Source organism: Gouania willdenowi, chromosome 10, assembly GCF_900634775.1.
Source record: "Gouania willdenowi chromosome 10, fGouWil2.1, whole genome shotgun sequence".
Taxonomy (NCBI): domain Eukaryota; kingdom Metazoa; phylum Chordata; class Actinopteri; order Blenniiformes; family Gobiesocidae; genus Gouania; species Gouania willdenowi.
In genome coordinates this window covers 20308247-20379294 of record NC_041053.1, presented here as the reverse complement: position 1 = coordinate 20379294, position 71048 = coordinate 20308247, and the positions used below count along the sequence as shown (strand labels likewise).

Here is a 71048-nt window from a genome sequence, read left to right as displayed (position 1 = left end):
ACCAGCACCAACATGTAGTGTTGGGGTGGTCAAGACCGGTCTTGGTCTCGAGACCGGTCTCGAGACCAAATTTTAAAGGTCTTGGTCTTGTCTCGGTCTCTGAAGCATTTTGACTCGGTCTTGTCTTGGACTCGGGCTTCCCGGACTCGGGATTTTCCGTCAAGACCGTTCGAGACCAGCACTAATTCCTGCTATTTTTTAACCTTTTTTATAATGTGATATTAACACGGAGAAGAACGGGATAAAACAATCCTTTATTCATTATTTAATCCACCCCGTATAATGACCACAACCTTCCTTAATGTGACTGTGTGTGTGTGTGTGTGTGTGTGTGTGTGTGTGTGTGTGGCTACAGTGTCAGTTTGGACCGCGGAGCGCAAGGGAGAAATGAACTAATCACCGGTAAAAATCCCAGTAAAACTCCAGAAAACAATCACCAGTAATAAATATTATCTCCCTGGTAAAGACAGTAGCTCTAACAACTGGTAAAATGATAAACTGATGATATTACAGCCTGTGAAAGCTGGATAGGTGACGCACTTACTCTGCTTCTGGGTCCTAGTGCCTGCCGAGCGGTGAAGCCTGTTCCTTTTACCGTGTTTACTGAGGTCCGTGTGTGTTTAATAAGTCCGTGTGTGTTTAATAACTCCGTGTGTGTTTAATAAGTCCTTGTGTGTCCGTGTGAAAGTCTGCATGTTTATGCATCTGTCCATCCACTCTTTTCATTATATCCATGTCTTTTAAGGCTTTATTACATAATACCGGCTGTAGTCCGGGCCGCCGCCATCTTGGATTATGTCGTCACCAGCGCGTCATCGCCGCGCATCACAGAATGAGTCAAATAACTGTAAAGAGGTCTTATATGAGTCTATTATCTTTTAAAGTGGTGTTTTTTTGTGTCTTTAGACTCCAATTACATGTATGTATACAATATGTTCCCCACAATATAAACAGGTTCACAATATAATTAATTTTTATAGTTTCTGTTTCCAGAATAATAATAATAATTCTCAACAAGAACTATTGATTAATTTGTTACATGACTTTTCCAGGGTTTGAGTTTGTTTTATTTAGTTTCACATCCACCTGTAGCTCTTTGTTTTTTACACTGATGACAACTTGTTTGTAGTTTTATTTCAGAAAGTTTCACTTTTACAGTTACAGTTGGAAACCTTTGTTAATTGAATATCCTAGTTACATTACAGAAACCAAATTAAACTATATCAACTAAGTGAATTAATAAAAATAACCCGTGTAAAGGCTTTTTCAAACTAAAAAAATATCTTGTGAACTCTGTGACCTGTTAAACCTGAACAACTGAAAGAATCAGAATCAAGAATCATTATTTCTTGGCAGAAATGCTTTTAAACACTTGCTGTACATTCAGCTGACATAAAAATCTTGTTTTCAAATATGTAGAATAATTGTGAATTTATCAGTAGCAGTAGTAGTTTTAATATTTTAGTTCATTTTTTGCAGGCACCTTTTTTGTCCGTCAAATGTATTTAAAATAAACTAAAATTAAAGAGAGAATGTTATTTAACTGTTGAACCTTGCCATAATTTTATTTATTTATATATTTTTTTAAATTGAAAAAAAAATGTTTATGGTCTTGGTCTTGGTCTTGGTCTCGGCTTGTCTCGGTCTTGGTCTTGACTCGGTCTCGGCTCCTGAAAGTCTTGGTCTTGTCTTGGTCTCGGTGCATTCTGGTCTCGGGCAAGTCTTGGTCTCGGATAGTGCGGTCTTGAACACAACACTACCAACATGCACTTGAACATCTGATTGACTGTTTGCTCCACCCACCAGTGTTAGTCTAATGTACACACTGATGCTTCACACCAAGGTTTAGGGGCTGTACTATAACAAAAACAGGACAATAAGCTTAGAGTTATTGCATATGGCTCCCGGTCATTGACAGCAGCTGAAAAAAAATATCATTACCATGCCGGAAAGTTTCTAGCTTTAAAATGGTTAATTCCTGACAAGTTTTGCAATCATCTGTACTACGCACAAATCTTTGATGTGTATAGCGTTAACAACCCGCGAAAATACATCCTTTCTACTGCAAAACTAAATATAAAGATGGATATGAGTACACCCTTGTCATTGTGGACCACTTCACACATTATGCTCATGCATATACGACCACATGAAAGTCAGGAAAAACTGCTGCAAATCTCATCTTTAATGACTTTGTTCTGAAGTTTGGGTTCCTGTGTCACATCCACCATGACCAAGGAGGAGAATTCAAAAATTCAGCTTTTCTGTCAGTTAAAGAAACTCAGTGGCATGATGGATTGAGAACACATTATCATCCGATAGGAAATGGAAAAGTCGAACACATGAATCAAACGCTGTTCCAAATGCTTAAAATGCTGACTGAAACACAGAAATCAAACTGGAGAGAATCACTGAACAAACTAATATGCCTGCAACTGTATGCGCTGTGACGTTACAGGTTATTTGCCATTCTACCTTCTCATTGGGAGATCACCAAGGCTTCGGGTTGATATGCTCTGGGCTAAACACAGCCTCATGTTCTGCTGACATGCGCGACTATGTTGAGAAATGTAAACAAAGGATGGAAAAAGTATATGCCATTGCAAACGAGAATGCACAGAAAGCTGCTGAAAGACGTTTAAAACATTCCGACAAAAACATCAGGGGTTCAGCATTGCAACCTGGAGAGCGAGTCCTTGTCAATCTAACACCGAGAGGAGGACCAGGTAAATTACGTGACTACAGGGAAGACACAGTTCACACAGTATTGAGACAAATGGGACATGACCTCCCAATTTATGAAGCTCCAGGCTCCTGCACAGTGATCTGCTCATGTCATGTGAACAATTACCTTTTGAGGCACAGCCTAAAAAAACAAAGAGTGACACAAGTAGACAGAGAAGAAGACATCAGTCGTTCCTTGTGATGGTGTCTTGAAGTATGGGAAAAGAACAATAACAAAAACCAGGATAAAAGACAGCAGAAAAAAGGTTGTGTTTATTAATTACAACAAAATAAAGACAAAGTGTTTTACAAGCACATGATCTCAGTATGACAGGCAGACCATGAGTGTTCACAAGTCACACCGCTGAGTGAGGTCTCCAGCTGGCCTTTGAACACCAGTGGCTGATCAGCTGCACCTGCTTCAGCTGGGCGGGGAAAAAGGCATGGCCTGCTGGGTCAGGATAGTGGCTGACAAACAGCAGAGCACATAACAGATATATTTTTGTAAACATTTATTTGATTCTACTAAACGGACTTGATGAGGAAGCAGACCTGTATCACTTTTGTGATTATTTCTCCTCTTTTCAGGGGTGTAACATGAACTATAACTAAATCAGCCATATCAGCTTGTATATAATTGCTTAGCCCAGCAAGTAGCTTATCTACCTTTTAAATTTCTATAGGTTGTAACTCAAAAATGCATTTTTTGTTTCCCTATTATAGATATGGGAGCCAAATTACTTATTTATCAAAATAATCAATAAAATGATTTGAAATGTCAATTGGTTTTGACAAACATTTTTTTTTTTTTTTTAAATCTATTAACCTCAATGAAAAGAGGTTATTTTTTGTATTTTTTTTTTTTGTATTTTTTAAGCTCTAATCAATATTTCAGTCATTGGCCTTCCAAAGTTTGCTACCATCATTCTTCCTCCAGAATCTTGATTTGATAGTATACATTTTTGTTCTTACTGACAAGCTTTGCGTGGTGTAATTCAGCTGCTTCATACACCGGAGTGTCAAGATGCTAAGTCACTTTCTTCTCCTCCTCATCTCTATTAACTACAGGAATAGTGCATTTAAGGTGATATTCATTTGTTTTCTCCAAACGCTGCGTTGCTTTGTGTCACAAAAACGTCAGATCAAGTCAAAGGCGATATAACGTATACGAAAAATGGAACTGCTCCCTTGGTTCTACACCGTTGCTGCCACTGCTCCTTAGGGAGAGAATAAATGCAGAGAACACATTTTGTGTATGTTCACTGTTGAGGCGCGGCCGGCAGCAGGCACTTCCTGGAGGGGGGGTGGTTCAGACTTTCGTGGTGTCACAAAAGTCTGACCGCTCATTTTTCAGAAGAGGGCAAAGCAGCAGCTCAGAGAGCAGGACTAGTGAAGATTGCTCAGAGATACAGGAAGGAAGCCCAATAATTCTTTGGGGGTGTTTTTGATAAGGAATTAACATTGTAACAAGGTTAAAAGCTCAATAAAGTTGATTGAGCATGATATAGGCCCTTTAAAGAATTCAACACTTAATGCAGAAGGGTTGACTTCCATGCTTACTGCACATTGTATCATTGTGATGTACATGTAAGCAACAAAGGTAAACGGTGCAGTCTAAACCAATCACTAAACTGTGGTAATCTTAAGAGTAGACGCAGCAAAATGTCAAAGGTGGCCTGGCCTTACAAATGCTGTGTCTTGTGAAGAGAACAGTGAGGGAGTCAATGCTTATGAACTGAAAGTCACTGATATGGATGGCAACAGAACATGTCTCTTCAATGATGACTTCGATATGAAAAAAATGATTAGGAAGTGTTGGGTCCTGCGTCAAGGTAAGGCTGCAATTGTGAGTGAACTTCCCATGTGACTGCACAAATGGGCAGCAGAAATTCCTTGCAAAACAAAAAGTCTTGGAAAACCTCCAGAAAAGGCCAAAATGATTGAAAATAGACCATCATCTTTGGGTACACCAGACATGTACAAAAAAAAAAAAAAAAAAAAAAAAAAAAAGGGAATGTAACCATGTCGGAAATAAACTGAATAAATAAAATAAAAAAATAATGTATTATGTAATACCGTTTGCTATTATTTATTTTTTTAGCTTACATCGTGGCTTTGTAAAGTCCCGGTTAAATGGCCACCCTTGTCCACTATGTAGACAACAAGGTATGAAGATGAACCAGAAAACAATTAGTGCACGTTACAAGTAACACTAACCAGTGACAAAAAGGCATAAACTCAATCACCCATGCATGTACAGACAGAGCAAACAAAGCAGTAACACAAAGGAACCAAGACCATCAAACAAACTCTAAATACAGAAATCAGCAGTAAAACAAACCCACAGACACTCTGACAATACAAACTCCTGATCATGACACCATTACCCCATTAGGTTCTCCCTAAGAGTGTAAAAACACTATACAAATGACATGTTTAACAACGAAGAGAGCTGTATGTGTTATAGCAGTGATATACAATAAGTTATCATGGCTTCAACGACTCGATCTTTTACAAGATTGCACATAAAAGTAAAATAATGGCGAAAGCAAATTGTTCAGAAACATATTTTAAAGGTATGATGACTCATGAGGAAAGTTGATGTTCTTAAAATAAACTAGTTAACATTACAGACGGCCTGAACCACTTCTCAATCCCGGCTATGTCGTTTTTTAAGGTAAAGGTCACAAAGAAGAGTCATTTCCCATCACTTATTGGGCACTCCACTGTCATGAAGTCATTATGATCGTCATCCTGAGCACTTGTCACAGGCAGGTTGAGCTTTGAGGACTGGCCTTCTAGTCAGATATACTGTATACTCTCTGACTCAAAATAATGATGTCAGTTTCCAAAATAGGAACAGAACCAGTTGTGAAATCCCAATACAACCACACACCAAAACAACTACTGGTAGCTTGTATCGTCCTCATCAACTCATATTTATATATAGTTTGTTTGTGGCTCAAAGTTTTCTTTACTCACATATAGTTAGTGGTAGTTTCCCACTATGTGTATTGGACTGAGCCCCCATTATATGTGCTTAAAGTGGCCCAGTTTTTAACTCAAGATAATAGTCTTTGGTTGCAGCCCCAAAAGGTACTTTTTCCATTACCATCTCCCATAAATCAGTGGAAAAGCTTTTATATTTAATTAAGAGATGGATGTTCCTTACACCATTTGTCAGGGTTCATACATTGAGGGTTAAATAGACCTCTGCCAAATGATGTACTAAATTAAGATCTCTCTTCATTCAAAGAAGGAATAAGACAAAAATAATAAGGCTGCATTTTTCCTCCAGGTTTTGTAAGCATGTGATTTCCCAGTTTCATTATTGATTGTTTATTTTGTATGTGGTTCACTTTCAGGATCACTGGGACTCATGCCAACATCTATCTAAGATCAGTGTTTAATGATCTGTGTTAGATCTGTTTTTTTTACTCTGAAACGTTTTACTCTGAATTGTTGATGGATAAACCATCCAAGTTACAACAAGTTAATTCATTGGGAGCATCTTTGATTTTTTCTTTGATCTTTTTGACTATTCAGTCATTTACTATATTCATTTAATTATTAATGTATTTCTTAATTTATTTTATAAACAAAAAATTCCAATAAATTATAGAAGTTGGAGCAGTGGGAGATAACTATGGAAGTGGGATGTAGGTATAAAGGGGGGGGGCATATGAAATGCATGGGGGGGCACAATTATTATTAGACTAGGTGCACTTACAAGTTATATAAACAATTGGCTTTTAAATAAATTAAATACAATACAATGAATAAATCCACACAAACCTTCTGTTGGGCTGGAGGGCACGCCCCCACCCATAGCAACAGTTTGGGTTCCAGCACACAGTTTTCAGGGTGCACTTAGCAATCAAGTTTTAAACAAGAGCACTCAGTGAGCACAAACCTTCACCAAGTTTAGAGGTGCAAACTCAACTGCAGGTGGTGCTGGATACTGTATCTATAACACCAGCCAGATAATCTCCAAAATGGAAATCCTTAATCTTTTTGACATTGTCTATCAGCTCACCAAATTTCATTTAAATCGGTTTTCAACCTTTTGAGGTGTCCTGCTAACGAACATCCACATTCATAGACAGATGAATGGACAGATAGAAAAACGCCGGTGAAAACATTACTTCCTTGGCGAAGGTACAAACAGAGCTGCTAATGCTGTTGCAAGAGTGTGTGGCCCCTTTAAGAGAGGAAGAGTCATGAGAGAGACAGAGCCGATGAGTACAGAGTGCAAATATGCTACCTGTAAGGCTCAAAAGTGAGTTTGTGACATTACAAACCAGAAATACATGCTTCTACGAGACAACCAGACATCTCTCCAGTGTCTCCATCTACTGTAAGCCGCTCACGTACAGAAAGTCAACCCAGTTCATCAAACTCTGCCATCTGTGAAATCCAAATTATGATTTATTCCTGAAAAAATTGGAATATGATGCAGGTCTCATTACATTCCCTAAGTAAACAAAACACTGTAAACAAAACATTGTTTTTCTGTATATCTATTCCAAGGCTTGTATTTAAAAATTGTTAAACTTGCTTCACTTTGGTCTTGCGATTAATATCCAATATATTACATAAATAAAATTTTTGTGCACCGGGTGAAATCAATAACTATTTCTGGAGTTGAAGCACTCGTTAAAAACCATAACAATGTTACTCAGATAAAGACATGTGTCACAACTGTATATGCGGCACCCACACGGTGAGCCAGTACCAGGAAGGAGGACGGACAGAGACGGGAATGACGTCACGCTGCTGCTGCCTGGCAACCCTCTCTACTGGAGGACGAAAAGTCCTCCATTGTTTTTCTGCCATTCGCTGCAGCTGTCTCAAGGTCCCTGCCTGTGAGTAAGAGGAGGGCACCTGCCTCTCTTTATGTGTGTGTACCTTTATACTATTTTAATTCTCTGTGTGAGTAAGACAAGGTTGCATTGTGTTGAATAAAACAAACTTAGTGAACCCCTGGGTAAAGGAGTGTTCAAGGTCTCAATCAAAACACTGTGGACTCCTGTCGTTTAGAGATGTATGACATATACTCTCTCAATATAAGACAGATGGATAGAAAAAGCAAGGAATACAATAATAGCCCAGAGAGAGAATGGCTATCAAAATTAAAGTGTCCAGTCACGCATTGTTACATCTCTCATGGGCTGCTGTTCAGATGTGGATCAATAGAAGATGAAAAATAAAACCGACCACCTTTCAGCAGAAGAATGGCTTTCAACAATTCACCTCTAGCTCAGCAGGTTAATCTATCCAACCTGATCTAATACACATGTATTAGAGCTTTTAAAATCCAGTGCCTCCAGTAATGTAAACCTCCCAATTGAGCTTGTATCCTTACAGTATTGTCTGCCATATCAGATGAGGAAGGGCTGCTTATTCTGATAAACAACAACAAACAGCTTCTTAATTATGCACCGACTCAAACCACACGGTGAAGTAAAGAGTAACCATACACACAAGCACACCCGTACAAAGTGAGAGCAGAGACTCTCCGCTAACCGAATGCACTATCAGGTTCAAAGCAGACAAAATGAGGTCTGGGGAGAAGAAATAAAAGTGCCACTCGACTTTTAAACCTTTAATATAAAAGCAAGAGCCTGCCTTTGATTTTTCTGGACCCGTAAATTGCAAAGATGGTGAGAATGCACCTTATCTCTTTCCCAGCACTCTTCTGTGCCTATTTCAGTTGGCCTCAGTTAAAAAAAAAAAAAAAAAAGAAAAACAACTGGTGTCTGATAGTGGTGCTAGGTGTCAGTCTTTCACACCATTCAAAAGGAGTATTTTTACTTGTTTATAGTGACCTAAAGATCCAAGAAGAGTCAAGCTGGAATGATCCCAATTTATTGCTCTGAGTGAAATAGAAAGCAACTAAATTTAACACTAAACCACGTCACATACATCAGACTCATGATTTAGCAGAAAATCAATGAAGTGCAAAAACCGCAAAGTTTTAATTTAATCTCTTATTTTGTGAATTTAGCTAAGCTGATTCCTGTGAAGATGAGTTATTGTGTAGTGTTGAAGTCATGATAGAATAATCCTTCTTGCATTAATTAGACAGTAAACACAGACAAATGTCATCCCCTGTTTAGGAGGAGAAGTGATAGAGGGCCGAAAATGCAACATTTAGTTAATGAATAAATATAATATTTCACAATAACAGGAGAACTTCAGCTATACAATATTGCAAACATGTCACTGTCAGTTCTAAATACAGTTCCTACCTGTTGGCTCGTGCCTTCTTTCTGTTGTCTACTTGAAGTAGCCACTGAATTCATGTACTGTATACTTTGTTTATTAGCTTAAGTCAGTTAGGAAATACAATTTAGATCAGAGTAAGGTTTTCTCCCCTGTTGGATTACACCCAGCACTCCTGATTGGTGATCTCCAGACTCCATTTAAAATAAAAATCAGCTGCCGCTCTTCTCTTCCACTCGCCACTTCCAACAGGCCAACAAGACAGTGTCTAGTGTGAATTTTGTTTTCAGACATTGGTGAGAGGAAGGTTGAAGGCAATAATTAGGGGGCCAAGCCTGAGGGGCCTTACAATAGGGTTCCTAGCAGCGCTGGTCCTAGGAACCGTGTATGCTTACATACATGGTTCCTAGGACCAGCGCTAGGAACCCTATTGCAATTGTTCCGATTTTTATTAGGGGCCAAGTCCCCAGGGCCCGGGGACCACGTATGCATGCAAAATTGTGAAAACTGGAAAACCTACTTTTTCAAACTCCTCCTTGGGGTTTTTTCCAATCAGCGTGAAACTTGGCACGTAGAGTCTTCAGTTGGACTTGATCTCAAGTTGAGTAAATAATTTTGTCCGATCAAAATATGCTTAAATTATTAACAACTAAAGTTTTTTAGCTAGCTATGAAAACACAAACTGTTGCATATCTCGGTCAAAATAAATGACCAAATCTGAGATCCTTGGTTTGCATGTGACTGTGGGGGTATGAGCCAAATTTGAATAATGTTGGCCACTAGAAGGCACTGCAAATATGAGAAATGTCTATCTCTTAGATGGCAATTTGTTTATAAAAGCTGAATTTAAAACCTTTTTTTGACAGATGTGTTTTTGGTTTTATGTAAAAAATTAAAACTAAATAAATAAAACCTGCCTTAGTTGTTTGATATTTTGATCGACAAACATTTGCTGATATTGTCTTCTCTCCAATCCCACATTAAAAATACATAATAAAGCTTAATTTTCTTTAATTCAGGTAGTGATCATTAAGTTTGTTTTGTAACTGGGGCAGTAGTGGATTCCCTTCATCTTCGTTTCAGCGCTTTTCTGTGACACTGACTCTACGTCCTCGGCAACTCTGAACTCTGCTTTTCTCAGTTGAAAATTCTGAGAAATTACAATAAAAGCAGTAATGTTTATGTGATTAAAGCTATTACCATTCTGAATAGCATTTTTTTATTAGCCCAACAAAGCAAGGCAACATTATATAGCATATTTCAGCAACAAGGCATTTAAAGTGATTCACGTAAGGTGAATCACTTTAAATGATTCACCTTACCAACTGGAACTTTGGACAAAGTCCAAAGTTCCAGTTAAAATAAACAAAACATTTTAAAATCATAAATACCGCTCATTTAAATCGTAAAAGAAGTAACAAATAAACCCTGCATTACTGTGTACAGGCTTAACAGAGGTAAGTAATTTGTGAACGTAGTGAACATTATTTCCGGAAGTTTTTGCCATTAAAATGCTTTTAATCACTTTTCACCAACGACATGGCTCTTCATGGGTGCCTTCAATGTTGTGGGACGTCAGACAAATTATTAAAGTCAGGTTTCTGAGTTGAATTGAACTTCAAAAATAGGTTACTGACATTATTTTTTTTAAGATATGATGTTCCAACAAACTATATATACTGATTACTGATTCCTCTCAATATTTTCAATCTTGTTTTCAGACTTTTTGTGGTAAATACAAATTGTGATTTAACCCTGGAATCCATCAACTCTACATTGGTTTCCTCTTTAATAATTATTTGCTGTAAATAGTTAAGATGTCTTGTTTTTTGTGGCAAATCACCATGGCTGCTAAGCTGTTATCGGCCTACACATCAAATCCAATTTACTGGATTTGGACTCAAGGTTCTAGCTCTTGTGAAAGAAATAACTATTGCAGCGAGTTTGAGATGGGAAGGAATTGCAATGAAAAAAATAAATGTCCTGATGGCAGACTGAACACCACAAAGTAGGTTGTGTTAGTTATATATATATATATATATACAGTACTTATATGATTATTTCCATCCAGAAACATGTTTTATCTAAATGTATTAATGAGAGTTGTTGTCTAATGACATATTCAAACATCCTCTTGAAACGTTTATGTGATGCAATGAATGCATGAAGTCAACGCTTGCACAGCGTCAATGACGTCTCTTGACTTGTTTATCCCGTTAAAATTCAAACTGCACATTTGTATGATTGAGTTTTTCAACCAAGGTTATTCTGTGTTTTTAAGTGGAGGATCTCCATCAACAGTGTCATATTTACGAGCACAAGATGCTGTATCTTGTTTTTAACAAAACCAAACTTTAAAAACTACTCTAACAATTCACAAACATTGCCTGATCATTGCCATCATTGCTCTTTTTATTCTTTAGCAACAATGTTGCCCATCTATGGGCTAATCTTGCACAGTATACATTTCTTTTTAAGTACCATGACAGATGTTGGAATATTTTCCAACATTATGTACATTAGATTGGGTATTTAACACACTCCCAGATTGAAGGAGTAGCAATTTGACACTGAACATAACTGAGCAGACACTGAGTTAATCATTGGGATTCATGTAGCTGGTAAACATTATAATTCAAGTAAAAGGAACAGTATATCAGCTTACTCAAATAAACATTACATTATTTGCTTTTGCTGTTTTAATGGATGTAAAACCATAGGATTATTTTTACCTAGTTTGGTATTAGGTTGAATAAATCAATAAGTGTAAATTGACCAAAATGACTATCTTACCAACTTGTAAATGAGTAACAGATATAGATAAACAGCATCAAACTCTGTTTAAAAAAATAAAACGGTTTCTTGGCTCATGACTTCATTTTGTTATTAAATATTTTGCAAAAATATTTACTATATATCAATAAGGTCTACTACATTGTGATGGTACAGCCATTCGATCTGTTGCTGTTGCTTTAAATGCACTTGATTTGTAAAATACCACAGTCTGAATGTCCACAAATGCCAGCACGCAAAGAAAAGAATTAATTCCCTCGAAAGTGTTTCCTAAGTCATTTTCTCTCATCTTAATCTTTAGCCCCTGATAAGTTGGTACCTACTCATCAGCGTTTTAGTAGCTGAAGCTTTTTAGCTTCTGCAGTGATGAAAAAGTAAATGAGGCAAGATGAACACAAACACTGGCGAAAATCCAGCAGGGATCCTGACAAGACTGAATAAATGAGTTCTGTTTGAGTACCACCCTCTATTATTGGTAACACATGAATATCATGATGAGGGGTTTACACAAAGGTCATAGATGACTAAGTTTTAATCTGGATTTAGTCTCAAGTTCCCCTGCTGCTTATTGCAGTGCTCCTACAGTGTTGCTAAACAAACAAAACTGAGAATAGAATAGAATACAATAGAATAGAATGGAATAGAGGGCTTGGACCGGCTGTGAATGAAGGAAACAAGAAATCCTGGTGTTGTGACAGAGAGAAAGCTTGACTGAAATCCGTTCCTCTCTACTGCCCTTCACTGACTCCCTTTGGATGCTCCCTCCACTCTGCTGTCACCACATGCTCCATTTCCATTCCAAATGTGAATGCTGTGAATCTTTCCGTCTCCTGCATCACTCAGTGACAAATGTGTCCATGTGAGTGCCTGTGTGCATTTGTTTAAGTGTTTTTGGTGCCTGTCTGCCAGGATGAATTAATGTGTATTCGCCTAAAATAAATCCACTCTGGCTGAGATCCACTAGTATCCATTTCAGTGTTTGTGTGTACCTGAATGTCTGTGTTTGTGTACACGCTGAGAGAACTGTGAATGTTGGACATTTTGGATGGCGTCCAATCCGATACAGTGCACTCTCTCCCTCAGGCTTGCTTGACATTTAATTTCTCTATCCCGGTGACCAATGCATAAAAGAAAAGGTCCTGCTGCAATTACAGCCGAGGTCAGCACATTGCAGTGCAGCGGCCTGTAATGTTAGGAAGTTGAAGAGATGCTTTTAATGCATCATTATTCTGGTCTGTGCATATGCGTGTAAAGGCCATTGTGAGGCAGAATTGTCCTAAACTTATGTTGGTTCTCTTTCAAAATTTCTACAGCAAAGAGTAAAATGTGTGCATGTCAAATTTAAACCATTTACAGCGTTTTCCAAGAACAAACATGGATTCCAGGCCTTTGTGAGTAGGATGCATTCAACTAACAGCCACATAATGGAATAGATTGAATGGCATCTTAGTAAATGTGTAATTGTTACATGTGAAACAGTCAACAACCTACACACATGAACACAAACACACACCGTGAAAAAAGCTGGCACAATGCATTGTTTGCAGTAGGATTGTTACTAGCATTAGCTGATAACGCAGGAGTCACAGCTCACTCAGTCACTGCTCACAACAGTTTATGAAGTGTTTTATTGTGGCCTGCCAACAATTTGGACTGACCCTCATCCTGAGGAAAACACTAGTCTTAGGACACAATGTGGATTGGCTACCCAGCTTTACAATCTGTGATCACAAGCTTGAGGTTGTCTGTTCAAAAGGCTCTGAGTTATGTGCCCCCCTCTTTAAGACGTACTCGTTTTCAGTGCGCGGTTTGTACATGACTGTTAGTTTAGCTTTGACAGTCGTTCAAGTAAGCGCCTGAGTTGGATGTTATCTACGTACCTGTCCTTTAAAAAAAACTTTCTGAGTTGTGTTTGGTTCCTACTCCTGTTCCTATGTGCAGTTTGTTTGTGGTCGGTGACCAGAGGGTGAGTCACCATTTGTGTGTTCTGGGTTCATGCTGGGTTGATGGGTGTGTGGGCTGGCGGCTGTGATGATGTCGTGCTGGCCCAATTGTGTGGCACCGTTTGCTGTGTCGGAGTTTGCGTTGCTGTTGTTACTGTGGGGGAGGAAGTGTTAAAGGGCCCATGTTATGCAAAATTAAGTTTTCTGTGCTTTAAACATCATAAAAGTGCTATTTGGGCTTCATACACATGCCTAAAGTGTTTTTTTCATTGATTCACTCAATTGTTAGTCAGCGGGTGATTTGCTCCTTTCTTACTGCAGGGCGAGCCCAAACACCTCGCTCCAATTTGATGACACGTTCCCACTTTGATGACGAATTTGACGCGGCACTGAGCTGGACAAGCTGCGCCTCCAGGAATCTCTCTGCCGTGATTGACATGTAAAAAGACACGCCCACAAAGGTGAGCATTTCAGCATCCTACTTATGTATTTTCTGCAGTCTATGTATGCACCGGTGAACGCTTGTGTTTATAAAGCAGCATGAGCTCGGCTACGAAGTGGGTGAGAGGAGGGCGGGCTGTCCTCTGGCTCTACATCACCGTGCGGGGAGGAGGAAGTCAGTGTCCCGTCTATAGACACGCCCACTCATGAATATGCATAAGTGGGCTGCAAATCAGCCTGTTTGTGTAGAGTTGCTCAGAAAGTGACTTTTCAGAGGCTAAAACACTGGAAAACACTCGAGTTTGGGAAAATAAACCTCAAATACTATGTTTTAGGGGTTCATGAAACAAATGGAGATGGGTGAAAAATAGCATTACATGGAACTTTTAAGTGGTGTTTTTGGCCAGGGGAGGGTGCCATTGCCTTGCACGTTGGTTCGGTTTGGATCAGTGGGTGTGCATTGTAGCTGTTCACACTCAACCTTCTTGAAGCCAAATTACAGTGCTTAAGGGCGCTGTCATCTTGCAAATTGCACGTCATTTGGAGCCATAGTCTGCGCAGTAACACGCCCCGCCCATTTAGCATACTGCCACGGCTGTCAATCGTCGTCGTACATGACGTCAAATCTCGTTTTTAAACCTCAAATAACTTATTTAAAACAAACTTCACAGAAAACTGAGCACTTGAACACAATGTAGGGCGATGATAATTATTGATCATAGCAGAGTTTAGGTTTGAAAAAAAATCATGTGATGAGTATTTAACTTTACAGTTTGAATCACATCCGTTATCATTGAGAAGGCAGGGTTTATGACCTATACTGCAGCCAGTCAGCAGGGAGAGCTCTACGAAAAAGAGCTTCATTTCCGCGATGGCTTGTCCTGTTACAGCAGGGGTGCTGGACTCCAATCCTCAAGGGCCGGATTCCTGAGACTTTTAAATGTCTCCCTGCTCATGCTTCTGCAAAGCTTGATGACAACACATTGGTTTCAACAAGGTGTGTTGGAGCAGGCACCCCTGCGTTACAGTCTATGGTTGATGTTGGATTCTGTTGCCCATGTCAGCTGTTCACACCCTTTGTCTTTTCTGTAGAAGCAACTGTTTTTCTCATGTTTGTTACAGATAGGGCTTTAAATTAACTTTTTAGATCACCAGCCAGCATGGCAAGTAGATTCTTGAAGTTACCAGCCAAATAGATTTTCCACCAGCCAAATTTTTTCCAGCAAAAATAAACTACATTATGAGTGCCACAGAATAGATTTAGGCGTTCATGTTTTTTTTAAATTGTTTTTATTTTAGTTGATTGCAGAAATGCATTAAAATGGTAAAAACAAACATTTCATTTAAAAGCAATGTTGTAACAATGCTCTCCAAATGTAAACAAACTGTATAGTGCACATTTTAAGGCGAACAAATGGTGGAATACCAGCCACTCACGACCCGACATCCGCTGAGTATTAAAACTCCTCAATTTCTTCTTCTTTTTAGATTCTCTTTCATCTACATTTCCCCCTGTGTCAGCAGCAGCAGCCTTCCTTTTTTTGCAGTTCAGGCTTTTCAACACTCGATAAATATCTCCACGTTTGGTTTTTCATAACTAATTTTACAACTTAATTTCACCTCCTATTGTTTGTTTTGCACGTTCCATTTGTCTTCTGATACCAAACCATAACGCTAACGTAAGCACGTAGCCAATTGTTGTATGTCACGTCACGATGTGTTCATGGGAAATGTAGGATTATGTAACACATATGATATTTAGATTATTAAGCAAAGTAAAGTAATAGTGATATAATAAGTATTTAAGTATATTTTTTAGGGATGCAACGATTAATCGTAAGGCAATTACAAATCAATTCAGAGGTATCACAATTCACATCGATAATATAAAAATTGAATCGCAGTACTTTTTAAAACAGCAGAGGGCGCTATATATCCTCTTGTCTAGAAGTGTTGGCGGCGGGCTGCTACTACTTTCTACTCTTAAACATGTTCATAAATGATTCCTTACCCCTTTAGCACCAAAAGAATAACTGTAATATTACGTGAATATCTGTAAGAGTCACTTTTTTCTAATAGCTCTGTCTGCTAGCGCATAGCATCTCTTCTTCACTGCTAGAATTTCTGCATGGCAACCGACCACTGGGCTACAAGCGCCCTCTGCTGGTCCAAACAAACATCTGACGTAAATACAGTGAAATGACTGCTTTTTTTTTTTTTTTTTTTTTTAAAAGTCCAATTGTTAAGGCACAAAATACATTTTCAGTTGCACTTTTAAAAAGAAAAAGAACTATTATGCAGTTTTGCATTGTTTACTATAGAACCAGAATTTAAACTAATAGGCTTTTTTTTCATTTGTATTATTCCTTTATTTATTTCATTCAAGATTTATTTTTAGTTAAATTGCATTGTTTTGAATAGTTTATCAAGGGATTATTTTGATAATTAAAAATAAAAGGAAAATAGTACAGTATTTTCCCAAAAAAAATAAAGGAATATTTTTCAGTCATTTGTGTACTGTCCTATTTTGTAAAATAAATCGTGAGAGAATCGTATCGTGAATCAAATCGTATCAGGAGTGGAGTGAATCGTTACATCCCTAATAAGTTTAGACAAGTAAATCAATAGAAGTACAACTCAAGGAGAGAGGAGCAGAAACTGAAGAAACAGACAAATTGCTTATAAAGGTACCATGTATTATTTAAAACAGAAAAGCACATTTAATAGCATCAAACAGTATTTTGAGTGGCCATTCAGTGCATATGTACAGTGTCAAGTGTAACCCACTTCAGGGTATGTATACTTCGCTACCTGGATTCGTAGTAATAGCAATAACCACTGGACACAGGTATGAGTGGTTAAAAAACTCCTTGCACAATGAAATACCTCTGGGCCCAGTAACTAAAAAATAAAAACATAAAATGTTCCTCTGAAAACAGTTTGTTGTGGATCCAATTAAAGTTCAAGTCACAAGTCAGGGGAATAGTCAAAGTCAGAAAATGTATCCAAAATAGGCTCTTGTTGGTGTCTGTCAGTGGGACTGACACAATCCTACCACAAAATCCATTGTGTGATGTGGTGGAGGCTCAAAGTTCCACTGGGGTGCTCGCCATCAACTGGATCACTGGTCAGCCTCGTTGAAGACCAGGAATGAAGCTGATGAGGTGGAGGCTCAAAGTTCAGCTGGGAGGCTCGCAATCAACTGGATTGCAGATCAGCCTTGTTGTGGACTGGAGCTTCACTTTTTTCCACGCATCAAAGAAAAGACCTGACCTGTATTTACAAAACAGGTCTATGGTTTAGGTTGTAATGCTATATTATCCATTTAGATTCAAAATGTTGTACAACATTAAAATGTATGTTAGAAAACAAAATACTGTAGTTTACAGGCAGATAACTACAGTTATTTTCCCAACAATTAAAACATAAAGTCAAAATATATGAAATAAATAAAATATGTTGTACAAAAAAAAAAACAACAACATAAATTACAGCTTTCCTGCTTTTATTTATATCAATTAACTTAAAATGTCATTTTACCTTTCTGCTGAATATGGTTTTAACCTTTAGTCACATATAGAGAAAGTGACTCTGCACTTCACTGTGTAAAAATCTCAGGCACTTATTTTAACTATACAGAATAGATTAACATGTATTTCAGCTCAAACTATCAAATAAATTATTTTTCATCACATAACATTCTTCAAAAACCACATAAAATGTACAATACACCCTTAGTTGCAGCTAGCACGGTCACCTCGTGATATTTCCACACACACTCACTCATTTAAGAACATATGGAAGCTAGCTTACCAAGAAGGTGAATTTCACAGAGGAAACCAGGTTAATTTAAAGTACCTCTGGTTCTCCGTCCTCTAGAATAGAATTTAAACCAGTTTACACACTCAACAAAAGAACATTTTTTTTTTAGCAAAACAAGCAGGTTTTAATACCTTTTTCTCTTCTTTCCTAACCTCATAGAAGGACAGAAGCTGCTGCTCCACCGTGTGTATTAGCGACATCGTAGATATCATACCACTTCCGGTCGTCCAAAATAAAGTTTCGGTTTTTCAAAATAAAACCGACAATATTTACAAACATAGGAATTAATAGAAATAAGAAATAATGATCAGAGATTAATTTTAAAAAAACCAATTAACCCTTCTTTAGGCGGGTTACACAAATATGAATATTAAGTTACTGAGAATCCTGTTCTAAATGAAAATATAGAACACTTAGAAAACTAATTATTTAACATTATAATACTTATAAAGAAAAGTCAAATAATAATACTTTGGATCCGTGGATTCTGATGTTCAATTGTCTATTTCCTTCAAACACAAATTAACAGTTCATTGACCCAGGCAGGGGTTTAGAGTCCAGAGATATGTCGTGTGCGTGTGTGAGAGCAAGAGTTCATCTACTACAAGAGCTTCCTACCGCCGGGATTAAGCAGGAGGTGGGGTTCCGTGCTGGAAGACTCCATGAGTTACAGGTTCTCCTGGATACAGTGGGCTTAATGCCTTTTCATAGCTCACCATCAATTACCTGCCCTGTGCAGAGAACAGGACCACGTAATACAAAAATTTCTCTGTGTACACAATTCCTTAAAGGAGACATATCATGCTTTTAAATCCTTCCTTTTTAAATCATACAGTTGTGGTCTATATAAAGCGGAACTACAATGTTTGGGTCTGAATTCCTCATAATTATAGCTCTACAGGCCCCTTTTCTACCCCTTTTCTGATGTGCTTCTGAGAGCAACTCGTTTTGGTGCAGTCTCTTTAAATGCAAATGAGACACTTCATACCCCGCCCCCTCTCCAGGTTGCAGAGGTGACACTCGGTTCAACTCCACCCTGTTCGGCCATTTTTGTAGTTTGATAGAAGAGATACAATTATGAAGCGGTGCAGAAACTTTTTATTCACACGTTATTTACAAAATGTCAACAACGGAAGACTTGTCCATCCAGCCTTACATGTTTGAGCCAGAGTCGGACCCAGCGGAGCGAGATGAAAATGAAGATGATGAACCTGCAGAACCCTAACAAGTGAGCTAACACAAGCGCCGAGTTAACGCTAGCGCCGAGCTAAAGCTAACCGTGACGTTAACTAACCGGAGGCGGAGGCAGATGGACAGGCTCTTCTGCTGGAATAGAGTGCCTGTAGTTGGGGTCCAAGTAGGAGATGCGAGCATCAATGCCGGTCAGCAGGTCGTCTAACTGGGCACGGGAGCGATGAAAGTAGCGCTGAAAGCAACTCCCGTCCGAGCGCAACTCTGGTGAATCCAGAAACAGCGCCGAGGCGCAAATAAAACCAAGCCACTCACTTGATAGTATAGAGTCGAGGCGGCGTGTTAGGCAAGGAACTCCAAACTTTCTTCTCCATTCAACCACACTTCTGTATAGCCCTCTGACATCACAGTGCACACACTGAGTCGCACCAAAATACATCTGACCGGAAACACCGCCTTCTCAACACAATGTTCCCTACCATATCACAGTCACTGGGTGAATTATGAACGTAACTGATCGCCACAATATCATCCATTGTATAAACACCACCGGCAACAGTGCTGGGCACATGTCCCGAGCATCTTTGACACTGGTGACAAGCGTCTGTATTCAATGAGCACAAGTGTCCAAATACGTGCGTGAGGCACGATTTTGACATCCGAAACGCGTTTGGTGTGACCGCATCATTAAGCACAATGTTTTGCTAAAACACACCACAACATAGCCTAATGATAACTATAATCCACATTGAAGATTATTACTAATATAATGATTGATTAATTTCTATTGACAACATGATTGAAAGGAAAATGAGATAGTTGGCATAAACAACTTATCACTATAGGACCGGCTGATGCCAACGCGAAGCAGTGACTTACCACTTTGCTCCGTTTCACATATTGAGTGGTTTGATCACGGGGGTTGGCGTTTGGCAGTCAGCTCCTATGAGTTATCGCTTAATTTGATCACTTTCATAATTTGTCACAACAGTTTTATCAATAAATGAAGTTAACCTACCAGTAGCAACAACATCCAAAACACATCTTGTGCGTGTCCGCCGCTTCCGGGTAGTGCAAGATAGACTTTCTAATTGGTTGAGCAGAGTCACGTGACTGCACGCAACCCAGTTGCCAGATACACATTACGTTTTAAAATCTAAACACACACAAAAATCCTCAAATTTCTTGGCGGAAAACAGTCCAGTCTGGCAACAATAACTTGTTGCCTCGTTTCTGCTATAAAATAGTGATACAGTATAAGGCCTTATTCTTGAGAGTTTGTCTGATATGAGGGACAATAACCACCTCTCAAGTAACTGCGCACTGGGACTGGCAAATCAGCCCCAAAACAAAAAGGGCATCTGCACTCACAGCAAACTTCTGGTAAAAGATGGCTGTTCAAACTAAAATCATCTGATCAATCTTTCCAAATTATAGTTATATTATTTCTTTATTTTTCCTGTCATCGTTTTTATTATTTGTGTTTCTTTCCATCATTTAGTCACCACACATCCTCCGCTTTGACAAACACACATTACATCACGTAACACTGCATGCACCTCATTTAAATAACTTGTATATGCTGTATATAATGTGTTTCTACCAGTTAACCAGTAGTGAAATTAATCTGACCTTTGATTTCTCATTCACCTATGATTCATGTATTTATACTTTATGTTATGCATATTCACCTTTTGTAAATTTATAAATCTCACCTGCTTTCATTATTTATGTTTTTTTAACTATTTAGATCTCTAAATCAGTGTCAAGAAAAGCACTCTCTTTATTTGGTCATTAATTCACAGGAATCACAGACACCTCTTAAAATAAATATATTTTCATTATTTTTTTAGTGATTTTCCCACTGCTACAACTGTCAGGACAAAACTCCAAACAAGACAGTCTAGTTAATAGACTAACATTCTCACTATATTCAAACTGTTAAACTAAAGACCCCTCCACTGGCTGTGACACATTGTGAAAATGGACGAATCCCTAAAGAGATCATCATTTGGGAATTACTGCAGGCAATGTGCTCGCCAGGATAACTGACCTTCAATAACTTTTTCAAGAAGAATCTCAAGGCCTTGGAAATATACGTCAGCTCAGGTCACTCAGCTTGGAGTTACCAGTAACATACTACACTGGTGGATTAAATATCTTCTCCCAAATAAGCATTTCCAGTCATAACAGATGTTGTTCCATACCTATTACCCAAAGTGCTACACAATAGTGACAGTCTTTTCAAACTAAATGATGTATAAAATGCCATATTTACAAAGTATATCTTCATTAACTTAAATGAAGTTTTAGTAATAAAACCAAAATTGTAGTTTACCCAGAGCAGTGATACATCTGGTGCAGGAGCCATTGGGCAAACCAGGGGTGAATACGTAATGCGATAAATGTTTGGTCATACAGTGATGTGGACGATGAGACAGGTGGAGATACAGTAGGTTGGTGGGAAAGTTGGATACTGAGCAGGTTCTGCCTAAAGGCCATCAGCCAATATCCATCACTGTGGCATTAATTATATTCTCTATTCATTAGAGCCCGCTCTAGGGGCCGCTGTTATTAGACACAGACCAATTAGGCCTGCAGTGAGCTAACAATGCCAAAGTAAGGGACACTATGAGGGATAGGGAACACTGGTAGACAGCTGCAATTCCTCCAACAGCCTCTTTAAGGAAGTGAGAAAATAATGATGCAGATGGAAGTACAACCTTAAAGAGTACCTGTAGGGAATTTTAATTACAAGCTCTATCAAAAGATGGTGTATAGTAAATTAGAGTTAACCTGGTAAAGTGAGTCAAAAATACTGTACATGTGGAGCAGACAAGAGCACAACGCATCTGACCCGCAGAGGACTATGCATCAAAGCCAGGCAAGATGGCGATGAGCATAGACTATGCTTTGATGTACCATCGTACAGGCTGAGCTGTGACACAGTGCCGATGCTAACCTATTATCATCCAGCTCTGGGTCACGTTTCTTAACAATGGCGCAGTGTAAAAGCAATGGTTGCTATAACAATAAGAAAAAAACTCAGCCAAAACATTTCTTTTGTGTCTCTAATCCAAATCATGACTCTAAGTCAGAGTTATCCAGACGTTGGTCCCATAATATCGCTACAGGTACAGAAAATGTTTCAGTTCGGAAGAAATACGGAGGTGTGCGAGGACCACTTCAAGCCGAGCTGCTATGAGAGGGATCTGTGGGCTAAGCTAATGACACAAAGCCAAAGTTACGTTTGAAACCAGACGCTGTCCCGACAGAATTCCTTCACAAAAAGTCCTTCAATGCAGCTTGTAAATGTACTTGTTCAGAGCACTACTATATTTCTGCTTACAGGAGATACTATGGGCAGCTGTTGTGTCACTAATTGCATCCCCACCAGATTGTTCCCTCTTATTTCCTTGTGGCTAGATGATTAGCTCTGTCAGAGTTAGGGCATCATCGGAGGTAGTCAATGAACAGATATCCTTTCACGTAGCTATCATCGCAGTTACTAGCCATACTTTTGTACTTTACTTTTTTGTTGTTTTCCTAAAGAAGGCCATAAATTAAGGTGTAACATTGCTTTTTTTATTATAATCATTTTATTAATGTTCAAAAGATGGAGAGGACAACATTTGACAGAAGAAAAACAAACAAAGGACTGAACAAGCAGGACAATGCAGATAGTTTGTAGCTAAAAAATACATGTTGCAAATATGGTTTGTTAGCAAAAAAAGAGAAAAAGATACAACACCAAAATCTTTGGTGATGGCAGAACAGAGGTGATGTTGGAATGAAAGTCAACCAAAATGGACACTACATGGACAAAAATACAAATATATAAATACATACAACGGGAACTATTTCTATACATCAATCCAAAAACTTGAATGTTATGCCCATAGGAGTGAATGTGAGTGGTTGTTTGTGCCCTGTCCACGGTGTACCCCCACCTAACGCTCAGTGAGAGCGAGAGATAAGCACCAGCAGACCCCTGTGACCCTGAAAGAAGGCACAAGCGGGTCAGAAAATGGATGGATGGATGATATTTTAGTTTGTTTGTGTTTACAACATGTTTACAAACAATAACGGGCCTGTGAAAGACATGGTGTTTTCTCTTTTTTTTAATTATCAGGTGGATTAATTAAAATGAGGAGAAAATACTCATCTTTAATTGCAGAGCATTACAGACAGAACTATATATTTTGTATGTTTAGATGTTAAAACACACACTCTTCAAAGCCTTTTCCTTCTGGATGTCTCTGTCTGTACCCTGACACCTGTGAGGGTAAATGTGCATGTGGTTTACCAGAGAACAGGCAGAGTGGATAGGCTTCTGTGGTTAGAGGTGAATCGATGAGTCAGCACCTCTTTGATGCAGAGCTTGTTTCCCTATAGCATGTCTCTGGTTAATTAAACACATTGACTGACCTGTCAGCTGGCTGGAGGGATGACTCACTGGTAACAATGCTCCTCTACCAGCTCCCAGCGTCAGCTAGAGGCTCAACTAGGAGCACCAAAGAAAGTTTGTGAGTTCAGCACAAATCTAGAGCTGACACTACAGGCAATCATGTCTTCATTTTGAGTGTTTTCTCCTACCTTTATACACTTTGTCTACTCTTCAAATCTCTGTGTCCTGTAGGCTTATCAAGTGTGTCTTCTAATCGCTTTGTCCTTCTTTCTGTCTATTACATATTTAATCATGTTGAACTGTTCTTCTTCTCCTAACCATTTCAGACCTTTTTTCCTGTATGCATTGTTCCCATGATATCAGTGGATGGCAGACTCCAGTTCATCTACAGGCTGATTATGCAATTTTCTCCTGCGATCTAATCCAGCTAATGATCCAAGGTTTTTTATATTTATTAGACAGCACACCATAATCTATCATTTTCCAACACCCACATAAATAGTCATACTGGCTTTGAGTGAATGAGAAAAAGGTGAAGGCAGAACTAACGGCCTGTAACCCAGGAGAGCTAATGCCCTTATTGACTTTAGCAGGCGTAGAGCACAAATTTGTCATTATCTTCCACAGTTAAGAAGAAGTAGGTTTCCTTGAAAACTGTTGATGCAGTCAGGATTTATACTAAATGAGTGTTTTCCCGTTTCACTTGTAGGGTTTATTGATCAAGCCCTTCAGAGCCCATTGGAGAGGTTAAAAGTAGGTCAAATATAGAGCTTCATTTCAAGGGATATGCGACCAGCACTTGCGTATCAAAATGCCTAATATGTCTTCGGGATAGCTCTCATGTCAGAAAAATGTAAAAGTTCCTCTGGGTTGCTTTTGTTAATTTTTTCATGCTCTCATTTAAAATTTTAGAATAAGATGGGGACGGGTCCTCAAATCTTTTCTAATCTTTTATCTGGAGCAACGTATTGATGATTCTAAAAGATGCACAAACTATTGAGGAAACGTTGCAATATGGTTGATAGATATTACTTTAAAAGCACATTTATCCTCCTCTTTCTCAGCCCTGTAGACCCCTGCCTCCCTGTACAGCATAAAGGGAAAATAGAGGATGAAAAGATGGATGTAATTAATCAGATTATTGTTTAAAGTGGACAATTCCCTGGAATTTTGGATGTTTAATCAAAAGTTATTGTTGGCTCTGTGTGTCAGATCAATCTTTTTATTTCCTCCATCTCTTTTTTTCTCTGCAGCTTTCTGTCAGTGAATAGTAAAATTACCTGATACCTCTTTTTCTTCTGTCCTCCTAACTGCATGCCACACATTGCTAAAGCACACATACAAGCAGCAGTGTAGCTCACCCACATGCTGGAGAATCACACAGTGGATTACAGATGGATTTGATCTAGTGTTTGCTTTCATTCCAGTTCTTTGTTAATTGACCCTATTGATTCTGTCAGGATGGTCCAGGGCTTGCAGCCTCAGTGAAACTCCGCCCCCTTCAGAGTAGATTTCCTTACTGTGGGGCTGATGTTATTAGCATTTTGCTCTGCACAGCAGTAGAGCCCCACAGTATGGATCAGCTCAGTTTAACAAGCAGTTTAACATCTGACAGTGGAAATCTATATGCGGCCCCTGGGTCATATATGATCCTGTGATCAGACCCTCACTGACCATCTCAAACCTGGTTATGACCCTGTGTTGGATCAGACCTCATATTTAACCTTGATATGAACCTCCCAGATCAGTCACATTATTAACAATGTAGACACCGTACACATTTCCACGGAGGTGACTCGACTGAGAAAATTAAAAACACTAGAGTTGCACAAAATATCTTTATTTTTGTCTATGTGATCTAAAACTCTGGATCCTTACTAGCATGACAGCATGAGAGAACATTTAGTTTTATTTTAAGAACGTACACAGAATTATGTGGCGCCAATTGTAAAGTTGCTCACGCTAAAATAAACAGCAACTTTTCACAACATTTAGCAACAAACCATGTTTAAAAAACATATGTAAAATTTTTCATGTTACTTTTGACCAGATTTACAGCAATAACGGTGATAGTTTTTTGTCTTAAGGATATAATGTCAATGTTAAATATGAAATCTAAATCTAAATGTTAAATGTAAAAGTTAGATCTAAGTCTAAATGTTAAATGTTAAATCTAAATGTCGCAGGTGAAGCTAAATATTCAACTAATATGCAAATTCACTGTTTAGATTTAGCATTTAACTTTTAAATTTACCATTTAGAATTATATTTATATTTAACATCTATATACTGTGTAAAATGTAACATTTCAATTTAAAATTTACTTTATATCTTTAAAAGATCACAAATTTTAGAAATATTGCTGTGAATCTAGTAAAAAGTAACACAAAATATAGCCACAAGCGGCGATAAACGGCCTTTGCCTTCGCCGTGCCGCCTTTGCTGCGTCGCCTTTACCGTGCTTTGTTGCCATGTTGTCACTTTCACTTTTGTTGCTGTGTTGTGACTTTTGTTGGTGTGTTGTGACTTTTGTTGGTGTGTAATGACTTTTGTTGGTGGGTTGTGTTGTGTGGTCCTTCTCGGCCACCTTACATGCACACCTACATATTTGGTGCTGATGGATGTTTGTGTGAATCTGGGTTTATTCCTTCCTGTCAGAGCGTCAGTGTCAGCTTTGGAGCACTTAAATGGAATGGTCCTTAAATACTGTATGACCTGCATTTTACAGCTGATTTTCCAACTCTAATAGAAGTCATACAGTAACGAGCCTCCTTATAGACGGAGAAAATTATGAATGTGCATATTGTAATAAAGAGGGGTAAAAAAAAAAAAAAAAGCTCTTTTGGGAACTGAATTAGATATCATTAATACCAAAGAAGATCATTAAGAATAAGAATGTGCTACAGACCTGAATGATCTCAATTATATTTAGTCTCTCCCTAACAACGATAAAGGCCTTCAATGTATTGTCATGAATGGATGAAGAAGAGTCGTGCAGTGAGATTGTCCCTAATGAGCTCACACATGTTAAAGAGAAAAGAAGGTGATATTAATTCTTAAAAGAAGCTTTAAAAGCTTAGCTAATGGCGAGTAGTTAGCTATTGTGATTAAGTAGCTAACTAAATAGCAAGAGTCAGAGTAAAAGTTTGCATAACCTGAAGTCTCTGTGACAAAGAGGTGCAATTAGAGAGGATTTTAAAGTTCAACTTAGAAATTCACTCACACTGAGAGATGTGTAGTTAAAATGAAAGGAAAAAGGCTGCAGTCATCATCGGACCAATGCCAACCTCTGTTTTACACTGTGATTGTCTCAGAAGTCAAAAGCTGAAATGAAGGCTCTTGAACATGAAAACTGTTTTGTTACTAGGCAAAAAGAAAATGACTTTTATGACAAAAATGTGCAAAAAGCTATAGTCCATTTTGAGTCAAGGATTATAACACTGCTGCAAAATGCTGCATTTGTACTTCACTCTCTAAAGCATCATCACTAACAAAGCATGATTGATTTTATGTGCAGCTACATTGAACATCTCTATTCCAAAGAAGAATTTGCAGGTCCAGGTTTCACTGAGTTAATCCTTTTAGGCAAACCAAATCACAACGGTTCTCTAGTGGGATTTGTTGAAGCAAAAGCACTGAATTTCATCCCTTTAATCCTGTTAACAAGCGCCGTAGTTCAACCTTATACATCACTTGCTGCAAACTCATAGACTCATGATTCACTTGATGTATAGAATACACAATGTATAGCTTTGTCTGGTAAAAAAATAAATAAAAAAAAAACAACTAAAAATAAACATCTAAACTTTTGTATATGTTTATCAGATAAACCCATAATGTTGGCCTCATAGATCTTTAAATTGAAGATAATTTGCATGGGGGAAAAAACAAATGTAAAAGCTTGAAATTGCCGCTTGAAATGTAGTTTGTTGACATTTTTGCGCATTACATAGTGGGATATGGAGTCATGAATAAGGGTGCATCTGGCAAAAAACGCAAGAAATCAGAATGAAGGAAAAACAGTCAAAGGATCAGTTTATTGGACTTCACATCCCACAATGCAATGTGTAAACCTTTTCAGAAAATGTCAACAAAGAGAATGCTCATGGTGGAGACCAAAACAAGCTTTTGAATGGCAATTTTGACCTTTTTCCTTTCTTTTTGGAGTAAATGACATTTGATCTATAAAGCAAACACTATGATTTAATCCAACAAAAAGTTATTGTGGGCAACAGCTTTAACTATGCAAGACTGTAGTCAGATAGTCTGGGATACAGCAAAACCTTTGGTAAATTGCATTTTTTCCAAAGTATCGCAATTATAACTTTGCAGAAGAATCCAGGACATCAACAATTGTCTAATCCAGTCAGATCTTTCATCTCCGTGCGTTGGTATTGAAATGTATCACCATGAACGTTTGTCCTCTCAGAAGCCATGTTGTGGTTTGCATGCTAACAGATGCTATCTTCAGTGACACAAATGATTAATGCATTGCTTGTTTTCTCCTTCCTTTCAGTCTCATGTGAAGCATGTGAATAGTCTGCTTGATGTGTTTTGAATAAATATTGTGACATTGTATCATGTCTATAAAATGTAGCTGGTTTGTGAAGAAATGGTAAGTGAAGATGCTAATTTGCTAAAACATAGTGCTTATAGGCTACGCAGTCCATTACAGTGAATCAGTTCAGTTCAGAATGCTAATTCATGTTTTTCAGAGATCATACAAACCCTGCACAGACACGATATAGTCACTAATAAAATATGAATGTTTGTGTGTGACTGCAAGCTTGCATGTTTTAGTCTTGCATGTTCCATTGTTCCAAAACCCAGAGGTGCAGATTATTGAAACATTCCCTTTCAAAAGAAATCTCTTGAAACTTTTGAATCTTCCACTTTCACACACATGCAACTGAGACCAACACATGTTGGAGTTCAACTCTAATGGTAAAACTTGGTTATAGCATGCAGAGATAGCCATGCAATTCAACCTCAGGTGATTATTTTGTGATCCAGACAAACATCTACAAACATGCAAATTTAAAAAGGAAAGAAACCATGGATCTGTAAGGACTCCTGTGGGTCATATTATTCCCAGTCCAATTATAAAACCAAGAAATTTATCTTCCAGCAATTAAAAAAATCAGATATAAAAAAAGCTGTAAAACTCAGAAATGCCCACTTCTAAGTTGTCCTCACATCATGGAAGAAGACAAACCCACTCCACGATCTCTTGTTAGAATAAAAATCAATCCCATGGAGGAGTATCAGCCCATTTGTCCTTGGCTTTGTCAGAGGATTGGGTCAATAAAGGCACTGCATCACTTCTCCCTCATTGGGCCTCCCAGCAAAGCCTCTGCTTGGCACAGCAATACTCTGACTGGTGTCCATGATGGATGGCACAGACATTGACTGGAATCACTGGAGCACGTCGGCGCCGCTGGGCAGGCCAGACATATTTTGTTGCCTCTCCCGCTTTTATCTCACATGAGTCACTGTACTGCAACTGCTGTTGTCTTTGCACTTTGGTATCTCTCTAGTGATCCAAAGCAAAAGTGGGCTGACTGTTTTAGAGAAAGGTGCACCCAAAACGAGATGGGAGAGTTAATTTTCCCTCGTGTTAATAATATGAACCCGCTTAGCCTCAATAAGAGGAACATAATTAACGAAAATCCTCCAATTTACTTGATTGCCCCTTGGATGAAGATGTGATTTACTAAATAACCTGATGCAACCTACTTCCTTCAGTCCCGTTAATGAAGAGAGCAGAGAATGCAATCAGCCTGACACCATCATTTTGGATGTTGAATAAATGTATGCATTACCATTATTATCAATTACATGTTCTGCAATATACTGTATAATCACACAGAAATTATGCATATCTATTCAACCCCCCACCTAATAACTCCTCTCTGCAATTCTACAATACAACAGTTCATCTATCTGAAAAACACACACAAGCACGCGCACACACATTAACGAAATTAACGTTTTGAATTCTTGTGCTCATAAGATATAGATAACAAATGCTTCTTAACACAGACACAGTAGATTTGTTCCTTTTACATAAAGCCGCAAGACATCTTGAATCTCATTTCCCTTTCTCAGTGTCATGGGACTCTCCGTCTTTGCAACTTCCTCTTTTGCTTTTTTATCTGCACTGACAGCAGTGTTTGTTTTCCATCACAGTTTAGTGAGAGTTTAAGAGAAGCAGCTTTGATCCGTGTAGATTCAGGATAAAAGCAGGTCTGAAAATTCTGATCAGTCATGGACGGAGAACAATTATCTTTTCCATCTTTAGAATCATCTACAACAGAAACAAATGACACTTCACCAAGGATTGAAAGCCTCCAACAGGAACAATCAAATCAAGAGACTTGGTAAGTGTGAGAAACAATGGCACCGATTGTAAATTGTGAGAATGGACTGATGAAGAATCTTATGTATTTAGACCAGAGGTGTAAAGAGTACTGATATATCCTACAGGTACTCAAGTAGAAGTGCTGTTAGTTGATTGAAATTGTACTCAAGTACAAGTAAGTCATACATAAAATAATCAAGTACAAGTAAAAAATCTTGTCACAGTTAAAACAAATCTTGCACAATTGGAACTAAATTTATTTTCCACAAAGATATCTGTATAAAATAATCATTATTTAAACAAATATTATTGAATAATAATAGTAATAATAATAATAATAATAATTATTATTATTATTATTATTATTATTATTATTATTATTATTATTATTATTATTATTATTCAATTCAAAATAATAATAAAAAAATGGCTCTAACTTTAGCTAAAGAACTCTAAAAGTGAGAAAAAAAAACCTCCATTCAATGTTGTATAGGCACCGTAAATTACGTATAATAGCTATTGATGTGATGCATTTGGTTGTTGTCTGGTTATTTCACTTTTTGTAGTTTCACAATGTCCATTTATTTTAAAGGTCCCATATTGTGAAAAACACATTTTTTTGGTTTCTACATCTATAAACTGGTCCTCCCTGAGCCTGCCAACTCCCAGAATGAGGAAAACAAGCAATTCCTGCATGGTCTCTGCAGACCACCCACTGGTAAAACTGCTCTCCTACAGGCCGTTCAGATTCAGCTCCTGTCGTTACGTAACCAAACGAGTCATATGCATAGGCCGATCTCCTCTGAGCGGTGATAGGAGACATCCGAGAGGGGGACGTTCATCCCCGTGGTGAAGTTTGGTGTGTCTAGTGGTGAGATAGCAGTAGTGTTTTGCAATGTCGTCGCTCAGAGCTAGACACGCAAATTGCTCTGTTGTTGGTTGTACAAATCAACATTAAGTGCCTATGTTATACTAGCATAAGCGGCATCCTCTCTGTGAGAGGGACGTGTCACAGGTAAGGCCATTGGGCAAGGCTCTCCAATTAGGCGTCGACAGACGGAGCTCATTAGCATTTAAAGGTGCAGGCACAGGAACAGCCTGTTCTCAGCAGAGCTCATTTGAGCAACGAGACAGCTGAAATTCAGGACCACGGATGGGTTTGGGGAAATGCATATAGAATACAGTGTTGTTGGACCTTTGACAGCTGTGTGAAATTGATGAAAAACAGTATAATATGGGACCTTTAAAACAAAAAATAATAAATATTACTCAGTAACGGTTGGGTGTAGAAATGTAATTATTTACTTTAGTTCTTTTAAAACATATTGAAGTACAAGTAAAATGACTTATTCAGAAAGATACTCAAAAAAGTACAAGTACCCATAAAAGTAACCCAATTACAGTAACGTGAGTACTTGTAATCCGTTACTTTCACTTCTGATTTAGCCCAGTGGTTCTTAACCTTATTGGAGGGACTGAACCCTGCAAACTTTATCAGTACATTCACTGAACCATTCGTAATTGGAAAATATGATTTCTTCAAAACATATATATTTTATTGGGACACACACACATAAGCCTGGGCTCATGTTTTGCTTTAGTGAAACGCTTTTGATTTTTATTTTAATGCTTAAAATTCCAATTTAATTTTATCATAATTTACCTTTGAATAAAGTAGTTTATCACTGACATTCATTTTGTGTTACACATTTTTACTGTGTGTCTTGACCCCTGCTGAATCCCTGAGACTGACTCAACAAACCCCTGGCGTTCGATCAAACCCAGGTTAAGAACCATTGATTTAGACTAAGCCTTTTTCAACACAATGTTCCTGAGTCTCATTGAATAGAGCTTCCACTGATTTATTGAGTCCATGTGACTAATACTGTTCTTTGGTATTTGTCTTTAGAAACTGAGGCGTTAGAGATTTGATATCTATTAGGGGATTTTTGAAAAGTGGCGTACATGATAAAAAGAAGAAGTTTACCTTTGTGAAAAGGGAATCAAATGTCAGCGTGGAGTTTCCCATTAAGTAATGAATTCCGTATGCATTATATGTGAATCACTTCCTTTAAAAATGTTGTAAGCGGTCTTTTGTCCCTGTCTATTACATTTAGGTGAGCATTAGGATAGTTGTGGCCTTGGTGTGGATCTGAGAATAACCACGTTATTTCACTGTCCTTTCTACAGTTAGGCTGACCTAACCTACCTTTAACATACACTGAGATTAAAAGCAATATGTGTCTGGCTTGCCGTGCAACCATGCAATGAAGCAGAGTTATCTCCCTCTTCATCAAAGGCAGTGGCACAGAGTTTCTGTATTGCTGGAGGAAGCAATAGCATTTGTATTTTTTCATAACATTTATATTGATGAAAACTTAAGCTGGATTGCACAGACTTTATCCACTGTCGAGAAAAACACTCTGATCATGAAAACATGGAGCACTGTGATCTATGGTATCTGGAACCAAGGTCTTCATGGTTCAGGGTCCAGTACATTTTGATTGGATTGAGATTTTGGAAATTGGGGGACCACGTCAAACCTTAATATAGATGTTTTGTTTTTCCAGTATGGAATAAATTTTGTTCTGTAATAGTGTGCATTGGCCTTTAGTCAGAATGTACAGTTAGTGAGAAATGTTTACTTGGCCCATAAGCTGTGTAATGCAAAACAATGTATAATCTGCATGAACTGTACATCTCAAGGTGAAGATTGACTTGAACAATTTACTGACTCAGCTTGCTGCCTTTTACTCATGGAAAGGAACACAAGACATGCCTGGTGCAGGTGTCCTTAAACAGTAGCTAAACCCAAAGATTGGCTGATCTGCCACTATTATTATTAGGGGGCCAAGCCCGTGGGGCCTGGGGAACGTCTCTGCGCCGAATAGCACGTACCACGTTCCCAAGAATTCAGTCAAATGACTCGGTTCCACCGAGGAAAAAAAGGTCTCAGAGAGACTCTTGACATCCGCTCATAGAATATCCATGTAAAATTACAGCCCAATTCAACAGGCATTAACTGAGGAGTAGCCATTTGAAAAATAGGGCCCCCAGGGGCCCCCTGGCACCCCCCGTGGCACATACAGAGTAATGGGCCCCATTCATATATTGGTATGTGTCAATGATTCGGTACCACCAACTGTCCCAATATTTGTCTAACAAATAAATAAGAAAATGACTTTAATGGAAATTGAACCTAATCTATTTTGAATTACCTTTGAAACGATATATAACACGACTATGTTCCCATAAATTTGGAAATTACCAGAAATGGGGGGTTGGCCCCCAGGCCTCATTTCAAAAAAAGGTCTTTGAGCGTCTTATCATATTTATAGTGTATTCATACCAAACTGCATTTTGATCTAACGAGAACTAACGGAGGAGTAGTCATTTGAAAAATGGGGCCCCCAGAGGTCCCCTGGCACCCCGGGTGCTCCGAGCGTCAATGCGTACACATCCATAGATTATATCTACTAAATTTCAGCCCGATCCGTTCACGAATAACAAAGGAGTAGCGACTTTAAAGAGTGTACACAACAACAAGGAGAAGAACAAAGTGAGTGGCGTTTTGAGTCCGGTAGCCTGGCCTAAAAACATAAAAACATAATGTTAGAACTAAATGGTCTATATATACTTGTCTGCACATACACTCACAGTGCATCTTCCTGTTTGCATTGCATCCACCTGGTAACATTGCTGTCTGAATTGGGTAACTTGATTTCTCATGTACCAAGAGGACACTGCACATAAGTGGATGAAAGTGTGTGTTTGTGGAGGAGTTTAGCCTGAAGGGGAATGAGAGGTGATGGCAGATTGTGATTCTTTGCTGTACTTAGCACAGTGAGGTTACAGCGGACCAACAGTGTGTTGGAGAGAAGAAGCCCTAAAGGCAACATGCAGAGCTGTGTACGCCTCTCCATTAGACACTGCTACTGCTTCCCTGTCAGCCATGCTTTAAGGCCAGTCATCACAACAGAGCTGATGGAAAGGAAAATTGTTCTGTGCAATTATTCTTAGCAAATATTTCCCTTCAGTACAAATCAACATTTTCCAGGGTTCATTAGCTACATTGTTTCCACAGGCTACAAATTCATTTAAAGGCAAACAATACTTTGTATACGTTCAGAGACATGCATCACAGTGTGTCAGAGGTTAATGAGTGCATAGATGGCCAATGCATAATAACTCCTTCCTCTGTGAAAGCACTTTATGTGAGTAGGTGTCAGAAAACACACTGATGTTCTTTTTGTTTAGCTTAATGAAAGAAATCCTTGGCTGCGTCTCCTTTCCTATCCACTTTTCCTTAACTTAAAGGAGTAAGGGGTGACGTATTAGGTGACGTAATAATCCAACGGCGGTAAAGGTTAGTGACGTCTGCCGTGGTGAAAAAAATAAAAATTTCCAAAAGCGCATTCACAAAACTTTCCCCTGTGCCTCTAACCACTGATATAATCTCAAAAATAAGGTTTAAATGTAAATCAAAGGAGAAGAGGCTACCAGGCAACGAGGAACAAAAACTAAAAGAACGTCACATTGAGAATGGTTGCTGACACTCATCAACATTAATCCAAAATAAGTATGATTTTATGAAATTGTTACATTTATGCAAGATATATTGTAGGCCTACATAATGTTGTAGGCATACAAATGTACAACTGCACAAAGCATTCTTAGGTGAAGTAAATATGTTGCATAAAACATAATGCGGCTTAAAATGTCTCTGATATCCTTTTTCTTGAATGACAGAGTGCTCTGTTTTATGTGTTATAATCTGATAATATGGGTTTTAAATTATTTAAAGCCGTTCAAGGCATATCATTGCATTGGTAATTTACATAACCTGCATCATTTTTCAGTCTTGTCCCTTTAAATGCTGTCGCCGCAAGGAATTGTGGGTCAGCATCATCAGGTCTCCTTTGGTAAAGGATGCATCAGTGGCATTCCTTGGCTAAAGGAGGTTATAAAGGAAGCATTGCGCCTCATTTTCTTAGCTTTTAGAGAATTGGAACGCTCTTTATCATGGCCACCACTTTGACGAAAAATGGATAGGAAAGAAGATGAGAGGGACTATTGGGACACAGCCATAGTCTAAATGTCACTCACCACGGTTGCAATCATAGCTCTTGTATGAACTATGTGTGTGTGTATATGTGTGTGTGTGTGTGTGTGTGTGTGTGTGCAGGGCTGAGGGAGGGCCTCCCCTCGGCGACAGCAGACATCTGTCCACAGAGGAGCATGTCACTCTGAACAATGAGAGCTTCACAATCACCTCCACCGATCAAGAGAAACTGCTGCTGCTAAACAAGAACACAGAGCTTCGCCGAGTCAACAAAGAGGTGAAAATACCTAACCCTGAATCAGATTAAAACATCCACAGCTCCACATTATCTCACTAATGAATTACACTCAGAGGAGCGTGACGTGGTCTGATTATACATTTTCTTTTTTGTTTCAATTCAGGGCTGCTTAATAAAGACAGATGACTGTTTTAAAAGCTAATTATTTAGAAACGTACCCATGCATGATGGCCTATAGAGAGAAAACTGGAGCATGTGTTACCGATGTGTGGAACGATGTGATTAGATTTTACACAATAATGGTAGGCATACACGGGATTTTTCAATCGTGCGATCGGGAGGAGCATTGCATTATTATAAATAAATAATAGTTTTCTGCTGCTTTGATTCTAACATACTGTATTACTGTTGGTTTCATGTCACAGATGTTAGTTCTACTTCAGGTGTGTAGTTTTCAGTGAAATGGTCGCAAACTTTTGAGACTTTAGGTTGGTTCTTCCTCTGTTGCGCAATTCTGCTTCACTATGTAAATGGTGAAGCAACACTACGCCCAGCAGTTCATGTATGGTACTGCAGCAAAAATGAAGCAGAAAGTGGCCGCCGACCTGATTTCATTATGAATTTACAACACTAGTACAGTGCCCGTAGGAAGTATATATTGCTACAGAAAAGTGGGAGTTAAGTAGCTTTTTCATGGATGGTCAAATGTGGTTGTGTTTGAAGGTGGTACATCAGGGACATTTAGGTTTGTATTGAAATGTGTAGAGTGATAACTATTGTGTTTTCATATATTTCATATTTTAGCAAGGACACTGTAGGGAGTTGAACCACATCTATTTCGATTCCAGTTTGTTGTCCTCGTGGATCCGGATCTCCTCAGACCGGAACAGACTCGGTCCGGACTCATTTCGTGTCATTAATCCACAACAGTCAGTTTCGATGCGCACAAAATTTGTAAAGCCTTTATGAAATAATTTATTAACGGTATCATTGTAGTCCAAACAAATCCGACGTTGCACACCCTTGAACCAAGCAGCAGCCATGTTGAAAATCTTAGGTCAGTCTGATCTTTTCTAATCTAATAAATAAATAAAAACTACAGGATTCAGTTTAATATTGGAAAATGAAAATTCTGTTTTGTTGAAAGTTGATGAATTTGTCTGCTGTCATTGATATCTAACTTCACCACTACTATCATCAGTGGTGAAGTTAGACATCATTGACAGCAGATCTGGGGATCAGTCTAATCCGGATCTGCAGAGATACTTGAGGAACACACACAGACACACAGATAGAGATTCCTTGCTTTTATTGATAGATTAAACAATGTGTCGATTATGTTACTAATCATTTTTGTATTACTGTATGTCACGAGACGGCCTATATATTGTATTTAATTCTATTTTTACAAATTGCCAAGGCAACATGTTTCTTTTTGCTTAGTATAACGAGTGTCTATCCACTTCTGGGTTTTTCGTTTTCTTCTGTTTTAATGACGACACTTCAGAGTTCTTCTTCTTCTTCTAATTTTTACATTGCATTTCCGGATACAAGACTCCGACGTGTCATGTCTTAGACATACAGTCTGAGCAGTCATTTCGTGTCAGTGTCGGTCCATATAGTGTGAGAAGATGAATCGTGAGCTGCGAACATTTAGTCTCTCCAATTGAGTCGCACAATTTGAGCTGGAGCTGAGTACAACGATTGAAAATTTGCACAGTGTATGCCCGCCGTAAGATGCTCAAATAGATGCTAATGGTGTGTTACAGTTGATGAAGCTGAACCAGGACTGGGACCAGGTGTACCACAGTGCTACGACGAGTCTGCATCATAGACTGAAGGCTCTGGAGCTGGAGAACAACGCCATCAAACAGCTGAACTGTAGACTGCTTCGTAGAGACCATCAACAGGTAAACGCATGTTCAATTCAGACAATTTGTTTTAAACACTCTGGCTGTGTTTAATAGGAGCTTTCTCTGCTCTGTGTTGTTGAATTTGGCTAGCAGGCAGCTCAGCAGTACTATGAACAAGCATTGATCCAGGAGATTAAGAAAAATGAGGAACTACAAAACTATATTCAGTTGCTGGAGAGAAGGACACAGAAACCAGAGACAGACTGCAAACAGGTATAGTCATCGGTTCATTTCGTTTCTCTGTGAATTAATTTAATTTCATACTTTTAGATCCAGTTGTGGTCCGCAGCCTCACCAGCGTTGAACTCAACGGGGCAAAATCTGACGCAGGCAATAAAATGTTCTTCATTCGACAAGGCACACTTGTATTATTCAACACACGTTTATTGTCTCTTCCGGTGAAAGAGGAAGTAGGAGAATGAGGTGTATTATGTTCCTCTTTATTACACTTATTAAAGGTTTATACGCTATCTGAATAAAGAAATTGACTCTAGCCAAAAATCCATATGAGTGACATTAGATGTATGAACAGAGGCCCTGATTTAAGTAATAATACCATGATGTTTTCCACAAGAAGAAGTCAGATAAAAAAGAAAGTGCCTATTTGTACGGTTGCGGTACCGGCAACCCCCGGTTGTGGTACGGTTACCGAAGTAGTGGTACGTAGAATTTTAGGGTTAGGGTTAGGATTAGGTGTAGGGTTCGGGTTAGGTTATAACCCCATATCGCAACAATTTTTAGGGTTGGGGTTAGAGTTAGGGCTAGGTTTTAGGGTAAGGTTTAGTCTTAGTCACGTGATGACTGACCTATCTTGTGACCTAAACTGGCCAAATAGGGGCGCTGCATACGGATAGAATGTCGGTATATTGATAAAGCAACCGTACGAATAGCCACTGCCTCAAAAAAAAACACTGCGCCTCACAGTGGCGAACACAACACACTGCATCTTAAACATACAGCAGTAATATCACAAAACAAAACAAACTGTCTACACACAATAATCATATGAGTGTCTTTTAACACCTCCACTTGTACACGGTTTGCTGAAGTTCAAACAAACATTTTCCTGGTTTACGCCTACACGTGGCATCATTGTGGGTGTCACTCTTACAGTGACTGCACCATGTCTTTTGTTGACATGCTTTTGCTCAATGGCCTTTCATGCCACACTTGAAGCAGACGATGTCTGCATCATCACTGTTCTTTCCTCGTGCACCTAACTTGGCGGGCCTCCATGTGGGTCTCACAGCAGCTTTCATTACATTGTCACTGGTCTCAATGGCTTCATACCTACGCAGCTTTGTTTTAAATTCTGCAAAAGTTATGTAGTCTTCATTGTGAGTCACATGTATTGCAAATGTCTTCAAACTTTCAGGCAGCCCTCTTAACACCATAGCAATCAGAAGTCCATCTCGTAACATTTCTACCACTTTCCAAAGCGCTGCAATGGCGGTCTCTGCTCTTATGATATAGTCTGTAACCGTCTCGCTGCTCGCCTTCTGAAGCGATGTTAACATGGTAAACAGGTTTAATGCGGGGCTTTCCTTTCCTGGCATAGTACTCCCTCAGTATCTTAAATGTTTTTCTTGTATTGTCGGGTGCATCTCTCATAATTAACGAGAGGCTCTTGTCATCCAAAAGTTGTATCAATTCAGCATATGCATCGGCATTCTTCTTCCCGTCTGCTGCTGCCTCAGCTTCACCATTAGGTTCTGTCAAGAACGTATCGTTTCATCTCAGTAGATAGAGGCTGTGCTGTTAGACATACCTTGTAAATGTTTTGGTGGTTTCCAGAACATTTATATCAAATATCAATTTATCCCTCAACATTCACACTAATGATTTCTAATGAAATCACATTTTTGAAGATGATTTAAATGCTCATGTCTTGTGGGTGGATTTTAAGTTATTTATTCTTGATGTTTTTTGTTTTTTTTGTTCTTTTCAGACCAGCTTTATTCCTGCAATACACACTCCATGCCCCAAAAGTGCTGCTGCTGGACATCCCAACCTGCCACACAGTAAAGAGTCTACATACAAGACTTCCCCCAGCCTTTCACCAGCTGGTCGAAGTCCAGGGGCATGCAGCCAGGGAAAAGGCCAGAGAATCAGCTTTCCACCCGGAGTACTGGGGGAGTCTGAGCAAGAAGTGCAGGATCTGAAAGAGCAGGTGGCAGCGCTAAGATGTCAGGTGGGCTCTGGTCTTCAGCACAATTACTGCTTCAATCTGCAGCATAATGAGAGCAAAGCTGAAGTCAAGCCGCTGTTGCCAGGGAAAAAATGTTCCCTTTTGTTTTTACACAGGCTGCACTGCGCCACCATGTGGTGACTCTGCATAGTTATAGAATAAAAAAATGTCATACCAATATGAATTTTTCAGATCAAAAGATGAATGGCTTGGAAAGTATAGCTCACAGCCGCATTGATGCCATGTGTCAGCAGACTGAGATCTATGAAGCTGAGTATCAAACAGAGCACACCGAGCTCAAGCACACGCAGCAGGACAACATCAGGCTGAGGAAGAAGAGGGAGGAGATGCGCCAACAGGTGGCGCTGCTGACGGAGCAGGTAGTGCATACAGTACACACACACAATGAGGTGTTTATTTTTTGATTTTTTTGCCCTATGTCATGGACTAACTTACACTAAAATAAAAAGTTAAGAATACATACATACATTTACATTTCATTAAGTGGTAACAATTGTATTTTACTACTCTAAATTGAATTGGACATATTGCTGGGCGATATGGACCAAAACTCATATCTCAATATTTTTTCTCAAAATGGCGATATATGATATAAATCTCAATAATTTTTAATGTCAAATGAAGTCAGACCAAAAGGACAATTCTGGGTTAAATGTGCTGATACAAAATGCATTTATTTACAAACAACTGCACAACATGTGCAACTTTGGCCTTTTTCTCCTCAAAGGGACAGCATGTGTGAGTGAGTTCTGTAGTGTGGCTTGTTTAGGGGTAGGTCTGGGTTAGAACTAGGGGTGAGTATTGGCAAGGATGTTGCAATACGATACGCATCGCGATACGTGGGTCATGATACAATATTATCGTGATACTCTACCGAGTTGATATCAAAATTAAACGTAGAGATGAAAAATCAAGTTGCTGTATATGTTCATCAGAAAATATTGATCATTCAGAGGACAAATTGAGTCAAAAATATTCACTTCAAAACATCCTAATTATTATTAGTATTTTTGCACATTTTCACTGAAAAAAGAAAATACAGTGTTACACACTGCCATCATAAAATAAGATTATTTTCACTGAAACTACTGTGTAGAAGTCTCAAAGTAACCATGACAACATAATGAAGGCATTGTAACAACTGTAAGTGAGAACATAAAGGATAAAGCACTCTGAGTTACTGACAATGCACAAAAATAAGAAAAAGCAATTTATCCTATTTTATCAGTTTAAACACTGATCTGAACAGATTATATGAACATAAAATGCCTGTGCATACATAAATATTGCAGGCATTACACACTGCCATCATAAAATCAAGTGCATCGAATAATCATTGCAACACATTGAAAGCATTGTAATCACCACTGAAATATTGCACAATACACAAAAATATTGATTAAATATCTAAAAAAAAAAAAAATAAGGCACCCAAAAAAAATCACGATATATCGTGAAATCGATTTTTTTCACACCTCTAGCTAGGATGCACTCAGCAATTCGTCAAACTGTATTCATATGGTGGGAGCTTAAGTAGAGTTGTCAATTATGTCAAATATGTGTTTGAAGGTTGGATGTACAAAGAGGTGTACATACTCTGTAGTGTTATAAAGGGGTTTATTTGCGGGTGCAAAGTAAAATAACGTGTGCGATTTCCCTGCTATAATTTTATGGAACATGCGCATAATAAATGTGTTTGGTTTTTTCGCAGATTTTTATTTTTTTTTCGTTCGGTGTATTTTTCTGTAATGTATGTTTTTTGGAGTCATTATGAGTATTAGTGTATTTTTATGTTGTGTTTTTGTGCTTTTTTTTGTATAATTACTGTTTTTTGTTGCCATTGTGATACTGGAGTCATTTTGTGTGTTTTTGGAGCCTTTTGGTATATTTTGTGCATTTCTGTTGTTGTTTTGTGTACTTTTTGTATAAATATTGTTTTTGTTTTATTTTACTCATTTATTATATTTTTATTATAAATACCACACGCGCGCGTGTGTGTGTGTGTCACTCCTTCACGCGCAGAGGGTTGTGTGTATTCTTCTGTTATTTTGAATGTTTTTTTTTAAAATTCATTTTGTTGTCATTTTGTGGTTTGTTTGTTTTTTGTTAGTTTTGTATTCTTTGTGTGTGGTTGAGTAATTTTGTGAATTTAAGTTAAGTCATATTCCTTCAGGTATGTTTGTGTGTTTTTGTTGTTATTTTTTGGGTTTTTGGAGTCGTTTTGTTGCCGGTTTGTTGTCATTTTGCAAATTATCTGTTTTTATGTGTTTTTGTATTTATTTTGTGCATTTTTGTTGTTTTAATTGAAATTTTGCATGTTTTTTTTTTTTTTGGAGTCATTTTGTGTACATTTTGAATCATTTTGTGGATTAACTTATGGTGTTGCCTTCTCCACTGAACTGCAGAATCACACAATATTGCCTCTCTGAGAGACAGTACAGTGAGCCACTCAGTTATCTGCGAGTAAATCTGATTTGAAATTCTTCCTGGGTGCATCAGAAATAAAGTGTTTGCCTTTGGTGTGTGTGTGTGCTGTCACAACAGCTCAAGGTCTATGAAGATGACTTCTGGAAGGAGAGATCTGACAAACAGATGCTGCAGAGGCTGCTGCTGCAGAAAAGGCCTCAGAGCAAACAACCGGTGCTGGTTCCCCGCTGTTAGATCAGCTTCAGCCGCCAGGGGGCGACAGGAGGACGCAAAGAGGAGAGAGAACAACTAAACCCCACCAACGTGCTTGGAAGACTCCAACAAAGACTCACACTGGAAAGCAGCTTATTCAGTAGGAGTTATGTACGGTTAGATAATAATAATAATAAACAGGTGAAAATCATGGATTACAAGTACTCACGTTACTTTTGTGGTACTTTTTTGAGTAGATTTCTAAATCAGTAATTTTACTTGTACTTAAATACATTTTAAAAGAAGTAAAGTCTTTTGTTACATTTCTACACCCAACCGTTTTTGAGTAAATTAGTGTTTTTTTGTGATCATTTTTTATTTCCGTTTTATGGCAAATTGAACATAATCCAAATTCTATTCGTCATGCCATTTCCAATCAATACTGTTTTAGAGTTCATACATTTAGCTTTAAAGCCTTTATTTTGAATTGAATTCATTGGTGTTATTTTATTTTTAAAATAATTTAACATTTTGACAAACCTTTTATTTTATACAAATGCCTTTGTGGAAAATAAATTAAATTCCAGTTGTGGTAGATTTTGTCTCTTTCTTTTCAAGTTTACACATGAGATGTTTACTGTCTGCAAGGGAACCATGGCAATATGTATTACCTAAAATAAACGATGGGGGTGAAAGTAACTTGTAACTTTTACTTTGAGTACCATTTAATTGAGAAACTTTTCACTTGTACTTGAATATTTTATGTATGACTTACTTGTACTTGAGTACAATTTCAATCAAGTAACAGTACTACTACTTGAGTAGAATATATCAGTACTCTTTACACCTCTGGATAATACCTAAGCATGTGAGATTTAAAAATCCCTTTGGAATGAATGATTTCCATAAGGATCGGATGATATATCGTGGGACAAGATATTGTGAGCAAGCCTTACCATCATGTGTTTTTAACTGCTGGAGACATATTCAATGCCCAAAAGTCTCAGTTGCTGCCAGAAGATGAAGACATTGTTGAAAAAGAATGTGTCCAGATCTTAAACTGTTACAGTTTAAAATAAAACTTCTTATGCAATGTTCGTGCTCAGATATGACTATTTTTTTTAAAGAATGATCCATGATGATGACATGAATTGGTTGTAATTTTAGGCTGGCATGAATTGTCTGTTATTGCATTCTATCTGCAGAATGGCACTTATTGTGCTTTAAATAAGAAAATATGTTTTTTATATCTTTTTGTTTATTTTATTTTTTATCCACTTGAGTTGAAATGTTATACACGGAGTGTATGCAAATATGCCCAGAGTTAGTCAAATCAGAGCCCAGTATTGTATATCGTCCCACCCCTACTTAACAGATTTGTTCTTGATGTCTTATAGGCTAATCATTTAATGTAAACTATTTTAAAGTGTTCAACTCCTTTTTACTGAATTATAGTAAACAAATGCTATTGTATTAAAAAAAATCTTAGTTTTGGACACTGTGAATCTACTTTTATGAATTACTTTAATCAAATGTACTATCTAATAGGAAACTGCTGTTATTCTATGATCACACTGCTGCATTTCATCCTTATCTGCTTCTCCTGATCGCAGCTCATTCTACGTTCAATAGAACTGTGTCACAAAGTTCAGCAAGAGTCCAAGAAAGCACACATGGGAAAAGTAGCTTAAACTTTAAACACGCCCTTTTATGATGAAAATATCATTAAATGTCAGAAATAACACACTAAACAAACATTTGTTAAATTCAGCTGAAAATAATGTTTTTAAAAATTACTTATCGATAAAAAATTTTTACAGTGAACAAAGTATGTGAACCACCTTGTAAACATTAATAAATTCAAACATGAGGTTGCAATTACTGGATGAGTTTGATGGATTGATTAAATACTGTAAACTAAAACCACCAGCTTCATTTGGAATTACCGGTACTTAAAGTCAAAGAATGGATCTTAAAATAACATGTATGTGTAAGAAACACTGGATTATCTCACTTATGGTAATGTGTTTACGTCTGTAAATTTGCTCGTGTTTCCTGGAAAAGGCTATTCTTTAGGTAATGAAATGAAATACTCTTGAATGGGTCAACAATAAGTAAACAATGGTAGAATGCATTCATCAACCATTAGGTGGTGCTTTTCCCACTCTCCGGTAATCTTATTCTCTGACGTAACTTGTGACTTAAATCCAGTATTAGATACGTTTCCTGATGCTGCAGAATTTTCCAGATGGAGATTTGTTGTGTGTATAAAGTGTAGACGTGCTGATGTTATCAGAACTCAAAGAGACAGCAGAACTGCAACAAAGGAATGGAAACTCTACAACATCAATACTTTCAAATGCTGTTCTAGTTGATTGTAATGTGAATTTAAAAAGGACATAAAGACATGTGGTTTAGCTTCACCCTAAAGATTGACTTATTGGATAAGTCTTATCCTGTTCAGACCAAAGGGCCAAAAAAGCATCAAACCTGTATATTTTCCATCTCATGCTCTGACCTAAAACTCTGCCTATAAACCTTGGAAGCAAAAGGCCTGAAGCATCAGAAGTGAAGCACGTTTTAAAGATGACAGCACCCACTTCCAAACTGCAGGAGACCTAAAACAAGCAGGGCTTCCTCTCAGCGCTGCCTGTGCTGCAGGACTCAGAGCTGGAGGAGGCCAGACGAGCCTTTGCTGAACTGGAGGAGGAATTTGGTAAGAAGCCTCTCAAAGGTCTACAGATGCAAAATAAACATTTCACAAAAATGAGATGGCCCATCCCAAGGGGTTATCAAAACTAAATGACCTGTAAAAACGCTGTTTGTCTGATTGAAAGACTCAAACCTTGAATGATACATACCTGCCACTGAACCTAAATGCTTTTACTATAAAGGCCAAATTCACACTTTTCCAGAATGTTAATAGCATCTACATTATTTCCAAAAGAAAAAAACGCATATATATCCTGAGGGTTCAATTACTGTGGCTGAGAAGGTCATCTTTTCACCAGCGTTTAATTATTTGTTTGTCTGTTAGCAGGAATACATCAGAAGTACTTTTGAGTTTTACCCAAAGATAAACCTTGCACCATGGAAGATTACATAAAAGGAGTGGATCTGGATCATTATACTGATTCTGGATCAATTTCAAAAATCATAAAATCCCTATCTCTCATCATGATTAAAATTTCAAAAATTTGTATCGTAAATGACCAAACTTTATTAAAATTGACTCATCTATGTAAGGTTGGTTCTTCAATTACCCAAGTTTCATTTGGATTACGTCTGGATTGTACATTTCATCTAATGTTTTTGTTTCCCATGTATTTTGGAACTACTGTATGGTTATTAATGGGGATAGATATTTCTTCAAGTATGAATGATCATGGTACCATGATCAAGGTCACTGACCCAGACAACTGCCAATATCTGGCAAAGAGGATATTTGGCACTTGGTGGAGGTTTGTGCTCTCTGAGTGCTCTCTTGTTTCACCATATGTTCTTTATTATCTCCTCACTTTACTTTAAAAATGAGTGCTTAGTTCATAGTTGTATCAAAATGTGTCTTCTATACAAAATATTGAATGCCTCGTCGTCTCACAGAAACCCTGAGTAATAGCCAGATGAAGGCTAATGTCGTGTCTTGAGTTCATTGATGCTTTTAATTTCCAGGTGAAGAGTACACGCAGTACAGCCTCCATAATGTCCACCAAAGGTATCCCTGGGTGTCAGATTTAACCAAACATTCTCGTGTCATCCAAGTCGTCCAAGCTCTCTTGGGCCCTGACGTCATTCTGCTGGACTCTCGTTTCATCTGTAAATACCCAGTGATCAAACCAGTAGAAACCCAAGAGGGAGAGGAGAGGAAAACCCAGCCTGATGGAAGCACAGGGGAGGTTGGACTCCCGTATGTGGCCTGGCATCAGGACATGAGGTGATCCTGGCTCACTGAGGATGTACCCAGTTGAGTTTGGCTTTATTGTGTGTTTTAGCTGTTATGATGTGATTGACAGATACTGGGGTATTGCTGGTGGCCCTGTGCTCTCTGTGTGGCTCGCTCTGGATGACTGACTGAAAGATAACGGTGCGCTTCAGGTCATTCCAGGTAAAGGATTTGCTTCATTTTTAGGTCTCTGCGGAAGCTGACAAAAGTTCGAACCCAAAACCCTTCAGCTACTGAACAACCCACTCAGCCACGATCGCCAAAACATTGAGTAAATTACCAAATAATTCAGTTGTAAACTGTTAAACAGTTAGTACATTTTTCCAAAATCCTGCAATTTTTCTCAAATTATTCCACAAAATCTCCCCTAATTAAATAATAGTTGGTCAAAAATGAGTGCATTTAAGTATTTGTCACTTATTGCTTCGATAGTGTGTTAAGGTTTAATTTTTTCAAACAAATGTTCCTCAGGAAATCCACCTTGATCACCTGACATGTTTCGACTGACAACTGCCAGTCTTCATCAGAGGCATCTGCTGATCGCTTTGATGTTTCCTTTGAAGTTTCCTTGACTTGTTCTTCTTTTTCTCTTCTTTTTGAATAACAGTAACATATTATTCAAAAAGAAGACAAAAACAATGTTGCTGGAATTATCACGTGGAAGTCATTGGGCACATTACTGTCAACATTGGCCTTTTTTGCCGCCTAAAACCTATGGCCCACTTGTGATCGAACTGGTCCATATTTGACCCTTGAACTAAAATGAGTTTGACACCCCTGCTCTACAGGAAGCCACCATTCTGGCATGTTGCCCCATCATCCAGCTATCTGTCCGGGCAACATGCTGTCAGTCAACCAGGAGATCCCAAAGGAGCTGGTACAGGTGGAGGAAGCTGTGCTTTGCCCACTGTTGGCTGGACAGATGTCTGTAAGTTCCTTCACATGTCAAACATGCCCCATCACTGGGTTAACTGGCAGTAAAAAATGATTAATAACATGTTTTCTCAGGTTCACGATGGGCTGCTTGTTCATGCGAGTGACGCTAGCACATTACAGAGGAGGCGCTGCGGCTTCGTGATCCGTTACGTTCCCACCTGTGCATACCCAGTACAGGTGAGACAAACCAGTTCTCTTTGTGAGTCTGTACTTTCAGATTGAACACGTTTTTTCTTTTCTTTTTCTTTAAGGATCCTGATCGTCCAAGGAAATTCCACACCACGATGCTGGCCTGTGGAAGAGACAACTTCAATCACTTCTCAAAGAAATGCTATTAAATACTTACAGCTTGGTTTAGAGAGAAACTTTTCATTGTTTACAAGCAATAAGTCCCAGTATACGTATTTATCTGTTTGTCTCCCATCCCCACTTACATTAGGGGAAGTCAATGCTCTGAATCAGAAATCCTAAAATGTAATTCTGTGTTATATGGACACATTTCAATATCCATTTTTTTTTATTGCAAATAAATTACTCATTATGACTAAAATGTGTTTTTATTCATACAATTTAAAAATCTACACTTTTTCAAGTTTTCATATATCTGTTTTTAAAACAGCTTTAAGTGCAAAACTATGTACACTTTTCAAGTAATATTTAAGCTCTGCCTGGTATTGCCATGTTAGCTGACCACATGAGACAAATAATTAGCTGATTTTGTTCAAAAATTCACTTGGAAGATGACCTAGCGACACCTCTCTATATCTGAAGTCTTTTTCAGCTAATTAGCTTTAAATGGCTTCCTTTTACTTTTGTGTGTCCCACTAACCTCAGATTGTAATAACTTCATTGATTGAGACGCTTAATTTATATGACTTTTCTATCTAAATCACCAAAAACTCAAATCAAAGTAGATGAGAATTAATTAAAAGTTATACAAAAAAAAAAGACTGACTTTGTTTATGAACAGCTAAGAATGACAATCACCCTGAAATTGGAGCATAAAAATTATATATATTTTTTATTTTATTCATTTATATTTCTGTCAGACCTTTGAAGGTGAGCTACATCTGTAGCCACAGCAGTTCTGCATCAGTTTGAATGAAATGGCTTCTACCAAACAATCCCTGACTATGTTTTAATTGATGTAGTTAAATAAGAGACACACTGATATGTGATGAGTATATGTTTTATTGTTTTAAAGACATGTCGTCTGTAAATAAAAGCCAAAATGTGACAAGAGGACAAAAGTTAAGCCAGTTTCAGCGTCTCATTAACCATCACACCTATTCCATTAAACACTCTATGAATGGGAGCGTTGCACATGAAAGCACAGGTGGACACCATCTTGTTCTTCACATCAACATGTGCCTCCTCCACATCTTTGTTGACGTGCTTGGAGCCCAGGTCTTTGACAGCACTGGTCATTCCAGCATGCGGCCACCTAAGCAAACAATATCATCAGTTTTGAAATACTTTACAGTGTTAGATCATGTGATAGTGATGTGGTTTCACACACGTTTCAGAGACTTTGTCGTGCCCCATGGTGAGCTCACAGCCTGCGATGACTTTTGCAGCCAGGATGGGTGCGATGCAGCACATTCCCAGAGGCTTTCCAGCTTTGTGGAATGCCTTGATTAGCTTCTCAACATGTGGATGAATGATGAAATCCTTATTCTTCACTACCCAGTCACTCAGGTTCTTAGCTACACCATATCCTCCTGAAAGAACACAACACGTTACATATTACAGAGAGAGACAGAGGTTTAGGTTGTGTTTAAATCAACATGCTGGGTTTCACCTGGAATAATGACAGCGTCAAACTGTGACTCGTCAATCTTGGCCAGATCAGTGACGTCCCCGCGTGCAATACGAGCACTTTCTTGTAGGATATTTCTCTTCTCCTCTGTAGGGTTTCCATCACAGTGGTTTACAACATGCATCTGGTCTCCATTTGGAGCAAACATCTGCACCTAAAACCAAACAGTAGCATGCACTTTAAGTTTCTCACTTTATAAGAGAAATCAAGACCAAAATAAATTCTACTTGTTTTAACCTTATTATTGTTGATGTAAAGTTTTTACTGTTTACTTTGAATGTTGTTCTTGATTTTCAAAACATTTAAATGTTTTCTGTTGCACTTTTTAATCATGTAAAACACATTAAATTGCCTTGTGTATGAAAAGCACTATACAAAAGCACATCATTGCATTTCTTCAATGCAATGATAGGCTTTTGTGCTAAGCACTGCTGATCATCATTAATTGTGTTGATAATAGTTTCTCTTTTCAAATAATGTATTGAGCACCTAAAGAGTGTGTTGCACTAAAAACGGACCAACTCATCGTTATGTGCATTAAGTTTACCATTTCTTTTCATAACCGCCGCCAATGTGGTAATATTTCCACGTGTGTATTTATTTATTTGTTTGTTTGTCTGTTAGAAGGATTACATCAAAAGTACGCCACATATTTTTAAATAAATTTAACTAAAGATTGAACTTACGCCATAAACATTACATTACATTTCGGAGTGAATCTGCATTAATATACTGATTCTGAATCATTTTAGAAAATGAAAAAATCCCTCATATATCTGTCATTATTGGGGAAAATTCATATAATTGATCCATCTTCATAAACATTGACTTAGTGACATTGGGTTGGTTCATAAGTTATCACACAATTTCATCTGGTTCGGACACGAATAGCGCATTTCATTGCATTTTTGTTATTGACGGGAATAGACATTTTCCTAAAAGCCTTTGAAGTATAAATGATCATGGTGCCATTATCAGGATCACTGATCCAGATAAATGCCAATATCTGGCAAAAAGGAAAGTTGGCGCTTGGCAGAGGTTTGCGCTCTCTGAGCTCTTTGTTTTTTTGTTTTATACCTTTGCTCCAGCCCGACTGAGGTGAACAAGAATGGCCGAGGCCTCGTGGATCTCAGTGCCATCATACAGTCCACAGCCTGACAGAATAACGGCTACTCGCTTCGCCATGACGCCTGTAAAAGACACAATGCAATAAAGACATATAAACATTCTGTGAATAATTTCCTTTTCTTCAATGCAATGATAGGCTTTTGTTTTCCTTTTAGATGATAGCCATGGGAGAAAGGTCTCCACGGTAACAACAAGGAGGCAACTAGGGAAACCATGCAGTAAACATCAGCAAACACAGCACTGTGGAACACTTAAAGATTGGCTTTAAGGTAAATGTAGAATGCTAATAAAACAAACATTTTATCCTCATGTTCTTTTGAACAATAATACATATTTCATATCTTACATTTTTATATATAAAAGTATCAAGATTTTGCTTGTAAAATAGAAGTTAGAAAAACAATAATCCCTCTTGCTAAGATAAAAAATTAAAAAATAAATGAAGAAAACTGAATTGCTCACTTGCAACAGGTTTTCTTGTCGGTTTTCAGGATTTTCAAGCTATGAGTAAAACTGAGCTCCACAGCAGAGGTGTGGTGGGTGGAACCTCAGACGTGCTTTTTATAATGCTGCTACCTGCTTCTGTCTCCTCCCACGATGACATCATCGTCAATGTAACCACATCTCACTCACATTGTGTTCAGTCTGCTAAAGTTCCCCCCTTCCCAAACGTAGTTGCATGATAACAATACTGTAAGACTTCCAAAGTAATAGACATGTTTTCTCTTATCAACTTTTTGAAAGTGTGTATGTGTTTAATAGATAAGCTTCTGTATTTTCTGCTTTACTTTTTATATGTCATGTAATGTATATTATATTTAATTTAGCTCTCCAAAATATTTCAAAACTATTATGTTTGTAAATAAACATTAAACATGTAAAGATAATGAAACGTAAATAAATAAATAAACATACTAATAAACAGATAAATAGGATTCCTCGAAAGAGGAATTATGGCTACAAGCTCATTGGCCTGTGCCCAGTGTGAAGCACATGAATTTACTCGAGTATATCCCTGATCACATTATTACAAGTACATTAGGTCCATATCAACAATTTATTGCTTACTAGTTTGTGCCTTTTTAAATTTACTGATTGTTATTTATACCTTTAACCTGGAACTCAACTCTCTCTGGGGTTTCCTTATGCTCAGTGATGGCTCACGTTTCACCTGTTTTCCACCTGCAAGGTGACGTCATAACAACAGGACTATAATAATAGCTGTGTCACATTGTAGATTCTCAGACAGTTCTGATATGGCTCAAACCGACTCACTGCACATGTCCGTGGGAATCCTGGGCATCTCCGGTGGTAAGTTAACTCACTTTAGGTATTACTCATGTGTTGATGACATGTGTTTTTAAATGTGTACCTAATAGTTAACAACTTCTGCTGTCATTACTAAAGAAGAGAGATAGATAGATAGATAGATAGATAGATAGATAGACAGACAGACAGACAGACAGATAGATAGATAGATAGATAGATAGATAGATAGATAGATAGATAGATAGATAGATAGATAGATAGATAGATAGATAGATAGATAGATAGATAGATAGAAGCTTTATTGTCATTGCACTGAAAACAATACAACAACATGTTGTAGGCAGCAATCATCATACAGCAGAAATATTAAATATAAATATGTGGTTATAAATAGAAGTAAAAAGCAATAAATAAAGACAATATTAAAAGTAGTGGCTAAAAGGCACAACAGTAAAAGGCACAAGCCAATAATGATATACTAGAGCAGTGGTTTCCAACCTTTGAAATTACTTTTTGATTGTTTGTGATATTGTGTTACAAGGAGCACTGTAATGATGAGATTTTGAGATTTATATACTGTATATATATTTTATTTTTTTATTTATTTTTTTTTTAAACTAAATTTATATTTGAGGAATGGAAAGTATAGAATAGAGTTGATTGATGTTGCGTGATGGTGTTTTTATTTGTATCATTTAATCATTTAATGATTTTCTTTCACTAGATTTATATTTGAGGAAGTGAAAGTATAGAATACACAGTGTGGTGTTTTAATTTGAAAAATAATAATAATCTAAAAAATTTCAAAAATATATTTTTAATCAGAACCTTTTTTAAATAATTTACTAGACATTTCAGGCGAACCCATTTGAATTCCGGGCAACCCTAAGGTTGAAAAACCCTGTACTAGACCTTAAAAGTGTAAGGTCTAGTACAGGCTTGTACTCAATGGCTTTAAAACAATGAATTTAGTGACATCATCAGATTGTTTTAATTGCTGCTGTTTATTCTCTTTAGTAAATATTTATGAGGCAAAATTACTGCAGTAAAAACTTTTGAACAAAAAAGACGAAAGGTCATAAAAGAAATGTAAAACTATTCAGATATGCCTCAGCAAAGCTTTGGTAATGGTTTCGTCTGATATCTGTGGTGGTTTGACTTGTAGGTGCTCTCCTGCTCTCTGTGAACAACTATGGCAGTTCTCCAGACAAAGACTTCATACCCCATAATGCACTGGGGCTTCTCCTGCTCATTACTGCAGCTATTGTGGCTTATGCAGGTTTGTTTTGAATCACCTTGATCTGTGCAGAAGTATTCTCTGCTACGGTTCCTGACAGTCTTTTTTCTCCAACAGGGATCTCTTACAGTCGGTCCCGTGGCTGCCTGTTTTCCACTTTGTGTCTGACTGTCTCGGCCCTCTGGTGTGGCTTAGGTCTAGTTTACATCCTGGTCGGTCAGAAAGTCTTGCTGCGTACAGATCTCAAGTCAGCTCTGGTTCCAGGCCTGGCAGCTTTCACTCTAGCCCTGCTTATCATCGGCATCAGTGCTCTCACTGGGAAAAAGACTGTGTTGTTTCTTATCGCGGTAGGGATTTCTGTGTCTTGTGCACATCAAATTGCCGATGTGTCGGTTGTTGGTTTTGGTCAGTCTGCAACCGCCGCCGTCTACTTACTTGTCTTTGTGGTTTGTGTCTACTTTGGTTGCGGGCGTCTCCTCTCTACAATCACTTGTGGTAAAGTGGAACCTCCAGGAACCAGCATGAAGAATAAAGTGGTCAGCCCAGAGCAGATACAGGGATGTAGCAATGCAGTGTCAGTGTGTTTGGTCATGAACTTGCTGTCAGCCTCTGTAGCAGCCTGTCCTCTGTTAGGTGTGGTCCCTCAGTCTTTTGTTGGTCACGTTCCCTGGCTGTGGACAGCTGGAGTGTTCCAGCTTGTCATGTGCATCCTCCTGTACCGTGCTATGGACATGCTAGCTGCCACTTTCTTCGCTTTCACAGCCTTGCTAAGATTTGCGGAAGGTTATACTTTACTGCTATTAGTTTATTCTATCAAGCCTGTCTCCACAGTTCCTTTCCCGATTGTCTTCTCCAGCCTTTTCCTGGTTATTGCTATGTTCAGCTGTCTGAAGAGCGTGCTTGATGGTCTCTACCAGTTATTCTTTGCAGCCTATTGTATTGCCATTGCAGCCCAGCCTCAGAGTTTATTCCAACAAGGCTCTCAGGCTGTACAGGCAGTCATATTTATACTTTCAGCTGGTATGCTTTTAATCACCACATTCAACATGATCTCCCACACCACAATTCCAACTGGGAAGGGTTTAGTTAAGGCTTTAGTAACCAGAATGCAAAGAGTTTCTTTAAGGCCAGACAATAAAGAGCTGCACGCACCTTATCTGGGTTACTCTAAATATGCAGACGCAGAGGTATTAGGCCATGCTTGCAATGTGTTAGCTGCTTTTGCAATCACGGTCACAGTTGGTGACAGAAATCCTCTGAGTGTGCTAATCCTGCCCTGGGTGGTGATGGCTGGTGGGATCCTCCAGCTGCTTTGTGCTTCTGTTGCCTTCGCTCGCGGCAAAACCTTTGAAAGCACTGTTTTCATGCTCTATGGGGTGATGTGGGCAGTTTGGGGCTTGATGCGCTATGGTGGCCTATACGGTGAAACCAAAGGCTTCAACATGGCTGTTGGTATCATCAGCTTCATGCTGTGTAACTGTTTGGTGACAGCTGCTGCCATGCTTCTAAGCGTTGCCTGGTTCATCTATGCGCTCACCTTCCAACTCATTCTCATTAGCTTCCTGCTGGATGCTGTAGATGTGCTTCCCTTCGGCTATGACATCGGAGCCTCCATAGTTTTTGGCCTGGTCAGTTTTTATTTCTTCATTGCACATATTTTCAACAGTAGCTTTCTGTCACCACAAATACCCCTGGGAAACGCTGTGCTCAGGTTGAGTGGAGTAGGTGGAGGGGCTGACATGTGTCCACACGTTGCAGCACACAGATCAACATCAGTCCAACAGATAGCAGGTGAGACAGCATATAAAACCAAAAGCACCCAAAACATACTGATGTCAGATATTACATTTCAAAAAGGGATATTCAACAAAGTTCAACAAACCAGTGTTTTAATAAGTTACAAAAGTATATAGTTATGTTAAGATTTTACGATCACAAAAACACATCTGCACATGAAACCTGTTGATAAAAATATTATTTATACACATATTGTTTCTGCGATCTTGTCTCAATATTTTTGTGAGTTGACCTCAAGTTTCAAGTAAAGTACTTGGATATAAAATGTATTATAAATGTTTTTATGACTCGCTAAAAAAACAGCCTCTCTTTACAACTGTGGCTTTGTAATAATTGTTCAAGCAAAATCTCATGACCAGCAAGTGTTGCTAGTTGAACATAGCTGCATGTTCCGCAAATATTTGAGAAAGAAATATTATTATTATTATTATTATTATTATTATTATTATTAATAATAATAATAATAATAATAATAATAAAATAAACAAAGAAACATCTAATTAGGTTTTGTACCTGCTTATTCTGTACAGGCTTGCAGGTGTTACCTTATCCCAGCTGACATTGGGTTCAGAGTAAAGTGAAGTAATTCTAATTCTAATGAATTCCAACTTGAAAGGAAGACAGAAAGGTTAATGAATGTACTTCTAGCAAAAAATTGGTGAAGAGAATAGTTTGACCTTCTCTTGTTATATTGATGTCTCAAAATCATTTGGTTTGCAGCGAAGTTCCTTGAAAAAAACTGTTCCCACGACCGTGAAATAGGACAAAGCGGGTCTGAAAATGGATGGATGGATGGAAAAAATGGGTTGTGAAAATATTACATGCTCATAGCTAAAAGTAAATGGGCTCTTTTAATTATACTGCTGTATTCATGAGTGAATAATTTCACATGTTTAAACAGCTAAGTTCATTTTTAAATAAGGAAATGGAAGTGTTCGTATAATTTGTAAAAGTTTCACAGTCTTGTGTTTTTTTTTTTGGGTATAAAAGGAAAAAGTGTCTCTAGCATCTGACAAAATGTGTTTTGGGTGACGTTAAAGCATTAACACAGTCATTAGTCAGAAAGATAGCCCAGCCATTATTGCTAATTTTGTTTGAATTCACCATGAAATCAAGTGTGTTTGATTTTGTAATCATGATGCAGATATCCTAAAAAATGGTGGCATTTGTGGAGTGCCCACTGATACTGTCTATGTGCTGGTGGCTGCCTGCAACAGGCCGGACGCAGTTGTCAAAGCATACAAGTGAGTTTCCTGTGACTATTTCTTCAGCAGTCATCCACTACGACCATATTCTCTTTACTATCGGAGTGTTTCTGATGGATTCAGGGTGAAGAAGCAGGCACAGGACCGACCCATGTCCTTGTGGATCAGCTCCATCAAGCAGCTGGAGCCGGTGCGACACTTAATGAGCCCTTTACTGCTGGACTTCATGCAGGCAGCCTGGCCATCCTCTATTAGCATGGTTATACCCAGAGGTATGCATCTGCAGTTAGTCTCATCAGTGTTCAGTAACGAGAGTGTTTCATTAATTTCTTCTGCGATGCAGGCCCCTGGATGGACACTTTTGGTTTGGGGGAAGCAGCCAAACATATAGGCACTCCTGAAAGCATCGCAATACGCAGCCCAGACTGCTCTGTCGTCACTCATCTTATCAATCTGGTAAAGGTCATCAGTACAGTGGTCAAGTTGGTTAAGAAAAATCCTTTTGGTTAACACGTTTATTTGTATATTTTTACAGGTTGGGCCAATTGCTGTAACCTCAGCCAACCCTACGGGAGAAGCAGACACAACTCACCATAACCAGGTTTTTGCCAAACTGGGAGAAAAGGTAACAGCAAGTTATCTTTATTATCAATCAGATAACCATCAAAGAGACAGTTGTGCTTTGTTTTTCATGGAGTTAAACTTGTGCGTCTTTGGCTAGGTGGATGGAGTGCTGTGTGACGGACCTTCCCCGGAAAATGTTGCATCAACCGTGGTTGACTGCACCAAGATTGAAACTGGACACATTGGTTTCTTCAGAGTGGGTCTCATTTCAAAGTCCAAGGTAATATACCTCCTTTTATTGCATCATTATTAAATAAATCAGGTTGTTTTTGTTCACAACACCTATACTTTATTTTATCTGTCTGTTGTAAAAGGTTCTTCGAATTTTTGAAGAGGTTCAGAAGCGGCACCGACTGGGACAAGTGAACCCTGCGTTTGAATGGGATCAGTCAAACTCCCAACAGGAAAAACCATTAAAAGAGGACAAAGAACTAGAGTTGAAAGAAGAAAGTGGAAATTCAATCCCATCCACAGTTCCAGTGGAAAACAGTCCTGGTGTCCAGAACAGGTTCTAGTGTTAGGCTGCTGTTCCTTGAACAATGATAGAAACCCTACCTGAAGCAACCAACTGAAGAACTGTGTATGTGTTTTTTTTTAAAAATATATATTTTATAAATCAACAGACAACAGGTGTCAAACATATTTTCACAATGTGCATTTATTTATGTTAAAGCAAATAAAATATTTCAAATGGAAGCTTCTCGTATTTGATCAGTTAAGTGGAGGGTTTTAGTAAACCATCAGTCAATGGAATCTCTTACAGGTAGCATATTTGCACTCTGTACTCATCGGCTCTCTCTCTCTCTGATTGCCACGCGGTCTCTTCCTCTCTTAAAGGGGCCACACACTCTTGCAACAGCATTAACAGCTCTGTTTGTACCTTCGCCAAGGAAGTAATGTTTTCACCAGCGTTTTTCTATCTGTCCATTCATCTGTCTATGAATGTGGATGTTCGTTAGCAGGATATCTCAAAAGGTTGAAAACTGATTTAAATAAAATTTGGTAAGTGTGGTTTTGTGTCCATAAGGTTCCTTGAGAGCAGGTTGACAAAGTGTTCCTTAAGAGGCTGTGCAGTTTAGAAAATTGAGCAGGAGTATCATATTACAAAGGAAGGCCTGTGTTAGAACAATATTTATTATATTATAAATGTTTTCATTTTTCTTCAATTTTTCTTTAACATTTGTAGTTGTTGACATAATATAGGCTATACAGCAGCTTAGCATTATGAACGCAGAATATCAAGTATGGGAAAAATTTTAAAACTCCACATTGAAGAAATCAACCAGATATACTCTGTAATCAGCTGCAGATGCACAGCTTTTTTTAAATTAAAAACACCCACATTAAGCAATAAATCATTTCAACTCAAAGTCAATCAATAAGTAAACACAACAGTAGGTTTGCCCATCACGAACACAAAAAACATTAAATTTAACATGTGAGAGCATCAACTCAACAATAATATGAGTTTAAATATAAAATGAAGCTGTTACATACTTGATGTCGAATCACTTTGACACCTGTCAGTCGTGATGTGCTATGAGCACTCATTCAACACAAAAAAAAGTGGTGCGTAAAAGAGGAAGGAAAGAAACAAATAGGATGAGAGTCAAGCTAAAATGAAAAAATGCAGGAGTTTGACGTCTGTAATTCAATCGATTGCTGCATTTCCCTAAAAATGCTCAAATAGACACAGATATGCGCCCTGCTTGTAAGTCTTCAACTTGTTCATACATTCAGATGACAAAAAAATAAAGATTTAATGTCTTTTCTTTATTCTTTATTTTATTTTTTATTTACACACTTTTGTTACAATTAGAAAAAAATATATATAAACAATAAATAAACAGACATTCACATTGAGACATTACATTCAAATATCCACAGTATAGTCCTGAGAAAACCATTTTTTAATCTATTTTTTTCTTGATCTATAAAAACTCAAGTTACTGCAGTTTTTAATACAGCAAAACATACGGTATGTCACCAGAGATACGTCATTTAGTGAAGGTGTTGATGTCATTTTGCCTGGTCCTTGGAAAAAAGTGTATGTGACACAAAAAATGTTCTCTGAGAGAAAAGCAATGCAGCATTCACACCATCGAACTTTTGACTCTGTTGAAGATCTGCTGGACTTTCACTGCAGGAACGCAGCCCTCTCTCACTACTGAGATGGTTCCTGAAAAATATGAGTAAGATGGACCACAGTTGTAATTTATATTTGATAAATGCAAAAAAAACAAACTTCAATGACATTGGTTTTCACCTTCATCAATCTTCAGGCAGTTGATCACAGTGGAAGCAACCACTTCATTAGAGTGGCCATCACAGAGAACTCCTTGGATCTTGTGTCCCAGGCGACTGTGACGAAAAAAAAAAAAAGGGCAGCTGCAATCAGTGCATGTGCTTGTTGCTGCAGTGTGACAAAACAGACTTGCATATTACAAAACACTTTGTCTAGAACATAAATGATACTATGAATTACCACTGTGATCACTCAGTTTAAGCACTGGCAGTATCATCTAAAGCAACTCTTCTCTGTGATAACCCTTACTTGATAACCATGCGGTGGTGGGTGCTGTCTGGCTCTCCGCTAGGATTGGCTGATGTAATGGCAAGCGGACCCGTGATGTCACATAAATGACCAGTCACTGTGTGGTCAGGAACTCGGATCATGATGCTATCCTTGGTACCAACGCGCTCATATGCTTGGCCTACACCTGTGCAAGATAAAACTTTCAGCAACACACAGCCTTTCATATTTCATTTTTTTCTAGTTTGGCAATGGAACTGTTTAAATTATTTAAAATGTATTCAAAGCCCTCCAAATATTTACCGAGCCTGAGAAGCCAGTCCCCTTTGCTGACGATGCAGCTGATGCCTCCAGGATACACGTTCCTCATGAATTCCCACAGCAGAGGACTGAATGGAGGTTTGGCTGCAACCAGCTGCTCCACACTTGAGATGCAAATGCATATTGGTTTTTCTGCTGGTCTCTCCTAGAATAGAGAAGACGAATCAAAGATTTATTAGCGCAAGCCCATTTTTGAATATGTGGCTCCATATTGAACAGAGGTTGACAATATTGCAATCTTACTTTAATCTTGTAGATTTTCTCTATTGCTTGAGGATTCTTGCAGGAGGCAGCGAGGGCATACACGGTGTCAGTAGGTATTCCACAGACACCTCCTCCTTCAAGAAGACCAGTGATCTTCAAGATACCACTGGTAAGTCGCGAGTTTGCCACAGGACAGGGAAGCTCTGAGGGTGTTGCTAGTTTAGCCGAATCCTAAGATACCACAAAGTTAATAGTATGTTAGGTAAATGGAAAGGATTTTGTAATTAAATTATTATTGCGAAAAAAAAAAGGGATTTTTTTTCCCCAAATTTGTAACCTTTATCAAGGGAAAGCCCATAGGTAGTAGTCGTTCTGAAAAGATGCAGCTGACCAGTGAAGCCAGAGCTCCATAAATACAAATAACAGATACCAGAGCAAGCATGGCCACTAGAAGAAATAAATACGTATGTCATGAGGTTTCACCAAATGTTACAATAAAATATGGTGTCATCAAATGCAAGCTGTAAAATAAGCCATTTTTAATACTTACTTTCTAATTTGTATGGCAGTTGCTGTAAAGTTGAGAGCAGAAGGCAGACCAGAACAGCCTCCATAGTTGCTGTTAGAACCAGTAGAACCAGGTTTTTGTATGCAGCTAATATAATCAGGAAAACATTTATTGTCTTAAAAATCAGTATGACATATAATTTTTCTCAAGATAATAGAGAAGCCTTACCAATCAGAATGAGAAATGCATTGATGACTAAGAGAGCAATTGCTCCTGCTGTAAAACCAGCAGCGGCCTCAGTAGAAAGCTGAAGAACAGTGCCTGAAAAAGAAAAAAATGGAAATTGAATTGGATCTGTGAATAAATCAACACATTAGTTCACACTTCTGCTGACATACCTGCAATTCTAAACCAAGTCCAAGTTGCCCACACTCCTATGTAGATGGACGAAATCACTGACCCAAATCGACTACTTTCAGTGACCTGCAGTCGGCTAACAAAGGCCTGGATGATGACTCCAGAGATGAGAACCCAAGGAATGGTCAGATGAATGTAGACAAGATTCAAACTGGACAGTTGTGAATGAAGAGCTGATACAGATGCAAGGCCATTGCAGAGATAGAAGAGTGCGTCTGAGACGTGATCGCTTTGGGGCAGTAACTTTTTCTGTTCCTTTCTCGACCTTCCACAACTCAATATGTTCTTCAGCTGTTTGGTAGTGACAGTCTGTGGTCCCACAGGTATCAGAGACTTTTCTGCGATGGTGTTGATCAGACGTGAGAAGGTGCCATAGAAAGAAATGGCAGTAAACAGAGAGCAAGCTAAACCAAAAAATATGTAGTAACCCTGAAGAGGTATTTGGGGAATGGATGAGATAGTGAGGAGGACGAAGAAGACATTTTGAACCAGTTCTAAGACATCTATGTGTAGGCTTCCTATGCAGAGCAGCAAACTAGCTACAACAAAGAACCAGTTTCCCACCATTACTTGTCTTCCTGAAATAACTTCTGCATTCGTCCCACTCAGACCAGAAATCACAACCTCTTCCCAAGCTTTGATTAACCAATACATTGCATGAAATCCAAACTTTGTAGTGTGGTAACAATCTTGGCGTAAATAGGCATAGTAGCTGGCAAAAAGCTGTGCAGCTGAAATGAGTGACACCCACACAGCTCCCAAACCAAAGGAATCCATGTAACCAAAGCTGTAGAAAGCAAATATGAAAGGAGCAACAAAGTCGCAAAAGAAACCTAAGGCCAAAGGTTCTGCATATTTTGTGTTTTTCTTATTGTCTTGTTCAACATTGTGGGCAGTAGATGAGTTAGATGTCCCCAGCAGAAGAACATTAAAGAGAGGAGTCCCAAAGCCTTTGAGAATGAGACGCTGAGACAAACCTTTAGTAAGTAATGCAGCCGCGCCATAGATCGCAAAGATTAGAATCAGTAACTCCAAAACTCCAGAAAACACAAGAGCCCAAGAACCTGCAACTAAAGCCACAGCTTCAAAGATCAAAGTAATAGTGATGGCACCAAAGACAAGGGGCATTATGTAATTGACTGTGGCAGAGCAAAATCCCAAAAGAAAGGATAGAAAGATATACGGGACCAGACCTGCAATTGCTGACTCCTTTAGAGATGCAAAGTAAATGTTAACTGGAACATTTTTGGAGGCTTCGGGGGACAAGGTACTTATCATGTCAGTAGACATGTTGGTGATTATATGATGTGATGTAAAAACTGTTTCTGATGAGGCACCAAAGTAAATTCGGGTGGCACCATAACTTCCCCAAAGAGCAGCATAGCCAATAAATGCAGTTCCACTGAGGTGGTCATATCTCCTGAAGGAAAGAAGACCGGCCACTAATTGGCATATTCCACCAATGAGAATGAGATGAAGACCTTTAAAAACACAAATTGACAAAGGTTATATTATTTCTGTCATATTATTTACATTACATGCAAGTTTTGTGTGCATTGTACAAACTTTATACCTGCGAGTATGTTCTCCACTCCCACTGGGGCTATGCCCGTGTAAGCTGTATTGAAGTTCTGTAGAAGTACCAGGAATGCACTGATCCCATTGGACAGCAAGCCCAACACTCCCGGCTCTCCATAGAAACTGGCAGGAAATGTTTCTTTTGAAGCCATGATATCTACGCTGATAATCTACAGGTGTGTAATAATAAGGGAAATACAAAATGAAAATACACCAGAGAAGTATTACCTAAATAAGTCAGAGAAATATTAAGGAAAATATAGTATTTTAAATAAATATTAACATTGTAAAGTAATATGAATGAAGAGATTAATTTATTTGGCCTTAAATTAAGTATTAACTAAAAGTAAATTATCCCTGCTTCGCCATAGGTTGGTGTAATTGTGCAACACAAATGACAGATGTAACTAACCAAATGGAAGTCAGTTGGAGCTGCATTATTGACAATATTTATAACTTGAGCTCTTCATTAAGAATATTGTAGTGATGTTTTTGGTCCCAGAATATCATGATTTCAGTTGTATTTTTTTTGTCATTACATTTCTCACTCACTAAAGTCACAAAATTACATTTTCTATACTATAAAATTTCCAAATAATCTATGCAGTGCTAACTGCCTACTCAATACTCACCCTACCTCTCTATTCACATTTTACTCAATCCAACCCAAAGAAGCCACCAAAAAGTCACACAGCAGCAAAGCAGCCAACAGTAAAATTTGATTGCAATAGCCTGGTTTCAAGCCATGGAAGGCAGTCACTTTTATATTTTTACAACAAAATATGCCAAATTGATGAAAATGTCAAGAGTTTGAGTAGTTTTAGGGTTTAGTTACTCTTTAGGTTCATTAAAGTAGCATTAAGTAAAAAAGACAATTACAAAACTCATGTCATCTATTAACAGAAAAAATGTCTAGTTACAGTTTCACTTAAAATTAATAAATAAAAAGCATTACCTGTGTAAGTCTTGGAGGAGCTCACGTGAACTTCTCAGCAGTTGAAATCTGTTAAAGCAAACATGAAAATCTGCCATAAGTAGCTTGGCGGTGTGTAGGTGGAGTTGATGGAAATTCCCTTTACCGTGTTTGACTTCGCAAAGCCTGAGATGACTTTCCTTTTTTGCACCTTGGACAATGAGAGGAGCACTACTTCCTTCTCCCAATCCTCTGACGTTGGTGGAGAATTTCCTCATTTTGATCCTGTAAGGTATTGTTTTCGGCATTCCCGGATTTTCCTCCTCTTCTCAAATCTCTATTACCGGCAGTTTCCATTGTGGGATCTAAGGTATTTAAGGCAGGTTTACCTCTCACTGTGAGGAGTAAACTACTCTTAACGAACAGCACAGAGCAGAGGAAAACTCACTAAAGCAACAAACTGAAGTTATGATCTCCACACTACAGGTAAAAAGTCACTCTGAACTCTCTTTTCTGTGGATTTATTTCTGTTATTACAACATCCTAAATTATATTCATCCCTATACAATATTAAAATGAAAATGTGAAAATATAATTAGATATCTAAACATTGATCATGTTGACAACACAATAGATCTTTAAAGGGTGATGTTTCCGTTGAATAAGCAAAAGGAGAAAAAGCAATAGTGCAATAGAGGTGGAAACAGGTAATAAACGTATCTTGTTTTTCCCTGCAGAAAACCATGAGACCTGTGTCTTCTCTCAGAGGACTGCATAGGTTGTCAGTGGAAGGTATATTTGATTATTTGTCTGTAGTTGAGAGCACAAAAATCTTAGCGTTTCTGTTTTACCCCCATACTGACCAGTGTTTGGCTTTACCCATCCCTGGTTGTTTTCTAGCGGTTAATATGAATCCAGCTTCTGAGAAAACAGTCACAGCTTCATTTGGAAAGTTCATCAGTGACATCACACCACAGCATTTGTCTCCTGTGGTGCTGCACCGCAGTAAAAGGATGGTGTTGGACAGCATCGGAGTTGGACTCATTGGAAGCACAACTGACGTGTTTGAACTGGCCCTGCAGCACTGCAAGGTAAAACATGGTTGGGTGGGACATAAGTCACCTTTTCTTAAATGGTTATTTGTTGGAGGTAGTATGTAGACAACTTTGGGGTCTTGAAATAAAGACTTGATTAAAGACAAGTTTTATTTATTCTCCATTATTATTGGACGCACGACAACCAAAAATTAGTGGGATCCACAAATTTGCAGAACTGAAGTCAAACATCTTGTATATGTCAGAATTCAGCTTTTTCATTTTATTGTCAAGGTCAAAGAGAATGGCCTTGTGTTAGAGTTTGCAGAAAGTTTTTTTCTATGACCTTATTTGTTAAATTATTAACAAAAAATACATTATTTTTGGAAAATGTAGAAAACTGATGTGTCTTTGTTATGTGCTATACTGTATCTGTGTATACTGTACACAAAAAACATAAGTGAATGACCGTCTTCTCATTGTTCCTCCAAAAGGAAGCAAAGAAATGATTGTGAGAAGATAGAAATCTTTATACTTGCACATATGTTGGTTTGACAATTAAACACTAGCCTATATTAAACAACGAATTGCATTTTTCAATGACAAGTATGTTTTCAATTATCCATGTTCAATTACAACTCAATTATGATTACATTTTTTTCCAATTATAATTAAGATTACAATTATTTTCCCCCTGCAGTCAATTACAATTATGTTCCCAATTAAGTTTAATTGCAATTAATCACAATTAACAAGCCTGAAACAAATAACCCCATATAACTTATTCTTCCTCTTGTGTTAGCTTCCTGTTAGCATCTCTTTTGACAATGGGACAGTTTTGAGCCATGTCTTAATTCAGCTGTAAAATACACAAAAAAACATTATATCATCCAATTTGTTTCTCATCTCTGAGTTACCTTGTTAGGCTTCCTAATCCATGAAAATATTGGTATTAATGTTTTTGGTATGGGCATCTGAGCTTTTTTTGTGTCAGTATAGCCCTAGATATACAGTATATATATATATATATATATATATATATATATATATATATATATATATATATATATATATATGATAAAATGATACTCAAGAGAACGGATAGGTAGTGGGAAAACTTAATATGAAACATATTTTATTGATTGTTAACTACATATGTGTAGTTAACAGTAACATGGTTCCCCAATTACGTGTTTAATTAAATTATAGTTTTTATAAAATTTTGTGTGTTGAATGGTTGCTGTGATGCGGCTCGTGTGAATGTGTAGCTTGAAGAGTAGTTCTTCTTGCTTTCAGCCTTCACCGCTGGCTAGCTCTCATAGTGAAAAGAGAGTCGAGTCTCTCCTGCCAGTATATAACCTCTCCAGCATCAAGCCTTATGTAGTTCCTCCTCGTGGTGACACAGGGTAACTGGGCACCTTGCGGCTCCAGGCTAAACTACAAAGGACTCAGAGGAGACTTAGTCCCTAGACATGTGGTATGCAGGCCCACCGGCGTATGTGAATGGTACCCATGAACCAAGTCCCCAGCTATGGGATAAATAGTGTCTGGTGCTTCCCAGTCTGCCTCCTCTTTAGGAAGAAGTTAAGACTCCCACATCTATTTAAAGCTAGGGTAGGCGATTTTCTCCAAATACACTTATTACGTTTTTGGTTGAAATTGTCTTTATGCCCTGACAGAAATTAAGATCTTATGTGCTCTGAAAAAGGAACGAAGAAAATCTGTCAACTGTAGCAGCTGTAAACCTGTAATAACTTCGACCAATTGAAAAAACACTAATCGTTTTTTTTTTAACCAATCACGTCTCCCTGCTCGTTCTCGATCCTTCACATGCACGAGCTCATACTGAAAGCGCGTTAAAACAGAGCTATTGGTCATGTTTTTTTTACATATATAATGATAAAGTTTATTGTTTACTTACTGCTGAATGAGATGTGAGACAACGAAGTGTCTACACAATACAAGCGATGAGCTGAGCTCCTCTTCTGCAGCAGCTGTGTGCATGCATGTGAGTGAGACAGAGCACAGGGGGAGGGGGGTAAAGGCGGAGCCGTCGGGGAGGCTACATTGAAAATCACCTACTCTACCTTTAAGGCTATATGAGGGTGTTAGTTCTCCCCACCAACCGAGGGTATTTCTGAGAGGAGTGGCAATGCCAGAAATTACTAGCTATGTAAAACGACTACAACATGGACACAACCAATGAAGTACATGTGGAGAAAGCATGTGGTCGCTCACCTGAGGACAACCATGTAGTAGTCGTAGTAGTATAGAATTTCCATATCAATAATAATTACAATCTCAATTACAATTCAATTATAACTACAACAGCAACAGACTCTTTCAATTACAATTACAGATATAATTATGTCATAATTGTAATTCATTATCAATTACAAGATTACAATTATAATTGAGCCCAACCCTTGCAAGTGATATCGTCTCTGCTCTTTGTCACTTCCCTCAGCTCATGTATGCTGCTGATCACATCAGCTCTGTTTATGGACGCAGAGCCACCAAGCTCTCCCCGACACTAGCAGCTTTTGTTAACGGTGTGGCGGTGAGTACGAGTACATTTCATCTTTATCAATTGTACAATCATGCAATGCTCAGCAATAATAAACCCATTACCATGTGTGGAAGCCACATAATAGCAGTTTTAGCACTAAAAGACACAAGAGGTTCATGAAAAATAGACTTCATATTACTTCATTGACCTCAGGCTCACATTATTAGATCAGCTCAAATGGCCTGGACTCTGTTCACACAGAGGCCACACAGAAGGTCAGGCTTGTTTCTGCATGTTGCATCTATCAGTCACTAATGGTAAACCTCATTTTGGTAATTCAATTGATGGACTTAATTTAATTAGAATTTGGAATTGGACAGAAAGAAAGATTAGAATTGTAATAAGTTAATCAGCAAGTATTAACCCAAGAGACTCTGGTATGATTTACTCTGCAAATACACTCTTACACTGAGTTGTGTCATTAATTTATCATGATAAATAACCTTTACCTGTACAGCTGTTGGATGCTTTACAGTGGTGTCAAACTCGTTTTAGTTCAGGGACCAGTTTGATCTCAAGTGGGCCACAGATCTTAGTAGGAAAAAGAGCAATTTCAACATTAATGTACCCTAGTTTGCACTTCCAGGTATAAATTACATATAACGTATATGAGACCAACAGCATCCAAGCATTAAGTGACCTTAAACTTAAATTCACTTACATTTCTTTGATGTTATTAACAATTGTTATTTAATTTAATAAAATAAAATGTGCAGGATTTTGAAAAAAAATAAATACATTTTAGCAATTTGAAATTAAAAATGACTGCATCATGTGATATAAGCATGGTACATTTGTAAATTTTCATCCATGTGTATTTGGAGAGGCTGAGATATAGAGGTAGATATTTGTGTCTTTAATATTCAATCAAAAATAATAATATTTTCAATTAAAGAAAAATTGTTCAAATGCAAAAAAACATTTGAGACCCAAATAATTGCATGTGAACACTTTTTTCTTTGATTCATTTTTTTTATTGAAAAGTCATACATTTTGGATTAGAGCTATATTATTGGTAGTACATTTGTGTCTTTAATATTAAATCAAAAAAATGAAACATTTCAAAAAAAATATTTTCAATCAAAGAAAAAAATGGTTTTAACACAAAAATTGAGCACCAAAAAAAATTGTGTTTGGAAACTTTTTATTTTGATTAAAGTGAAAAACCTTTTGAAGCTCAAATTTTTTTTTATTGAAAAGTATTTTTTTGATTGATAAATAAAGACAAATCTACCTCCATAGATAACTACAACTGAATTACAAATTTTGTAATTTACACAATAATGCATGTTTTTTCTGTCATTTTTACTTTCTCCTGCGGGCCGAATTACATACACAAAAGTGCCGGATTTGGCCCCCGAGCCTTAAGTTTAACACATTTGCTTCAAATGATTTTTTTTGTTGCAGACTCACTCCATGGATTTTGATGATACATGGCACCCTTGCACTCATCCATCAGGCACAGTTCTTCCTGCCGTCCTGTCTCTTATGGACATGATGCCAGCACACAGCAAACCCACTGGATTGGATTTCTTGCTCGCCTTTAATGTCGGCATTGAGATTCAAGGGCGACTAATGAGGTTTTCTAATGAGGCCAACAACATCCCCAAGAGGTGAGCATTTCAGAGCAGAAGCCAAGCTGGTGGGAGATAATGTTTAATTCAAAGGTTAGGGACGCCACAGAAAGTTCTGCGCTAAACCCTAAAAGAGTACCACGAGTGACTGAAAACTAGTTTTACTAATGTGGTTTGACGTTATGTTTTCAGTAGAGACAGCAACAACCCATCTGAGTATCATCAAATCTGCCCTTCACGCTCACTGAGGACTAATGTGCAGTCTTAGAACAGTCTAGTGCTGTGAAAAGCTTGTTATGGTGTTCATGTCAGGGACTGCAGAGGCTCTATGCGTAGCGCCAGCATAATTAGTCACATGGAGATTAATTTCACAGAGGACTCCATCTGACATTTGTTTACTTTACACCAAGTGCGATGACAGACACTGTCATTTTCTGTTTATTAAATACTGCACAATTTACCTTTAACAATAAATGTTAAATAGAGGAAATGAGCCTAAAGCTGCTCCCACCAATCATTTATTACGGGATAAAATCATATTGTATGCCTCATAGCTAACTTACTCATAAAAAGAAAGGGAAAAGATTAAATTTGCCGCTTTGTTTTCATCTCCACCAAAAACAGTCCATTTAATTTTTGCACAATGCATTGTGGGATGTGGAGTTGCGGAGACTGGTGTATAGAAGTGTTTTTACTTCATTCTGTTATCACAGGGAATACCAGGAATAAATTAGAACAGAAATGGTGTCAAGCAAATCACTGTCAAAACAAAAGCAAGATATAATGGGAAGAATGACGTAAAAACACTTCTATATATCGGTTTATTGGACTCAATATCCCACAATGCAATGCACAAAAATGTCAACAAACTGAGTGTTTAGGGTGAAGAGTAAAACAAACTTTTTAAGTGGAAATTTTTACCTTTTTCCTTTTGTTTTGAAGTAAATGATGTTAGATACATTAATCTATGAGGCGTACACTCTGATTTAATCCAGGGGTCTGCAACCTGTGGCTCTGGAACCTCATTTGGCTCTTTTGCAATGGTTCCCCATAGTTAAAAAAAAAAATACTAAAACAACCTTTGGCTGACCCAAGTTTTAAATCCCTTGTAAGATAAATAAACTAACAAAAACACTATTGTTGAAGAAAATAGCAATTAGCGTGTGTTGACCTACATGGTCATTATCAAGTTTTTTTTTTTTTTTTTTTTCTAGTTCCCTTCAAATGCATTACCTCAAAAAATATATATGTTTACATAACATTATTGATATTATCTTAACTGTATAGAATTTTACACACACTTTAATCCAGGTGAGATTAGACAAAATGGCTCCTTTAAGAGTAAAGGTTGCAGACTGCTGATTTAATCTAGTTATTAGTGTTTGCAGCTTTAAGCAAAAATGATGTCATGCAATTTGTAAAGCATTGGTTTTATGATTCTAGTGTGAGCAATCATTGTATTTTCTTCTCATTTCCCTCTCAGGTTTCATCCTCCCACTGTGGTTGGTACAATTGGAAGTGCAGCTGCGTGTGCTCGCCTCTTGTCTCTGAACCCCTCCCAGTGCAGCCATGCTCTGGCTATAGCTGCTTCTCTAGCAGGAGCACCAATGGCCAATGCTGCCACTCAGTGCAAACCCCTCCACATTGGCAATGCTTCCCGATTCGGGCTCGAGGCTGCACTTCTGGCCTCTCAGGGTCTAGAAGCCAGCCCTCTGGTCTTGGATGCTGTGATGGGGGTTGCAGGGTTTGATGCCTTCTATGAAGACTATGTGCCTCAGCCTCTAGAGCTCTCTCAAAATGATGGCCATGTGTTCCTGTTAGAGGAGCAGGAAATGGGTTTCAAACGCTTCCCTGCGCATTTGGGAATGCACTGGGTGGCAGATGCTGCAACTTCAGTCCATAAGCTTCTGGTGGAACATGGTTCTGGTAATATCTCTCCAGCTGAAATCAAGGACATTCTGCTCAGTGTCCCCAAATCAAAATACATCAACCGGCCTTTCCCTGATTCTGAGCACGAGGCGCGTCACTCCTTCCAGTTTAACGCCTGCACCGCGCTACTGGATGGAGAAGTGACCGTGCAGTCCTTCACCCCGGCTGCCATGAGGCGCCCCGACTTGCTCTCCCTGCTGAGTCGTGTTCGCCTCCAACACCCTCAGGACAATCCTGCCAGTTTCAACCTCATGTATGGAGAAATCCAGGTGACGCTGGCCGGAGGGGATGTTGTAAAGAGGCGCTGTGACACTTTCTACGGTCATTGGCGCAACCCACTGACCAATGAGAGCTTGAGGAAAAAATTCAGGAGCAACGCAGGGGTGGTGCTGTCCTCAGAGGGAGTGGAGCGGCTCATCGATGTGGTGGAGAATGTGGACAGGATTGGAGACATCGGAGCGCTTCTTTCACAACTCCAATGAATAGTTAAAATAACTCGAGTATTACTGAATAATTGTGCCCGAGTCTATTTTTATTAAAAAAGAGAATTAAAAACTTCTGATTTCTAGTTGCTTCACATTAAAATCATAATCTGAATGAATGAAGGAATATAATGTACAAGTCCATGATTTAAAAACCGAAGACTATGTTTTTCTATTTAATGAAGTACAATCAAAAACACTGTCTTTGAAGTTTATCTTTATAATTGTGATTACATTTTTCTCAAAGGTAATGGTAAATCAGTTTGTAGTAAAATAGCAAATTTATTCTAAATAACCTATTCTATTGGTTTGTAATGTGATGCCTGAGTTGTATTTGTATTTATGTTTGTTTTAAATAAATATAACTTCTTCAAGTATCATGTATTAGTAATATTTTGGCTTCTTATGAAGGGTAGTTTTATTTTGAAGGTCAGGTCAAGTTATTGTTGCTAAGTAGAAAAGCTATCTTAGTTACAGCAGGAAAAAGTATCAAAATGGAATAATCGGTTGGGGTAACAACCTCAAAAATTAATCGCATAACAATATTTGACACGAGAAGCAAAGTTTTTCCAATTTAGATTGTTTTTTGTTTATGATGGAATCAATGAAAACAATAAATGAGCTCTAAACAACAACATTTTCATCACTGAGTTCTAACATAATGTGCAATATGAATAAAGAATATTATTATTGCATTGTTCACAAAGCACAAACTTAAATTTGAGTAAGCTATATTGATGCTTTTCCAGATTTTTTGTAAACTTTCTAAAACAAATTTGTTTTTGTGTATTAAAATACAAAAAGAGCACTTAGTATAGAACATTCCAAAAAAAAAAAGTGGAAACTGAAGATCGCGAACAGCAAAAGCATTTAACTGCGGGTTTTTTTGGGGGGGTTTTTGTGTTATTTTTATGTAATTAATGAATCGCAATTAACTCGTTAAAAGCCCAGCATGTGTATATAAAAGGAGCATCACATGCTTGAAATACAATTATTTCTTACAATTTTGAAAGGGTGCCAATAATTCTGTCTAGTCCATTTTTGGAGTTCTGTGCAGAATTATATCAGATTTGGCTTTT

At 38.0% G+C, this 71048-nt stretch overlaps 6 protein-coding genes across 8 annotated transcripts; 4 read left to right on the top strand and 2 right to left on the bottom strand.

Moving 5' to 3' along the window:
* Positions 1-29709: 29709 nt before the first annotated feature.
* Positions 29710-42207, top strand: LOC114471634 (uncharacterized). Of its 2 annotated transcripts, none has more exons than XM_028460487.1 (7): positions 29710-29927; positions 35094-35247; positions 36978-37118; positions 37215-37334; positions 39070-39312; positions 39564-39689; positions 41875-42207. In XM_028460487.1, exons 1-7 carry the CDS (start codon positions 29815-29817, stop codon positions 41989-41991), a joined length of 1014 nt encoding a protein of 337 aa, XP_028316288.1. In that variant the 5' UTR covers positions 29710-29814; the 3' UTR covers positions 41992-42207. The 2 variants fall into 2 exon arrangements, with proteins under 2 accessions (XP_028316288.1, XP_028316287.1); XM_028460486.1 differs by having other exon boundaries at positions 37212-37334.
* Positions 42208-44535: 2328 nt separating this feature from the next.
* LOC114471635 (L-proline trans-4-hydroxylase) lies at positions 44536-47189 on the top strand. The gene is given in 6 exon segments (XM_028460488.1): positions 44536-44665; positions 45622-45883; positions 45963-46054; positions 46681-46820; positions 46901-47005; positions 47080-47189. Coding segments are annotated over 6 exon segments (816 nt in total). The 3' UTR covers positions 47167-47189.
* An 812-nt stretch (positions 47190-48001) lies between these two features.
* On the bottom strand, positions 48002-50301 carry LOC114471636 (glutamine amidotransferase-like class 1 domain-containing protein 3A, mitochondrial). 2 transcript variants are annotated; one of them, XM_028460490.1, is made up of 5 exons: positions 50238-50301; positions 49725-49837; positions 48630-48801; positions 48348-48549; positions 48002-48272 (listed from the first exon to the last, which is right to left on the bottom strand). In XM_028460490.1, the coding sequence occupies exons 2-5, from the start codon at positions 49830-49832 to the stop codon at positions 48080-48082; spliced, it is 675 nt and encodes a 224-aa protein (XP_028316291.1). In that variant the 5' UTR covers positions 49833-49837; positions 50238-50301; the 3' UTR covers positions 48002-48079. The 2 variants fall into 2 exon arrangements, with proteins under 2 accessions (XP_028316291.1, XP_028316290.1); XM_028460489.1 differs by lacking the exon at positions 50238-50301 and having other exon boundaries at positions 49725-49856.
* A 729-nt stretch (positions 50302-51030) lies between these two features.
* LOC114471633 (uncharacterized) lies at positions 51031-56479 on the top strand. The gene is made up of 9 exons (XM_028460485.1): positions 51031-51086; positions 52210-52323; positions 52399-54072; positions 55223-55322; positions 55407-55555; positions 55627-55739; positions 55819-55908; positions 56005-56127; positions 56222-56479. Exons 1-9 carry the CDS (start codon positions 51032-51034, stop codon positions 56420-56422), a joined length of 2619 nt encoding a protein of 872 aa, XP_028316286.1. The 5' UTR covers position 51031; the 3' UTR covers positions 56423-56479.
* Positions 56480-58000: 1521 nt separating this feature from the next.
* LOC114470775 (putative threonylcarbamoyl-AMP synthase) lies at positions 58001-59407 on the bottom strand. Its single transcript, XM_028459107.1, has 6 exons — positions 59396-59407; positions 59005-59196; positions 58744-58906; positions 58462-58627; positions 58174-58268; positions 58001-58086 (listed from the first exon to the last, which is right to left on the bottom strand). Exons 1-6 carry the CDS (start codon positions 59405-59407, stop codon positions 58001-58003), a joined length of 714 nt encoding a protein of 237 aa, XP_028314908.1.
* A 3396-nt stretch (positions 59408-62803) lies between these two features.
* Positions 62804-69969, top strand: irg1l (immunoresponsive gene 1, like). Its single transcript, XM_028460412.1, has 6 exons — positions 62804-62867; positions 63119-63173; positions 63282-63472; positions 65883-65975; positions 67392-67597; positions 69042-69969. Exons 1-6 carry the CDS (start codon positions 62850-62852, stop codon positions 69967-69969), a joined length of 1491 nt encoding a protein of 496 aa, XP_028316213.1. The 5' UTR covers positions 62804-62849.
* Positions 69970-71048: the final 1079 nt, after the last annotated feature.

Excerpts from the sequence above, each read along its gene's own strand:
- LOC114471634 (XM_028460486.1), top strand. The coding sequence starts at position 29,815 with ATGGACGGAGAACAATTATCTTTTCCATCTTTAGAATCATCTACAACA. Across the intron at positions 37,119-37,211 it reads TTCGTAGAGACCATCAACAG|CAGGCAGCTCAGCAGTACTA; the intron begins GTAAACGCATGT and ends GAATTTGGCTAG. Across the intron at positions 37,335-39,069 it reads CAGAGACAGACTGCAAACAG|ACCAGCTTTATTCCTGCAAT; the intron begins GTATAGTCATCG and ends TGTTCTTTTCAG.
- LOC114471636 (XM_028460490.1), bottom strand. The coding sequence starts at position 49,832 with ATGGCGAAGCGAGTAGCCGTTATTCTGTCAGGCTGTGGACTGTATGAT. Across the intron at positions 48,802-49,724 it reads TCAGTCGGGCTGGAGCAAAG|GTGCAGATGTTTGCTCCAAA; the intron begins GTATAAAACAAA and ends GTTTGGTTTTAG. Across the intron at positions 48,550-48,629 it reads TGACGCTGTCATTATTCCAG|GAGGATATGGTGTAGCTAAG; the intron begins GTGAAACCCAGC and ends GTGTTCTTTCAG.
- LOC114471633 (XM_028460485.1), top strand. The coding sequence starts at position 51,032 with ATGGCTCAAACCGACTCACTGCACATGTCCGTGGGAATCCTGGGCATC. Across the intron at positions 51,087-52,209 it reads AATCCTGGGCATCTCCGGTG|GTGCTCTCCTGCTCTCTGTG; the intron begins GTAAGTTAACTC and ends TTTGACTTGTAG. Across the intron at positions 55,556-55,626 it reads TAGCATGGTTATACCCAGAG|GCCCCTGGATGGACACTTTT; the intron begins GTATGCATCTGC and ends TCTGCGATGCAG.
- LOC114470775 (XM_028459107.1), bottom strand. Across the intron at positions 58,907-59,004 it reads AGAAAATCTACAAGATTAAA|GAGAGACCAGCAGAAAAACC; the intron begins GTAAGATTGCAA and ends TCTCTATTCTAG. Across the intron at positions 58,628-58,743 it reads GGACTGGCTTCTCAGGCTCG|GTGTAGGCCAAGCATATGAG; the intron begins GTAAATATTTGG and ends TATCTTGCACAG.
- irg1l (XM_028460412.1), top strand. Across the intron at positions 63,473-65,882 it reads TGGCCCTGCAGCACTGCAAG|CTCATGTATGCTGCTGATCA; the intron begins GTAAAACATGGT and ends CACTTCCCTCAG. Across the intron at positions 65,976-67,391 it reads CTTTTGTTAACGGTGTGGCG|ACTCACTCCATGGATTTTGA; the intron begins GTGAGTACGAGT and ends TTTTTGTTGCAG.